The sequence below is a fragment of the Nerophis lumbriciformis genome, linkage group LG04, assembly GCF_033978685.3.
Source record: "Nerophis lumbriciformis linkage group LG04, RoL_Nlum_v2.1, whole genome shotgun sequence".
Classification (NCBI taxonomy): Eukaryota; Metazoa; Chordata; class Actinopteri; order Syngnathiformes; family Syngnathidae; genus Nerophis; species Nerophis lumbriciformis.
The window spans coordinates 50,948,660-51,020,748 of NC_084551.2; the positions used below are offsets into that span (position 1 = coordinate 50,948,660).

A 72,089-nucleotide genomic window follows, 5' to 3' on the forward strand; every position below is an offset into this window, starting at 1 on the left:
TTTTACTTGAGTAATAAATCTCTAAAGTAACAGTACTCTTACTTGAGTACAATTTCTGGCTACTCTACCCACCTCTGGTCAGAGGTCACGTGGTGCTGTTTTATTCTAATGTGGACAAATTGAAAGTAAGAGAAAAAAAACGTTCATTTGTCTTTTTCCTTCTTTGTCCATCTCTTATGGGAACGTGACCTATGACCCCTACCCCCCCTCCCCATCTACAACGTATAGGCGGGCTTCGAGTTGACGAATAATGAGTTTGGCGTCTGTGTCGTCTTTGTGAGGACAATGTGCTCCCTCCATACACTTATATACAGTGTGTCTATTAATATTTGTTTTACTTTTAAATAACTTGTTTTGTATTATTAGCTTGTGTACAATATATGTATTTATAGTCATATAAAATTAAATGTCATTTTGACTATCACACCATGATGGGGAACAATTACTATATTCGGCCTCTCAACCGTCATGTTGGACAATAGTGTTCTCACTACAGCCTCACTAATATAACAATCACGTGTGTGTGTGTGTGTGTGTGTGTGCTCTGAGACCACGCTTTCCCATGGCAACACAAAAGCCCCACGACGGCTCCTATGTTATCCTATAGATTTATTTCTCTTTTACACTTAGTTTAGTTAGTGTATTTATTTATTCATTAAAAAAACAAGGGAATCTCTCTCTCTCTCACACACACACACACAGAAAAATGAAAGCATGCAGAGGCCATTTTGATATTTGCCATTTTCAAAAGCATTGGGCCTCACCTCAATTTTGGTGAACATTAAAGGTCCTGGGGACTGAATAGGGTCACATGGATTATAGTGTTAAAAGCATTGGGCCTCACCTAAATTTTGGTGAACATTAAAGGTCCTGGGGACTGAATAGGGTCTCATGGATTATAGTGTTAAAAATAAGTTGTAAAAATATATATATTTTTTGTTTTTTAAATATCTATAAATCAACTTCAGATCTGTTGCCGTAAAGTTTTTTCTGTTATAGCTTTTCCACCAAAGAAAACCCTGTTTTTGTTTTTTTTTAATGGCAAAAAAACTAAATGTTATTTTCCCCCAAAACTTACCAAAATGGAATATTTGATGTAATTAGAACCTTATAAATAATTCATAACAATGCGTTTGATTAATTATAATTTTTTGAACAATGAAAGTAAAATAATTTAATCTGACTGAAAAGGTGTCGGGGATATAAAGGGCCCCACTGAAGTGTAAAAAATAAGTCATCTATCAATGTTTTTAATTTAAACGCTTCTCAAATGTATTTCATAGAGTACCACTATTAAAATATAGTAGCGTAGTAGGCCATAGTCCATCCATCCATCCATCTTCTTCCGCTTATCCGAGGTCGGGTTGCGGGGGCAGTAGCCTAAGCAGGGAAGCCCAGACTTCCCTCCCCCCAGCCACTTCGTCCAGCTCTTCCTGTGGGACCCCGAGGCGTTCCCAGGCCAGCCGGGAGACATAGTCTTCCCAACATGTCCTGGGTCTTCCCCGCGGCCTCCTACCGGTCGGACGTGCCCTAAACACCTCCCTAGGGAGGCATTCGGGTGGCATCCTGACCAGATGCCCGAACCACCTCATCTGGCTCCTCTCGATGTGGAGGAGCAGCGGCTTTACTTTGAGCTCCCCCCGGATGACAGAGCTTCTCACCCTATCTCTAAGGGAGAGCCCCGCCACCCGGCGGAGGAAACTCATTTCGGCCGCTTGTACCCGTGATCTTGTCCTTTCGGTCATAACCCAAAGCTCATGACCATAGGTGAGGATGGGAACGTAGATTGACCGGTAAATTGAGAGCTTTGCCTTCCGGCTCAGCTCCTTCTTCACCACAACGGATCGATACAGCGTCCGCATTACTGAAGACGCCGCACCCATCCGTCTGTCGATCTCACGATCCACTCTTCCCCCACTCGTGAACAAGACTCCGAGGTACTTGATCTCCTCCCCAACCCGGAGATGGCACTCCACCCTTTTCTGGGCGAGAACCATGGACTCAGACTTGGAGGTGCTGATTCTCATCCCAGTCGCTTCACACTCGGCTGCGAACCGATCCAGTGAGAGCTGAAGATCCTGGCCAGATGAAGCCATCAGGACCACATCATCTGCAAAAAGCAGAGACCTAATCCTGCAGCCACCAAACCAGATCCCCTCAACGCCTTGACTGCGCCTAGAACTTCTGTCCATAAAAGTTATGAACAGAATCGGTGACAAAGGGAAGCCTTGGCTGAGTCCAACCCTCACTGGAAACGTGTCCGACTTACTGCCGGCAATGCGGACCAAGCTCTGACACTGAGCATACAGGGAGCGGACAGCCACAATCAGACAGTCCGATACCCCATACTCTCTGAGCACTCCCCACAGGACTTCCCGAGGGACACGGTCGAATGCCTTCTCCAAGTCCACAAAACACATGTAGACTGGTTGGGCAAACTCCCATGCACCCTCAAGGACCCTGCCGAGAGTATAGAGCTGGTCCACAGTTCCACGACCAGGCCATAGTATTCAATAAAAACAAGGCAGGCAAGTATATTGAATATTTTTGTCCACTGTAACAGTTTGAACAGTAACACTGTTTGAATAATCTTTGACATACCACTATTCTGACAACCACTGCTCTAAATCCACTTCAGATCCATCAGACTATAAGTTGTTTGGAACAGGGGTTAGTGCGTCTGAAGGTCCTGGGTTGGATCCTACGCTCGGGATCTTTCTGTGTGGAGTTTGCATGTTCTCCCCGTGACTGCGTGGGTTCCCTCCGGGTACTCCGGCTTCCTCCCACCTCCAAAGACATGCACCTGGGGATAGGTTGATTGGCAACACTAAATGGTCCCTAGTGTGTGAATGTTGTCTGTCTATCTGTGGTGGCCCTGTGATGAGGTGGCGGCTTGTCCAGGGTGTGCCCCGCCTTCCGCCCGAATGCAGCTGAGACAGGCTCCAGCGACCCCGAAAATGTAGAAAATGGATGGATGGATGAGTTTTAAAGTAAAAACTGCTGTCATGGCAGCTTTGGGTCAATAGTGTTAACCGGAAAGTCGAACCTCGGATTCAGGAGGAACAGTGTGGTTTTCGTCCTGGTCGTGGAACTGTGGACCAGCTCTATACTCTCGGCAGGGTCCTTGAGGGTGCATGGGAGTTTGCCCAACCAGTCTACATGTGCTTTGTGGACTTGGAGAAGGCATTCGACCGTGTACCCCGGGAAGTCCTGTGGGGAGTGCTCAGAGTATGGGGTAACGGGCTGTCTTATTGTGGCAGTTCGCTCCCTGTATAATCAGTGTCAGAGCTTGGTCCGCATTGCCGGCAGTAAGTCGGACACGTTTCCAGTGAGGGTTGGACTCCGCCAAGGCTGCCCTTTGTCACCGATTCTGTTCATAACCTTTATGGACAGAATTTCTAGGCGCAGTCAGGGCGTTGAGGGTATCTGGTTTGGTGGCTGCAGGATTAGGTCTCTGCTATTTGCAGATGATGTGGTCCTGATGGCTTCATCTGGCCAAGATCTTCAGCTCTCACTGGATCGGTTCACAGCCGAGTGTGAAGCGACTGGGATGGGAATCAGCACCTCCAAGTCCGAGTCCATGGTTCTCTCCCGGAAAAGGATGGAGTGCCATCTCCGGGTTGGGGAGGAGATCTTGCCCCAAGTGGAGGAGTTCAAGTACCTCGGAGTCTTGTTCACGAGTGGGGGAAGAGTGGATCGTGAGATCGACAGGCGGATCGGTGCGGCGTCTTCAGTAATGCGGACGCTGTATCGATCCGTTGTGGTGAAGAAGGAGCTGAGCCGGAAGGCAAAGCTCTCGATTTACCGGTCGATCTACGTTCCCATCCTCACCTATGGTCATGAGCTTTGGGTCATGACCGAAAGGACAAGATCACGGGTACAAGCGGCCGAAATTAGTTTCCTCCGCCGGGTGGCGGGGCTCTCCCTTAGAGATAGGGTGAGAAGCTCTGTCATTCAGGGGGAGCTCAAAGTAAAGCCGCTGCTCCTCCACATCGAGAGGAGCCAGATGAGTTGGTTCGGGCATCTGGTCAGGATGCCACCCGAACGCCTCCCTAGGAAGGTGTTTTGGGCACGTCCAACCGGTAGGAGGCCACGGGGAAGACCCAGGACACGCTGGGAAGACTATCTCTCCCGGCTGGCCTGGGAACGCCTCGGGATCCCCCGGGAAGAGCTGGACGAAGTGGCTGGGGAGAGGGAAGTCTGGGCTTCCCTGCTTAAGCTGCTGCCCCCGCGACCCGATCTCGGATAAGCGGAAGAAGATGGATGGATGGATAGATGGTGTTAACTTTGCAACCTTTTCCTGTTGCATTATACCTGTTTCCAATTTTTTATGGTAATATTTATGAAACGGGCCGCAAGTTGCACTTTGGTGGTTCCCGAACTGTGGTACACCAAATAATCACTTAAAATATCCAGTGTGTATTTATAAACTGTGTCTAATGTTCTAGTGGCCAAAACCTAGTGAATATAATTGTTAAATAAAACCCATGCCTTGTTTTAATGAGTACATAGACCACTGGTTCTTAACCTGGGTTTGATCGAACTCTAGGGGTTCGGTGAGTCGGCCTCAGGGGTTCGGCGGAGGTCAAGACACACCCGACACATCATGTAAATAAAAACTTCTCCCTATCGGCGTATTATGGATACCCCCAAACAATGTTCCCTCCAATTTTCCATATGCGTGAGCAAACACAAAAAGTCCTTGAGTATTCAGTATAGCACATGTGAGCGACGTCAGACGTGCACATTCACTGTGGCCACACCTGCAGCACACCTGTTCCAAACCTGACTAAATTACAAGTTAAATCTTTTATTATAATCAAATGACAGCAGTCATTTCCATGAGATTATTTTTTAATGTAAGTGTTTTAGCCAACTTACAATGACAATAACAAAAAATAATGTATTTCATGAGCTGTGCACTAGTATTGTATGTCTGGGTGGGGGTCCTGTTTTGGAAATAATTTGTACCCCATTCAGTTCCCATTTAAAACATTCACATGTTGCACAATGAGATGTAAACATGGGATCATGTGTACATTCCTGTAACTTTCTGTTCGTAAAATATATCTATTTGTATTTCTTGAATATAATAATCATTTCTGGAATCAGTCAGAGTCCATGGTTCTCGCCCGGAAAAGGGTGGAGTGCCATCTCCGGGTTGGGGAGGAGACCCTGCCCCAAGTGGAGGAGTTCAAGTACCACGGAGTCTTGTTCACGAGTGAGGGAAGAGTGGATCGTGAGATCGACAGGCGGATTGGTGCGGCGTCTTCAGTAATGCGGACGCTGTATCGATCCGTTGTGGTGAATAAGGAGCTGAGCCGGAAGGCAAAGCTCTCAATTTACCGGTCGATCTACGTTCCCATCCTCACCTATGGTCATGAGCTTTGGGTTATGACCGAAAGGACAAGATCACGGGTACAAGCGGCTGAAATGAGTTTCCTCCGCCGGGTGGCGGGGCTCTCCCTTAGAGATAGGGTGAGAAGCTCTGTCATCCGGGGGGAGCTCAAAGTAAAGCCGCTGCTCCTCCACTTGGAGAGGAGCCAGATGAGGTGGTTCGGGCATCTGGTCAGGATGCCACCCGAACGCCTCCCTCGGGAGGTGTTTAGGGCCGGTAGGAGGCCACGGGGAAGACCCAGGACACGTCAGGAAGACTATGTCTCCCGGCTGGCTTGGGAACGCCTCGGGATCCCCCGGGAAGAGCTGGAAGAAGTGGCTGGGGAGAGGGAAGTCTGGGCTTCCCTGCTTAGGCTGCTGCCCCCGCGACCCGACCTCTGATAAGCGGAAGAAGATGGATGGATGGCATTTCCTGGTTAATATTTATAAATTAAGATAAAACATTTTATTTTTCACTAAAGAAGGATTTGGTGAATGCGCATATGAAACTGGTGGGGTTTGGCACCTCCAACAAGGTTAAGAACCACTGACAGACCTAGGTTACGACACTACTATATTTCAATGTTGGTCATTGGCATACTTGCCAACCCTCCCGAATTGTCCGGGAGAATCCCGAAATTCAGCGCCTCTCCCGAAAACCTCCCGGGACAAATATTCTCCCGAAAATCTCCCGATTTTCAGCCGGAGCTGGAAGCCACGCCCCCTCCAGCTCCATACGGACCTGAGTGAGGACAGCCTTTTTTCATGACGGGAGGACAACAGGGTGACAAGAACTAAATCATCCAGACTCGAGATAAATTGTATTATTATGTTTATCTTACCTAAAAATAAATATATTTATTAATTTACCAAAAAAACAACTAAATACATGTTTACTATATTTTGCTAAAAACATCAAAATTAATTGCATTTTTATTTTTTCCTGACTCCTTATTACATCCAGCCATAGAATTATACATTAAAATAAACATATTTGAAATAATTGATTTTAAATGATCATAATTCATTTAAAATGACCATATTTAATTATTAAAATAATTGCTTGTTTATCAACAACTTTAGCATTTTATTCATTACATTTTGAAACTCTCAGCAGCCAAATTATGTTATATTCCTTAATATTTATTTATGCAAGTTCGAAGTATCAATTATCTAAACACAGTTTTGTTTGCATATTTTCAGGATATATATATATATATATATATATATATATATATATATATGTATGAAATACTTGACTTGGTGAATTCTAGCTGTCAATATACTCCTCCCCTCTTAGCCACGCCCCCACCCCCCTCCTCCCGAAATCGGAGGTCTCAAGGTTGGCAAGTATGGTCATTGGTGAAAACAATTGGAGAACTGGTATAGTATGTTGAATTAGATGACTAATGCCCCCTGGTGGTCAGTTTCAATATGACAGCGGCAAAGAGCAGCTAATGTTGCCAAAGTCAAAACAGTGGAGGTTAATGCTAACGAGCTGGGATAGCATGGCCCCGCCCACCAGACATGAAATGACGTTTCTTTCCTCTTTTGCACGAGAATGTATGTTTGTACGTGAAGAAGCTCACCTTCCCTTTCTCTGCTTACAAATTCAAGCAAACACGAGAGCTAACTTTAGCACACACACATACACACAAAGTGCTGGCTTGGCGTTAGGTCAGCAGTTAGAGTTTATGTGGTTTATTTGTGTAAAACATTGCAGTATAAAAGACTGAAATGACCAATTCCAAAAATGTCTCTCTGTACAAAAACATACTGTACATTCTTTAGCACCTGAGGGGTCGGAGTCAAAAAGGCACAAACACACGTCGACGTCATAAATAGCCAGAAAACTGGACCCTCGCTCCGACGTCCCTATTGGTTCTTAAACTCTTCAATAAATACAAGCACGCGCAGGGGAGCAGGCGGGCGTCCTACTCGGGTCAAGTTTCCAGGAATGAAACAGGCAGGAAAGAGGACTGGACGCTCGTCGCCACGGCGACGAGCCCTTGTTAATGATGGGATGTTCACAGTGGAATGACGCGGCGGAGAAGTCACGCGTCCTCTTAGAGATGAAAATATTCACCCAAAGTCTTTCGCAAAATAATGCTGGTTTCATAAAACGCAAAATTTCACTTTGTTTAAATAATGCAATAAAAAATAAAAAGCTACCCATGTTTTGGTCAGAGGTCACATGAGCAGAAGTCCTGCTCAGTGATTGGCTGGCTTCTCTGTGCTGCTGGGAGGAGTCATCAAGGGCGTCAGGGCGACGGGGGACAACGGACAGTCGGCATCCGTGCGGCGTTCCTGAGCTTTTTTCTGGGAGGAGGTGAAAGGTCGACATCAGACAGGAAGTAGATTTTTTTTATTTTTTAAATAAGAATGTGGTGCTTCCATTAATTCTTAGCCTGTTACAACAGTTTGGTGAAATCTCCGGTTATAAATTGAATTTAAATAAAAGTGAGCTACTGCCCTTGAATATGGACGTCTCAATACTAGAAAACATTGGGTTGCCCTTTAAGATCACTACAGACAGTTTTAATTACCTCGGAATTACTATTACAAAGAATTTTAAAGACCTCTTCAGGCAAAACTTTGGGAAGTTGTTTACACAAACCAAGCAAGATCTGGCTAATTGGACTCCCCTTTTCATTTCACTTATAGGCAGAGTCAATGTAATTAAGATGACTGTGCTTCCAAAATATTTGTATCTGTTTCAATGCTTACCTGTATTTATCCCTGGTACATTTTTCAAAAAATTAGACTCAATAATCTCATCTTATATTTGGAATGGCAAACAGCCACGTCTGCGCAAGGAGTTTTTACAAAGAGCAAAACATGATGGAGGTATGGCCCTTCCAAATTTCTGTATGTATTACTGGGCCACCAACTTGCATTGCATGTCATACTGGACATATTACCATCTACATAAGGAAAGTCCTACATGGGTGAAGCTGGAGACACATTCTAGTGGTTCTGCTTCTTTAGCAGCCCTAATGGGTGCAGCTTTGCCTCTATCAGTGAAGACAATTAATATTAATCCTGTAGTAAGTCACTCGCTCAAAATATACTGTCAATTTCGAAAACATTTTAACCTGCAAGGAATGAGCCTTTTCAGTCCAGTAGCATCAAATCACTGCTTTCCACCTTCAACACTTGACACAGCTTTTAATATGTGGCATCAAAGGGGTTTGAAATGCTTCAATGATCTTTTTATAGACAATATATTCTCCTCTTTTACGGAGTTGTCCAAGAAATTTAATCTACCCAGTTCCCATATATTTAGATATTTCCAGATAAGGGATTATGTTAAAACAGTTCTTCCGCAGTTCCCTAACAAACCCTCTAAATCAACCACAGATGAAATTATGTGTTTAAATCCAATAAAGAAGAGGGCAATATCATATATACTTAATTTACTCTCAGTATTAGAATGCACTTCCATGCTAAGAATCAGAACAGCATGGGAACAAGACCTCCAAACATCAATAGATGACGTAACCTGGGCAAACATTGAGAAAAGGGTTCACTCATCTTCAATGTGCGCACGACACTCACTGGTCCAATTTAAAGTGATACACCGGGTGCACTTCTCAAAAGCAAAATTAGCAAAAATATTTCCCCATATTAACCCATTATGTGATAGATGTAAACTAGATAACGCAACATTAATACACATGTTTTGGCTTTGTCCGAAGCTAAAGGGGTACTGGAAGTCCATCTTCGAAGCACTCTCTACGGTTTTAACAATTCAAATCGATCCAAACCCTTTCATTTCCGTATTTGGAATCATTCCTGAAGGGATGGAACTACCTGTCGGGGGTCACAAAATAGTTGCCTTCACCACCCTCCTCGCACGCCGCCTGATATTGTTGAAGTGGAAGGAGGCTGACCCACCCTTAGTCTCCCACTGGATAAGGGACGTACTAGCAAACCTGAAGCTGGAGAAAATAAGATACACATTACGGGGCTCTGAAAACAAGTTTTTTAAAGTGTGGAGACCTTTTTTTACTTTTTTTGACCAATCTTCTACACAAGTGCAGGAAGAGCCCTAGATATGTACCTAGATATGGCCTTGTCATGCTGCGTCTACATTATGTTTCAGTTTTCAATTACTGTGTTTTAGGTGCCTTGTACTGAACTTTATCTATTTATTTATTTTTTTACTCCGGGTACTTTTGTACTCTTACTTTTGTTTTTTTGTTTTTGTTTTGAGTGACAGCAGGGGTAGGGGATGAAGAGGGTTTGAATATTTTGTCAATGTGAATGTGAAATCAATAAAAAGAACTATGAAAGAAAGAATGTGGTGCTTACCAAGAGATCTAAGTAGATGACGTGCGTCTGGATGTTGTGTCGGTCCTCCGTTTTCACTTTGGGGAAGGTCTTGAGCTCAGCTTTGGGTTCCGAGCGCAGCGTGTCCGTGAAGGGACTCATCCACCGCACGCACGGCGACACGCTCTCCCACGTCAGGCCTGCACGCACCAACACAGCCACTCAGCAACCAGGACGGGCCAAACAGGACTTAGATGAAGGCGGCACCCACCTGACACTTTGTTCACCACGTCAAAGGTGGAGAAGTTGCAGAAGGCGGCGGCGGCCAGGACGCTGTAACTATAGTCCAGCGAGCTGATGTCCATCATGCAAAGGTCCAACAGCTGAAATGCCATTAGGTCAAAGGTCAGGAGTGGACAGTCTAAAATGTTTGATTCCTATTAGCAGAGGTCCCCAAACTACGGCCCCCCAGCATCAAATCCCTGTGTGTGTGTATGTATATATATATATATATATATATATATATAAAATATACCGTATTTTTCGGAGTATAAGTCGCACCTGCCGAAAATGCATAATAAAGAAGGAAAAAAACATATAAATCGCACTGGAGCCCGGCCAAACTATGAAAAAAAAACTGCGAAAAATACGGTATATTATTTATATATATATATATACCGTATTTTCCGCACTATAAGGCGCACCTAAAAACCACAAATTTTCTCAAAAGCTGACAGTGCGCCTTATAACCCGGTGCGCTTTATATATGGATAAATATTAAGATTCATTTTCATAAAGTTTCGGTCTCGTAACTACGGTAAACAGCCGCCATCTTTTTTCCCGGTAGAACAGGAAGCGCTTCTTCTTCTACGCAAGCAACCGCAAAAGGTAAGCACCCGCCCCCATAGAACAGGAAGCGCTTCTTCTTCTACTGTAAGCAACCACCCGCCCGCGTAGAAGAAGAAAAAGCGCGCGGATAGTACCGTACGTTTCATTTCCTTTGTGTGTTTACATCTGTAAAGACCACAAAATGGCTCCTACTAAACGACAGGGATCCGGTTCATGAAAAGACGCAATCTCTCCATCCGCACACGGATTACTATTTCACAGCAACTGATATTCCTGTGAACCGCACTGTGGATACAACGGGAGCACGTACGGTGAATATTCGCACCACAGGGAATGAGAAGTCATCCTTCACTGTGGTTCTAGCTTGCCATGCTAATGGCCAGAAACTTCCACCCATGGTGATATTCAAAAGGAAGACCTTGCCAAAAGAGACCTTTCCAGCCGGCGTCATCATAAAAGCTAACTCGAAAGGGATGGATGAAGAAAAGATGAGCGAGTGGTTAAGGTAAGTTTAAGTTTACGCGAAGAGGCCGGGTGGCTTTTTTCACGCAGCTCTGTCCATGTTGATATACGATTCCATGCGCGCCCACATCACGCTGGTTTTAATATATTATTAAAGTTTGACTGACCTATTTGACTGTTTTTTTGACATTCCTTTAGCGCAGTTAGATGCGGCTTACAACACGGGGCGGCTTATAGGTGGACAAAGTTTTGAAATATGCCGTTCATTGAAGGCGCGGCTTATAACCCAGGGCGCCTTATGGTGCGGAAAATACGGTATATATATATATATATATATATATATATATATATATATATATATATATATATAAATAAATAAATAAATAATCGCAGCCAAATTGTTTACCCCAATGCGGCCCCGGAGTCAAAAAGTTTGGGGACCCCTGCTATTAGTGTCCAATCATGCAGTCACGAGACTTCCTGGGGTCCACCATTACATTTACTCATTCCTCCGATACGGGCACATGTTTGATATCAGGCCCAATATGGTGTCCGATACTAGGGATGTCCGATAATGGCTTTTTTGCCGATATCCGATATTGTCCAACTCTTAATTACCGATACCTATATCAACCGATACCGATATATACAGTCGTGGAATTAACACATTATTATGCCTAATTTGGACAACCAGGTATGGTCAAGATAAGGTACTTTTTAAAAAAAAAAGTAATAAAATAAAATAAGATAAATAAATTAAACATTTTCTTGAATAAAAAAAGAAAGTAAAACTATATAAAAACAGTTACATAGAAACTAGTAATTAATGAAAATTAGTAAAATTAAGTGTTAAATGTTAGTACTATTAGTGGACCAGCAGCACGCACAATCATGTGTGCTTACGGACTGTATCTCTTGCAGACTGTATTGATATATATTAAAATATAATGTAGGAACCACAATATTAATAACAGAAAGAAACAACCCTTTTGTGTGAATGAGGGAGGGAGGTTTTTTTGGGTTGGTGCAGTAATTGTAAGTGTATCTTTTGTGTTTTTTATGCTGATTTAAAAAAACAAACAAAAAAAAAACCTGATACCGATAATAAAATACCGATAATTTCCAATATTACATTTTAAAGCACATCTCTATCCGATACTAATTTTAAACATTTAAATGTCCTCCAATAAGCACACAAGGTTGGTCTTTTATTCTATTTTAGTCAAGCTGTTTAAAAAAGCTAAGAATACTAGGAGCTGGCAGCTACACCACAGCTAAGCACACAAGCTAGACATACATGAGTGTCCTTCAAACATAAGATTTTGAGAAGACAAAAATATTCATCTGATCCCTTTAGTATTAGGAGGTGGAAATCATCGGGCACCTCACAATTCCATTACGATTCAGGAGGTACGATTAGATTAAAAATCGATAATTGATGCATCTTTAATTTATGTATATTGATGCAGTTTAACATTTATTTTGGTTCGACGACAATAAGGGTTTATTAAGGGCAGCTTTTAAAAACAGTGCATTTGTAATAAAAAACCGCTAAAATAATTCCCATCACATTTGTTAAATGAATGGAAATAACTGAAACATAAGTGCCCTAATATAAAAGGAGCTGGTCAGATCTCTCACTGCAGTCAGCATTATGATAAATAATAATGATAAATATCGATTATCGAAGTTTACTAATCAATTTTATAATCGTTCCTGTCCGAATTACGGAATAGTCGTGCTTACCGACATCGAAGCTATTTTATTTGGTACATGGTGTAATAAGTGTGACCAGTAGATGGCAGTCACACAAAAGATACATGTAGACTGTAAGATGACGCCAGTAAACACCAAAAGTTTAAACGTTCCTTTGAGAATATAGAACATTACACACGGCGCTCAAATATCTGTCAAAATGTTTTGGTATGACTTTGGTAAACTATGAAGCCGCACCGCTTGAGGGATTGTCGGAGCATTTTGACTACCATGGTCAGACGTACTGTGCTTCAACACGTGTGTGTGTGTGTGTGTGCGTGTGTGTGTGTGTATAAAAACCGCAAAATGGCACCTATTAGACATAATCTAGCGTTTTGTTTTGCAATATTATGCAAAAGAAAGTTTTCTTACCTTATGGTACCTGCTGATGTGTATTTAGGATCTGCATAAGTTTGGAATATTTGCGCGTGTCCGCTGTAGTCTTCTTGTGAGGCATTCATCCTCCGCTTTGCCATTTGTAATATAAAGTAGCGTAAAGTTCTAACTTATATCGGTCAGTGGACTCGCTATGGAAGTGCTAAAAACTATCGGTGTAGTTAAATGTATTTACCCACAGAACGTTCGTTATTAGAGTTCCGGTCGTACGATTTTTCACAGGACACATTTCCGGCGTTGTTGCACTAGTGAGCCTCGGCTGAGAAGATGCTGCTTCGTGGTTGATTGAAGTAAAGTCTGAATGGCATTAAAACAGTTAGCTCTATCTTTTGACACTTCTTCCACTCCCGTCCTTGCACGCTACACCGCTACAACAAAGATGACGGGGAGAAGATGCTGTCGCAGTGCAGGCACGTAAATAAGAACACTCACAAAACGGCGCATGCACGCGGTCAGAAAGCGACTTGAAGATGATCTGTAAAACAATCTATACAACATCTTGACCAAAGGATCACCATTACATGTTATGTAGAGCAGTGTTTTTCAACCTTTTTTGAGCCAAAGCACATTTTTGGCGCTGGCACACCACCAGCAGAAATCATTGAAAAACGAAACTCAGTTGACAGTAAAAAGTCGTCGTAATTGTTGGATATGACTTTAAAGCATAACCAAGCATGCATCAATATAGCTCTTGTCTCAAAGTAGATGTACTGTCACCACCTGTCACATCACGCCCTGACTTAATTGGACTTTTTTGCTGTGTGTAGTGTTTTAGTTCTTGTCTTGCGCTCCTATTTTGGTGGCTTTTTGTCTTTATTTAGTATTTTCCTAACAGTTTCATGTCTTCCTTTGAGCGATATTTCCCTCATCTACTTTGTTTCAGCAATCAAGAATATTTCAGTTGTTTTATCCTTTGTGAGGACATTGTTGATTGTCATGTTTCGGATGTACATTGTGGACGCCGTCTTTGCTCCACAGTAAGTCTTTGCTGTCGTCCAGCATTCTGTTTTTGTTTACTTTGTAACCAGCTCAGTTTTAGTTTCGTTCTGCACAGCCTTCCCTAAGCTTCAATGCCTTTTCTTAGGGGCACTCACCTTTTGTTTAAGCATTAGATATCTTTTTACCTGCACACTGCCTACCGCCGTTTCCGGCATCTACAAAGCAATTAGCTACCTGCTGCCACCTACTGATATGGAAGAATATTACACGGTTACTCTGCCGAGCTCTAGACAGCACAGACACTCAACACATAATTTGCAGACTATAATTACTGGTTTGAAAAAAAATGTTTTAACCCAAATACCGTATTTTCCGCACTATAAGGCGCACCTAAAAACCACAATTTTTCTCAAAAGCTGACAGTGCGCCTAATAACCCGGTGCGCTTTATTACGATTCATTTTCATAAAGTTTCGGTCTCGCAACTTCGGTAAACAGCCGCCATCTTTTTTCCCGGTAGAACAGGAAGCGCTTCTTCTTCTACGCAAGCAACCGCCAAGGAAAGCACCCGCCCCCATAGAACAGGAAGCGCTTCACCCGCCCCCATAGAACAGGAAGCGCTTCACCCGCCCCCGGAAGAAGAAGAAAAAACGCGCGGATATCACCGTACGTTTCATTTCCTGTTTACATCTGTAAAGACCACAAAATGGCTCCTACTAAACGATCCGGGTCATAAAAAGACGCAATCTCTCCATCCGCACACGGATTACTACCGTATTTCACAGCAACTGAACCGCACTGTGGAACGGGAGCACGTACGGTGAATATTCGCTCCACAGGGAATGAGAAGTCATCCTTCACTGTGGTTCTAGCTTGCCATGCTAACTTCCACTCATGGTGATATTCAAAAGGAAGACCTTGCCAAAAGAGACCTTTCCAGCCGGCGTCATCATAAAAGCTAACTCGAAGGGATGGATGGATGAAGAAAAGATGAGCGAGTGGTTAAGGGAAGTTTACGCGAAGCGGCCGGGTGGCTTTTTTCACGCTGCTCCGTCCATGTTGATATATGACTCTATGCGCGCCCACATCACAGATGGTGTCAAAAAACAAGTGAAGCACACAAATACAACACTCGCCGTCATTCCGGGTGGATTAACCAAAGAACTCCAACCGCTGGATATTGGTGTCAACAGGGCATTCAAATCACGACTGCGAACTGCGTGGGAAAAATGGATGACCGAAGGCGAACACACCTTCACTAAGACGGGCAGACAACGCCGGACAACATACGCCAACATCTGCCAGTGGATTGTAAATGCCTGGGCAGATATTTCTGTCACAACTGTGGTCCGAGCTTTCCGGAAGGCAGGATTCACAGAACTGCTGCACAACAACAGCGACACTGAATCCAATGATTTCGAAGAGACGGAGCCCGCCATTTTGGAAGCCACGCTAGCGCAACTTTTCAATTCGGACACCGAAGACGAAGAATTCGAAGGATTTACCGGTACGAATGAAGAATAACTTCAGAAAGTGAGCGCTATGTTTATTTTGTGTGTTGTGTGTTGTGACATTAACGTTCGAGCAACATTACCGGTATGTTGCTATTGCTCTACACCATTTTGAATTTTACTATGTTTGTGATTGCACATTTGTACATTTTGGGACAGAGTTGTTAGAACGCTGGTTTTCAATATATTATTAAAGTTTGACTGAACTATCTGACTGTTTTTTTGACATTCACTTTAGCGCAGCGTTTTTTTGACATTCACTTTAGCGCAGCGTAGGCGCGGCTTTTAGTCCGGGGCGGCTTATTGGTGGACAAAATTATGAAATATGTAATTCATAGAAGGTGCGGCTAATAATCCGGTGCGCCTTATAGTGCGGAAAATACGGTAGGTAAAATTAGATAATCTCCCACAGCACACCAGACTATCTGTGCCACGGAACGGTGGTTGAAAAACACTGATGTAGACCACAAGGAAGTCTTTTAAATGTAGAAAAGAAATCATAATATGACCCCTTTAGTGCGCCTTATAATCCAGTGCGCATTTTGTATGAAAACAGACCTGAATAGACCCGTTCATCGGCAGTGCCCCTTATAATCCGGTGCGCCCTATGGTCCTAAAAACACTGTATTAGGACACATGACCGACGTTCAGGTAATATTTCCACGAAAATCGATACTGATCAATGGCCGATCGATCAGCACGTCCCTACATGACAAGAGTGGAATCCATTCAATTGATGTTGCAAAAACAATGTTTGGTTACCTGCGTGATCTGGATGTAGGTTTCCTGCGAGAACTGAGGGACCAGGAAGTTGTGTCCGTCTTTCTGGGCCTCCACCTGAGCGTAGAGCTTGAGCCAGGCGATGGGAGTCTCAGGACAGAGAGTCCAGTCCAACGCCTGCACCAGACAGTTTTTACTTTAAATGTACGCATACAGCAATGAATCCACATCAGTGTTTTCCACAGGCCTGCATGGGAAACCCTGTATTAAAAGTCAAGTACCTTGAGGATGAGAAGCTCCGTGCGCTGGATGTCCCAGGTGTCACACGCTCCGTCTGTCACGTAGGCGAACTCGCTGATTTTGGGCGGGTAGATCTCCTGCAAGAAAGACGGCTGTTTACAAAAAAGGTCCCCCAAACAGTTGCCAACGAATCATAACAGACAAGTTCTGAATATATTCAATCACAGCTACTTTAGCTGCGTGGGGAAAAAAGGGGGCGGAGTTACAGATGAGGTCCAATCAGAACTTCTGTCTTTGTGAGGTCAGGCTGTCGGTTTTTTACCTCATAACAATGTATCAATTACACGCTACAGTATGCCTCCACCTGGTAGAAAGAGAAGACTTATGGACGCAATGGATAACGAGACCCGGTGTCAACTGTGGCGCAATTATCACCCATAAAAGCGCAACTTGAGCGCCATCTTGACTACCGTATTTTTCGGATTATAAGTCGCACCGGCCGAAAATGCACAATAAAGAAGGGAAAAAACATAAGTCGCATTTTTGTGGGAAATTTATTTGATAAAACCCAACACCAATAATAGACATTTGAAAGGCAATTTAAAATAAATAAAAAATAGTGAACAACAGGCTGAATAAGTGTACCGTATTTTCCGCACTATAAGGCGCACCTAAAAACCACAAATTTTCTCAAAAGCTGACAGTGCGCCTTATAATCCGGTGCGCCTTATATATGGGTTAATATTAATATTCATAAAGTTTAGGTCTCGCAACTACGGTAAACAGCCGCCATCTTTTTTCCCCGTAGAAGAAGCGCGCGGTGCATGCTGGGATATGTGACGTTTCATTTCCATTTGTGTGTTTATGTAAAGACCCCAAAATGGCTCCTATTAAGTGTGTTGTCTGTCTAATTATAAATAATGCAGACGAGGCGTGTTAACTGAGTTCTCAACGTTTACTCACAGCGTGCTCATAACCACATTCTAACTGCCAGCACATACAACAACGCTTCTCAGGGCTACCGCGCATGCTCGTCACTATCGTTGCATGCTGGGTAGTGTAGTTGTTATATTTGCTAGCGCATAACATCACATTAAGAGACACGCTTACGCGCTTAATTCAATACTCGCCGTCATTCCGGGTGGATTGACAAAAGACCTCCAGCCGCTAGATAGTGGTGTCAACAGGGCATTCGAAGCTAGACTGCTAACTGCGTGGGAACAATGGATGACCGAAGGCGAACACACCTTCACTAAGACAGGGAGACAGCGAGACGGAGCCGGCCATTTTGGATCCCACATTCGCCCAACTTTTCAATTCGGACACCGAAAGAGAAGAATTCGAGGGATTTATGAATGAAGAATAACTTCAGAAAGTGAGCGTTATGTTTATTTTGTGTGTTGTGACATTAACGTTCGAGCAACATTATGTTGCTATTGCTCTGCACTATACGGTACGTTATATGAGGCATAAATAACCAACTGAGAAGGTGTCTGGTATGTTAACATAACATATTATGGTAAGTCATTCAAATAACTATAACATATAGAACATGCTATAAGTTTACCAAACAATCTGTCACTCCTAATCACTAAATCCCATGAAATCTTCTTTCTCGGTGTCGCTTCTAAACAACTCTGCCAACTCCAAAGGTAGACAATGTGCCCCTTCCTCTTCTATCGGTACGTCACTTACGTCAGAGTCATCGTCAGTTGCAGTTCCAATTATTCCAGCCTTTCTGAATCCGGACAGGATGGTTTCGGTTGTGACGATTGCTGATATACGCCTAGTCTCTTACGTGAATGAAATAAATAATATACCGTAAATTCCTAACTATAAGCCGCAACTTTTTTCCTGCACTTTGAACCCTGCAGCTTATTAGACGATGTGGCTAACTTATAGATTTTTCTTCATTGACGGCTATAATCAAAATAATCTACCGTATTTTTCGGACTATAAGTCAACGTTTTTTTTCATAGTTTGGCCGTGGGTGCGACGTATACTCCGGAGAGACTTCTGTGAAATGATTAACACATTACCGTAAAATATCAAATAATATTTATCTCATTTGCGTAAGAGCCGAAGAAAATGGCAGCAATTGTTACACACACGCCAACCAATAAGAATTCGGCGGGGGAGGGTCATGGCAGAAGTGCACTGTGGGTCATGGAATGCTAACTGCTATATGCTATACGCTACTGCCGGAGCTATTAAAATGGATCACATCAACATTGGCGGTAACTTTTAAAAACTGAGAACGATTGAACTAAAATGGCACCGAAAAGGAAATCATATACTGCAGATTACAAGCTGGACGTAGTGAAATATGCAGCAGAGAACAGCAATCGAGCAGCAGAAAGAAAGGACGCTAGCGGGGCGCATACCAGAGGCGACACCGGGGAGGAAGATTTCATGGGATTTAGCAATCGGGAGTGACAGATTGTTTGGTAAACGTATAGCATGTTCTATATGTTATAGTTATTTGAATGACTCTTACCATAATATGTTACGTTAACATACCAGGCACGTTCATCCATCCATTTCCTACCGCTTATTCCCTTTGGGGTCGCGGGGGGCGCTGGAGCCTATCTCAGCTACAATCGGGCGGAAGGCGGGGTACATTCTCAGTTGGTTATTTATGCCTCATATAACGTACACTTATTCAGCCTGTTGTTCACTATTCTTTATTTATTTTAAATTGCCTTTCAAATGTCTATTCTTGGTGTTGGCTTTTATCAAATAAATTTCCCCCAAAAATGTGACTTATACTCCAGTGTGACGTATATGTTTTTTTCCTTCTTTATTGTGCATTTTCGGCCGGTGCGACGTATACTCCGAAAAATACAGTAATACAAAAACCAAGCAAAAACACAGGCTGTTTTATTTGTGCTATGGCGCCATCTTTTGGACAAATTCGCTCACTGCAGTGTCCTTCCATTTACTGTTTAACAACCGGAAGTAAAGTGCTGTTCAGTCTTCTAGTGGTCCATAGCTTTTCCACCCATGTGGATTCTTCATTCATCACTCCAAGCAACGTTTAAGTTTTAAATAACAATTCATACTTACTAAACCATCCCGTGTGTGATGTCTGTAGGGAGTGTTTTCATGCATATTTGTATATGTTACCGTAATGTAATGACGCTTGCGTTGTTAGCAGTAGCTAATATGCTAACACGTTGATAAGTGTTTGTGTTGGAATTATTACCTTACAATGGAATTAAGGGACAAGCGGTAGAAAATTTTAATTTTGTATGGTTTCAATTCCAAAATTTCTTCAGTAAATTCACCAAAACGTCTCCGTGGAGTTATTGAGTGTTTAGCTGATTGGAGAGGTAGCTTCCGTAGCTAGTGGGTCCATGACGATGACTTCGGTTTTGTTTGAGCAACCATTTTACAGGCAACGTTTGGAAACAATTGAAAAGATATGTAAATAAATATTTACAGAATCGTGTAAATAACTCCTTCCTTAACGTATATGCCTGCGACTTATAGTCTGGTGCGGCTAATATACTGGAAAAAGTTTTTTTTCCCCTTTCTAAAACAGTGGGTGCGGCTTATATACCGGTGCATTCTATAGTCAGGAAAATACGGTGTATACAAAAAATTAGGACAGAAAAACTGAATTTTTTTTTCATTTTTCTATTTGCTTTTGATCATTTTGTACAAAATAAAATATGTAGGATTTAAAATCATCAAGAAATACACTTGTGTTGAAGCAAAACCTCTAAAGGCCTTAGTGGCCACATACGTGGACAGCACCTTTTAGCTCTTATTTCCAAAATTGTGTACACTACTGAATTGGGGTCTTATGGCCGCTTATGTGGACACTTATACTGCCATCTGGTGGTGTCAGAAGAGTATAACATACAATGGAATTTGGGGGGAAAAGTGTAAAAATAGGAATTAGCATGTCACTAAACATGAAGTACTGGTACACGTTTGTGTACCGTACTTATGGACCAAGTGCATCATATCAAAAGATTCTTAGTTTTTATTCTAATTAGGGTCCAATAAGCCCAAATAGCAAAGAGGGAAAAAAAGCATGTAAACAAACAGCTTGGGCCTTAAAGAGGTTAATTAAAACAGGCTTTAGCTAAAAGACTGAACACCACATCAACACTCCCATCACTACAATGAAGTATAAATGATAAAAACATTGGATCTTAAGTGTGTGAAAGTTTGACTCTTACCTTGTTAACGTCCCCGACAACCTGCCTAAAAAGTTTTGTAATCAGAACTATGCAGCGTAGCCTGCTTTTTAAAAATCTTAATATCGCAGACAATCACTCATTTAATCGTGGCAGCTAAAATCGTGATTAAAATTCAATTGAAATGTGCACCCCTACAAAATATTTGTTGCCCTTTCTTTGGCATCTTGAGGAATGTGAATGCAGAAATGTATTCAAAAAGTTGAGGGGTAACTCACTTCTATTTTGGAGGCTATGAAGAGCGCCGTGATGCCGATGAGCTGCAGGAACTCCTTGTTGACGTCGTCCTGAGTCAGCATAAAGCGGTCAAAATAGTCCTGGGCCAAATACGCCGTCTGACGGTGGAGGCAGTACACCTCGCTCACCTGCACCACAAAAAAGCCCAAACATTTAAAAAAGTGTTTCGGGGGTCATTCTCCAATCTTTGGACTGTTGGTTGTGGTCCTCACCTCCAGCAGCCAGTCGAGGAGGATGGCCCTCATGCTGGCCTGCAGTCTGGGGTGTGCCTTCAGGTAGCTCTTGTCGTGAACGTACTTCAGCTCCTTGTTGAGCATCTTGATCCACACGTCATCCGAGCTGGCCCAGCTGCAACAACGCCACAAAGTCTTGTTTGAGAACACCAAGAGGAGGGAGGAGGAGGAGAGAAGCCGGGCGGCGGCATACCTGAGGCGAGGGAGGGGCGAGGTCTTGATGAAGAGGTTCTTGAATCTGTACTGCTTGAAGCTGGATGGGTCTGCGGGCTCCAGTTCTTTGTGGGGCGTCTCGATAAGGACGCACGGGCTGGTCCCGTCCTCAAACCAACACTTCTACAAAACATCAAGCTCCGGTTAACTTCTTTTTACACTTGTATGACTGTTACTTTAACATAATGTTACTGTAAACATGATATGATGGGTTGTCAAGGCTGGACAATATGGCTGCAAACTCTCACAATACAATATATTACATGTAATCTTTTTTTTATTTAAAATTTAACTTTCCTCTGATTGTAAACTAACATGGAAAACAATGTAAATACAATTATAAAATCTCAGTAAACACTTAATAACCTCTTAAAATTAAGGTGCAAAAATAAGGAATATGTAGGAAAGAAAGTAACAAAATAGTGTAAAGTGTAAACAGAAACCTGAGAAGAACTATTCTTTGCAGGTTTAGTGCCAGGAAGTTTCAACTGTAACATTTAATTAGGTCTGTTATTCTTATTTAAGTATGGAGTAGAATTTAGTAATTGTGAATAAAATAATAGTAATTTTCAACAATATTTTGAAGCATCACATTTGGTATGTATTGTAATTTATATTATTTATACAGCCCGGCACTTTAGTTCCTACCCGTTTCCCTATACCTGAATAGGGAACAGATGAGGGTTGAAAAGAGAAGAAGTGAGCGCAGCTAAGGCCCTATGGTCAGTTTTTCCCCCCCACAAAAAACTGCCAGACTATTGAAGCGACTTTTCCTGTTTTAGCCAGAATTTGTTTGCTCTCTGCAGCACTCTAATTTTAATTCTCTCTTCTCGCTCCATGCATATTCAACAGCAAGATGGTGCAAACAAACTTGATAGAGTGAGAGTGCTTTTGTTAATGCGACCAGTCTTGCTTTGCAACTTCCGGTTTCTTCCGACCCCAAAAAATATTTTAATCAAATGCATTTTTTATTGATATCGATCACATGTCTATAGTGCGATATATATATCTTGTTTTTAGATTTGACATTCTTTATAATGATTTGCCATATTCTTACTCATGATTTGTCATATTCTTATTCATGATTAGCCAAATTCTTACTATTGATTAGCCAAATTCTTATTCATGATTTTCCATATTCTTATTCATAATTTACCATATTCTTACTCATGGTTTGCCATATTCCCTGCCCCACTACATAGAAGTGGCATAGAAATCCCACTTTTTTTTCCATTACTACAGCAGTACTGATGTTTTAAAACCCACTTTTTGTAGGATTTTATTCTCCATGAAAACGTTGGCCATAATTTTGCACCAATTTACTATGTAATTTCACATAAACCAGACCATTTTTTTCAAAATTTCCATACAGATTAGTAAAAATAAATTAATTATATTCTAAAAAGGAATTGAGCTTTTTTTTTTTTTTGTGATAGGTTTTAGAACAACAATGAGAAGCATTTAAATCAAAAGTGTTAGTTTATGGATCAAACTTGACAGAGACAAATCAAAGTAAATTTATGTATTTAAAAATGTGAAAATAATGATGGCTATGATTTTGAGTAAAATTATATTTCATTTAATTTGTTGTGAAGTGAAAATATGGCCTTGTAGTCTCCTACATTGGTTGACGAATACTGTAGTTGTGTGAACAGGGCGCAGATGTTATAAGTTTACTTTCTGCTCCTTTTCATTCATAATTTTCGTTGATTGTACTTCTTTTGTTTGATTTCGACGAATGAAATAAAATGGAAACTTACTAGCTGCTATCGTCAGTGTGCTAATGACATGTAAACGACACAAACCTGAATTTCGTAGCTTTGTTTCTTGGCGGTGGGTTGTGTCTTCTTCCTGAAGGGCTGCCAGAGGAACAAACTAGTGAGTCAAGCTCAAAACCCACTTTGGCACAACTCTGTCTAACAAACAGGAACTGTAATTTTGCCGATCATTCACAATCCCTATGTAAGATAACACATTTTTTGGCTTATTTACGCATTTGCCGTTGTAAAGTACTGCAAGTTTGAGGCAGCTAACGATGTAGATAATGGGAGTACACAATTATCTAAAAACAATCAACAATACTCCGTTTACATGTGACGTGTGTACCGTATTTTTCGGAGTATAAATCGCACTGGCCGAAAATGCATACCGTATTTTCCGCACTATAAGGCGCACCTAAAAACCACAAATTTTCTCAAAAGCTAACAGTGCGCCTTATAACCCGGTGCGCTTTATTACGATTCATTTTCATAAAGTTTCGATCTCGCAACTTCGGTAAACAGCCGCCATCTTTTTTCCCGGTAGAACAGGAAGCGCTTCTTCTTCTACGCAAGCAACCGCCAAGGTAAGCACCCGCCCCCATAGAACAGGAAGCGCTTCTTCTTCTACTGTAAGCTACCGCCCGCCCCCGGAAGAAGAAGAAAAAACGCGCGGATATCACCGTACGTTTCATTTCCTGTTTACATCTGTAAAGACCACAAAATGGCTCCTACTAAGCGAAAAGGATCCGGTTCATAAAAAGACGCAATCTCTCCATCCGCACACGGATTACTACCGTATTTCACAGCAACTGATATTCCTGTGAACCGCACCGTGGAACGGGAGCACGTACGGTGAATATTCGCACCACAGGGAATGAGAAGTCATCCTTCACTGTGGTTCTAGCTTGCCATGCTAACTTCCACCCATGGTGATATTCAAAAGGAAGACCTTGCCAAAAGAGACCTTTCCAGCCGGCGTCATCATAAAAGCTAACTCGAAGGGATGGATGGATGAAGAAAAGATGAGCGAGTGGTTAAGGGAAGTTTACGCGAAGAGGCCGGGTGGCTTTTTTCACACAGCTCCGAAGGCGAACACACCTTCACTAAGACGGGCAGACAGCGCCGGACGACATACGCCAACATTTGCCAGTGGATCGTAAATGCCTGGGCAGATATTTCGGTCACAACTGTGGTCCGAGCTTTCCGGAAGGCAGGATTCACAGAACTACTGGACAACAACAGCGACACTGACTCCGATTACTTCGACGAGACGGAACCGGCCATTTTGGATGCCACGCTTGCGCAACTTTTCAATTCGGACACCGAAGACGAAGAATTCGAAGGATTTACGAATGAAGAATAACTTCAGAAGGTGAGCGCTATGTTTATTTTGTGTGTTGTGACATTAACGTTCGAGCAACATTATGTTGCTATTGCTCTACACCATTTTGAATTTTACTATGTTTGTGATTGCACATTTGCGTACGTACATTTTGGGACAGAGTTGTTAGAACGCTGGTTTTCAATATATTATTAAAGTTTGACTGAACTATCTGACTGTTTTTTTGACATTCCCTTTAGCGCAGCGTAGGCGCGGCTTATAATCCGGGGCGGCTTATTGGTGGACAAAGTTATGAAATATGTAATTCATTGAAGGTGCGGCTAATAATCCGGTGCGCCTTATAGTGCGGAAAATACGGTAATAAAGAAGGGAAAAAACACAAGTCGCACTGGAGTATAAGTCGCATTTTTTGGGGAAATGTATTTGATAAAAGCCAACACCAAGAATAGACATTTAAAAGGCAATTTAAAATAAATAAAGAATAGTGAACAACAGGCTGAATAAGTGTACGTTATATGAGGCATAAATAACCAACTGAGAAGGTGCCTGGTATGTTAACGTAACATTATGGTAAGAGTCATTCAAATAACTTTAAAATATAGAACATGCTATACGTTTACCAAACAATCTGTCACTCCTAATCGCTAAATCCCTTGAAATCTTAAGTCTTGTCTCTTACGTGAATGAGCTAAATACTATTTAATATTTTACGGTAATGTGTTAATAATTTCACACAAGTCGCTCCTGAGTATAAGTCGCACCCCCGGCCAAACTATGAAAAAACCTGCGACTTATAGTCCGAAAAATACAGTATATACATATAAAGTAATTATTAGCAATATTATAAGAGCTATCGCCAAATTACTACTTTTATGGTGCCGTAACCACAGAGAGCTTAGCTTATGGTGCTATAGACACATTGAGCCAGTGAGCTGCTGCATCGCCTCTTTAGCTGGTAAAACCTCGATAGTAGAAGGTTGTGGCCATAAACCGAGAAGTTTGTCAACTTTGACGTTCAACAGACTAAGAGATGGCGAGAAAGACACGAAAAGACGCTCGTGTGCGGCACAATTTTTAAACCTGCGTGAGGATTTTTATTTATTCATCTAAACAGGAAGAAATAAACATTCCATCAGTCAGCATTCCAGTGAGAGCAAACATCGCACAGTAAGGTATTGTTTTATTATGTTTGTATATCTTGTTTAGCACTTAGCAATAATGCTACTAAAGCTAAACCTGTTTGGCGCAAAGCTTTTTTTAATTTTTGTCATAAAAAAATACAATCATGCGTGCTTACGGACTGTATCCCTGCAGACTGTATTGATATATAATGTAGAAACCAGAAATATTAACAGAAAGAAACAACCCTTTAGTGCAATTGTGTGTAAATGGGGGAGGGAGGTTTTTTGGGTTGGTGCACTAATTGTAAGTGTATCTTGTGTTTTTTATGTTGATTTGATAAATAAAAATAAAAAAAAATATTTTTATTATTACCAATCGATCCACGGACCGGTACCGGGCCACGGCCCGGTGGTTGGGGACCACTGCTCTAGGGGGTGACTTTTGAAATGATTCTACGAATTAGCAGTAACGCTACTTTTTGTAGCAACGCTTTTACTTGACATATTACGGTTGTCTGTTCAACACCTTCCCGCTTGAAGCCAAACCACAGCCAGACGATGGACTCCCTGCCGTTTTTCTTGGGAATTAATTCTTCCTCCATTTGTTACCAGATTCGCACCTTCTTTCTCGTAATACCACTCTCACCGCTCCGCTAGCATCACAGCTAATGTTACCCATTCCGCTACCTCTCTGCTCCGTGAGGGCGTATGACAAGTACGTGACAAATGTAAGAAGGTGCGCTTGTTTTATGTCTGTGCGAAGGAGACACGAAACAGTGAGAAGAGCCTGTAGTCTTAATGCCCGCAGCTAAAAGCAACTGCGTGAGAACGTACACTCGAATATAGAGATGTTATAGAGATAATTGCTTTAAAATGTAATATCGTAAATTATCGGTATCGTGTTGTTTTTTTTATTAGATCAACATAAAAAACACAAGATACACTTACAATTAGTGCACCAACCCAAAAAACCTCCCTGCCCCATTCACACAAAAGGGATGTTTCTTTCTGTTATTAATATTCTGGTTCCTACATTATATATCAATACAGTCTGCAAGGGATACAGTCCGTAAGCACACATGATTGTGCGTGCTGCTGGTCCACTAATAGTACTAACCTTTAACAGTTAATTTTACTCATTTTTATTAAATACTAGTTTCTATGTAACCGTTTTATATTGTTTTACTTTATTTTTTATTCTATTTTTTTTTTAATTTATTTATTTATCTTATTTTATGAATTTAAAAAAAAAAGGACCTTATCTTCACCATACCTGGTTGTCCAAAATAGGCATAATAATGTGTCAATTCCACAACTGTATATATCGGTATCGGTTGATAGCGGTATCGGTAATTAAAGAGTTGGACAATATCGGATATCGGCAAAAAGCCATTATCGGACATCCCTACTCGAATATTATGATAGTCATTTTCTATATCGCACAGAGACAAACCCGCGATATATCGAGTATATTCGATGTATCGCCCAGCCCTAATTACATGTTATATGAATGTTACTACATTACATATATACTTACGCCATGACTATAAAGCCTTGGAGGTTGTTGTCTTTTTTAAAAAGCACTTTATAGGCGAAATAGAGGATTGTTAGCTGACTTTTGATAGCGTTGATTTAGAATGCACTAAAAAAAGAAAAACATGTGTTCTTGTATTACATAAGGATTTTGAATGAGACAAAATAGCCAAAATAGTTCAGTTCCCCTTTAAGGTGGTCAGTGTTCACAGGTACCAGGTTTGTATATTACCAACCTCAGACTTCCTTTTCCTGGGGGGGGCTCTGACGAGGGCGTCGGGTGTGTTTGAGTCTCTGACTTGCAGAGTGATGCGATCGCTGCAGACAAAAACACATCGATATTACTAATAAATATCAACTAACAAATGGTTAACCGGCCGCACAGATGGCTGACACGTTTCAGTGATGTGATAATGGTGTCGCCACACCCGCACTACCACCCTAATCCCCTCCCGACAGAGGGAGGGGGGGGGGTGCGTGCGCGGGGGACACACATCCTCAGTCGACCCACACAAAAAAAACACCAGGTGCGTACCTTCGTCTGGACATGGTTCTGATTGGACTTGTGGTTCTGCTGCAAAAACAAGGAAAGGGACACGGTCACATTTTTGAGGCAGCAATAAATTCAAGATGGATGATGAGGTCAGAGCTCACGTCTTGGTGCTAAACATCACCTATGTGCTAAACCCCAATTAATGTTATATTTGACTCATTAGAGCAGTGGTTCTTAACCTGGGTTCGATCGAACCCAAGGGGTTCGGTGAGTCGGGCTCAGGGGTTCGGCGGAGGTCAAGACACACCGACTCATCGTGTAAATAAAAACTTCTCCCTATCGGCGTATTACGGATACGACAACAGCAGAAGTCAGACTGATTTGCAGGTGTGTAATTTGTTGTGAGTTCATGCACTGTGTTGGTTTTGTTGTTTGAACAAGGTGATGTTCATGCACGGTTCATTTTGTGCACCAGTAAAAAAACATGGTAACACTTTAGTATGGGGAATATATTCACCATTAATTAGTTGCTTATTAACATGCAAATTAGTAACATATTGGCTCTTAACTAGTCATTATTAGGTACTTACCGTATTTTTCGGAGTATAAGTCGCACCTGCCCAAAATGCATAATAAAAAAGGAAAAAAACATAAGTCGCACTGGAGCCCAGCCAAACTATGAAAAAAACTGCGACTTATAGTCCGAAAAATACGGTATTAATGCCTTATTCAGCATGGCCTTATTATAAGCCTAACCCTGGCCCTAACCCTAACCAAAGAACTCTAAATTAAGTCTGTTACTTAGAATATGTTCCCCTAGTGTCCAAAAAACTCTAAATTAAATCTGTGTTACCTACTTAGAATATGTTCCTAGTGTCAAAATAACTCTAAATTAAGTCTTTGTTACTTAGAATATGTTCCCCTAGTGTCCAAAAATCTCTAAATTAAATCTTTGTTACTTAGAATATGTTCCACTAGTGTCCAAAAAACTCTAAATTAAATCTGTGTTACTTAGAATATGTTCCTAGTGTCAAAACAACTCTAAATTAAGTCTTTGTTACTTAGAATATGTTCCCCTAGTGTCCAAATAACTCTTAATTAAGTCTTTGTTACTTAGAATATGTTCCCTCAGTGTCCAAAAAAACTCTAAATTAAGTCTTTGTTACTTACAATATGTTACTCTAGTGTCCAAAAAACTCTAAATTAAATCTGTGTTATTTAGAATATGTTCCTAGTGTCAAAACAACTCTAAATTAAGTCTTTGTTACTTAGAATATGTTCCCCTAGTGTCCAAAAATCTCTAAATTAAATCTTTGTTACTTAGAATATGTTCCCCTAGTGTCCAAAAAACTCTAAATTAAGTCTTTGTTACTTACAATATGTTACCCTAGTGTCCATAAAACTCTAAATTAAGTCTGTTACTTACAATATGTTCCCCTAGTGTCCAAAAAACTCTAAATTAAGTCTTTGTTACTTACAATATGTTCCCCATACTAAAGTGTTACCAAAAACATAACTTTGTCTTGAATTTGAAAAAAAACAAAACATTTTATTTTAAAGTAAAGAAGGGTTCAGTGAATGTGCATATGAAACCGGTGGGGTTCGGTACCTCCAACAAGGTTAAGAACCACTGCATTAGAGTGACAATTACAAGGCAATAATAGTATTAATTAATAGTGAAAAATACAAAGGAATAATAGTTGGGGTTTTTTTAAACATCACAGCCAAGTTTGGTCCAATGGAGATATGCTTCTTACTGATAAACATACTGCATTTTTTTAAACACAATAACATGGCTTTTAAACGTAGGGAAGTGTGAAGTTTGATGTGAATTGGGAGTACAGTAAGATGTTTTGGATAAGAAACTAACAAAGTAAGAGCAGGAGGGGGGTTGCTCTTCCCTCGCGTTCAAACAAAAAAAACTTACAAAATATCTCATTTAAAACCACTCCACTCGCCTTGAAAGATAGCTCAAACGTTTCCACACAGCACTGATGCAGTTCGAGCGAGACAAATGGATCGAAAATGTGAACTTTAACCAAGAATCGGAACGCAAAGACGCGCCAATTTCAGCAGCAGCTAAGCGGGAGGATCGCAGCTCGTCCTCTTTGGCGGGCATTAACTCGCTTAAAAACACTCCACATCGACTCACATTGAGCCTTAATGACTAAAACAAAGCCCCGAGACACGAATTATGGACACCTTTGTCTGGTTTGGAAGCAGTTTGTCGCGTTTAAGGGCGAGTGGAGGAGAGGCTAGCGTTTGGAGGGAAGCTGCTACTAGCCGAGCTGCTAACTGGGTCAACAATGCTAGCTTTGGACTAACATTTGTACAAAACCCGTCCAGTCGAACTTTTAAGCTTTTGGTTTGAACGGGGAAGAACTGAGAGAGAGTTGAATTATATATTTTAAGAGCTCTGCGGAGTTCGGGAAAGCAGCCCTTTTGTGTTGGGAACGCGTTGGAAGTGTAAGAAGTCGTTAACCAAAGTGTAAGAAGTCGTTAACCAAAGCAATGCTATGTCACCTAGTATTCATCGCAGAAGTGGGAAAAAAAGGACGCGATAAACTACTCATTTTCCAAGTTAAAGCGCTTAAAGCTGCAATTCACCACTCGTCCACATTTAGTATAAGTACATTAGAAAAAATAATAAAAAAGCGACGTTAATGTAAAATTATATTTACTGGCACAAGGAGCGTGTAAGTGCGGTGTTCTTACCTGCCGGCTGAAGAATGAATGTGAGCATCAGCTGTGGCGCCGGCGCCAATCTTTATATATCCGCCTCTGCTTGCCGCGCGCCTCTGCGCATGCGCACTTCAACCCCGCTTCCACAACCTCGCGCTAAATGTTTGAAAACGAGCGGAAATCTCCTCGAACGAGCAAAGCCGACAACTCCCGAAGAGCCGCGCGTGCCGTGGACATTCACTTCACTCGACAAAAACACCCACTCGCTAATACAGCGACGTTTATGTTCGGTTTCACCGGAGACTGCGTTCGTTTCGATGGGTAAGGGGATTGTTTTCGATGTCCCCACGACGTTCCGTGTGTTCCGGTTGAATTTAAACGACGCGCACGTCACCCGCACGTCGTACCGCGCACTGAACACCCGGTGAAATTATCGCAAGGTGACGTTTTTAATCGTTTTTCGTCAGCTGCCGGTGTAGTTTCCGCGTTTTGAGGCCGCCCAGGGGAGGAGTCTCCAGCACGTTCGGCCAATGAGAGGGCGAGGAGGGCCGGTCACGTGCTTCCTGGTTGAATGTAAACAGACGAGCACGTGGAGCTGCTGTCAAACACGTCAACAAAGCGCTCGCATGAAACATTTTTGACATATCGACTTAATATCAAATATTAGACTTAATTTGATGAATTAACTTTACCGCTAAGCATACTTTCCAACCTTGAGACCTCAGAATAGGGGAGATATTCACAAGGCCCGCTGGGGCCTTGTGAATATCTTTCGCGAATCTTTCGCGGTTGAAAATGTGTGTATATGTGTGTATATATATATATATATATATATATATATATATATATATATATATATATCAGTGATGGCTGGTGAGGCACTGACTTCATCACAGTCAGATTTACAAACATATGAACCCTAAAGAGTATCTTATTCACCATTTGATTGGCAGCAGTTAACGGGTTATGTTTAAAAGCTCATACCAGCATTCTTCCCTGCTTGGCACTCAGCATCAAGGGTTGGAATTGGGGGTTAAATCACCAAAAATGATTCCCAGGCGCGGCGCCGCTGCTGCCCACTGCTCCCCTCACCTCCCAAGGGGTGATCAAGGGGATGGGTCAAATGCAGAGGACAAATTTCATTACACCTAGTGTGTGTGTGTGTGACAATCATTGGTACTTTAACTTAACTTTAACTTTACACATACAAACTGTAGCACACAAAAAAGCACATGTAATAAAAAAAACGTTATTATGGTCTTACCTTTACTTCGAAATGAAGTCCATGCGCCGCAACTAAAGCCCTCACTTAAACTTTCCACGTGCAAGATTGAATCTATTTAAAAAAGTGTAACCGAGGGTTTGTAAATGTCGCCTATACTGTATGGAACTACAAAATAACAAACACGATGGCTCCAGTTTACACGAGGACCACTTTATTTACCTTCTTTCCGTGTCATCACTTCCGCTCTTAGCGCCTTCAAAATAAGAGCTCAAGGCATATACTGTATAACCGCACATAACAGGAACTTAACATCACAAAGAGGAAAGCCCATGAAAGGTTACAAAAGTTATTTAATAAGAAGCCAAAAAGTGCAAAAACAATAATGTTCGTGTTGGAGGAGTTGTGAATTAGATACACCTGCAGTCTGCAGGTGTACCTAATTTTGTGGCCTTGCAGTCATTCACAACTCCTCCAACACGAACATTATTGTTTTTGCACATTTTGGCTTCTTATGAAATAACTTTTTTAAATAGATTCAATCTTGCACGTGGAAAGTTTAAGTGTGGGCTTTAGTTGATATAACAATTCTACGGCGGGGGTGCAGGAGGCGGGATTACTGGAGCCTCAGCCAGTGCATCTTTTGCAGCCGTTTTATGATTGCTCAGCACAAGAAATACGTTACACACATACAGTTGTTGACAAAATACACTGTACATTATATACCTCAGCTAACTAAACTATGGAAATGTATAATATAATTCATATAGCAATACAGTCTCACTGCACAGCAGGCCAGCAGTTAGCCAAGTCCGGAATCCATGTTGAGCAGCCAGTTGAGTGACGTGCCTCAACTGGCTGCTGTTCACCGCACCGTCTCTTCTCAGTATTTGAACGGCAAATGTGAAAATTCAGCGATTTTGAATAAAAATAATCTAAAACTGCAGAAGTTAAATGGAAAATAACTTTACAGTATAATCACTGGATACATATAACAATTTACTTTTTTTTTTTTTTTTTTACTTTTTTTTTCTTTCCATGATGGCAGGTGAGGCCCCGCCTCACCTGCCTCTAGTGACTGCACGTCACTGATATATATATATATATATATATATATCAGTGATGTGCTGTCAGGGGAGGCAAGTGAGGCAGTGCCTCACCTTGCCACCAGGTGGCTTAACCATGAGATGTTCAAAAACAAAGTAATAAAATAAGTTTGAATATTTATCTTTTGGTCTATGTTTTCTGTGATTTTGGTGTAGTTCCTGTATATTTTGATCCCTTTCATGGTCAAAATCGCGGAAATTCAGTTTTCCTGATTAAAAATAACTCAGCCAACACAAAGTGAGGCAGACACAGATGGTGCCTCCACGGCTACACACAAAGTGTATTGAGCGTGTGCGTGCGAGGGTGCGCGTGCATGTTGAGGCAGGCCATGAGGCAGCAAGTACCTCTGCCTCAAGGTAGGGGGCGATATATTGTCAATTTGCAGTTCAATGCCTCTGCAGTACTCGCCACACTGGGAGAAATGAGGGCGCTCAAGCAAGCAGACACATGTCTCTCCAGCGGAAGTCAGCCTTTGTCTTTTCTTTTTTAAACTGTATTTATAACAAACATGGCATTTTTATTAGACTAAGCCAGCGTTTGTGGGTGTTTTTTGTCAGATGCAAAAATATTGTTTTACTGCTTGGAATGAAATTGAATTAAATGAATGTGTCTGCCAATATGGAGGATTATATACTGTATCCAAGATGAAATACTTCTCTAAACTGGACTTTAAGACAAAATTAATGTGATCATACAAATTAGGTTTTCACGGAGGATAGCTATTGCTGCTTCAGACACAAATACAGAAAGGTAAGATACACTCACAATACTTGGTTTCTTTTGTTAAAAGCAAATGGGACCAAAAAGTATTTAATAACAACTTTATCAAATACTTTTTGTACCCATGTATCATATCATAATATCATTATGATAATGTTTTTATGAAAGCGAATAACTCCCTTCTTTTTCATGTTACTCTAACGTGCAACCTAAATCAACAATGATTAGAGCTGCACATATGAATTTAAGTAAAAAAAAAAGAAGAAAAAAAACTCAAAGTATTTATGCCTCACCTGGTGTATAGTTCACCGCACGTCACTGATATGTATGTATGTATGTATGTATGTGTGTGTGTGTGTGTGTGTGTGTATATATATATATATATATATATATATGTATATATATATGGCTGCTGTCAGTGAAAATTGCTCTGTAAATATATATATAAGCTAGAAATACTTGACATTAGTTCCAACAGATATGTGGATTGCTATTTCCATTCTAAAAGTTATGTATTCATATTTTGTGCAATATTTTATACGTAGATACAGTAATGTTAGCTTTTTGGTCCAAATTTGCATGCGTAAATCCATCCGTTATTGCAAACTACTTTTGTAATAGAACAATGTGCAATAATACCCAGAGGTGTGGACTCGAGTCACATGACTTGGACTCGAGTCAGACTCGAGTCATGAATTTGATGACTTTAGACTCGACTTGACAAAATGTAAAAAGACTTGCAACTCGACTTAGACTTTAACATCAATGACTTGTGACTTCACTTGGACTTGAGCTTTTTGAATTGACATGACTTGACATGACTTGCTACTTTCCCCAAAACCCAAAGATGAAAAAGTTATTCGGGAGCGCTCCGTATTTTTCATTGTGTACTTGTCTATCAGCGTTGCGTGTGTCAGCTGGTGTGCTCTCAGTACAACAGCCAATCAAATTAGATCTGCTTTGTTTTCATCACACAGCATTCATCCAATCAAATTGTAGGACAACCAACGAAGAAGACATGTCCAAACCACACGCCAGTGAACAAAAAATGATACCTAAAATAATTTTGTTTGGGTATAAAAATTACGAGGTGGTCAACACAAAACGGTTTGCAGTATGCAACACATGCGGTTCGAAAATTACTGATGGAGAGGCAACAACTTCCAACTTCGTCCGGCATTTGAAGTTGCACAAAGAACGGTAAGTTTTGAATGTAAGATAACGTTTATTGGCTAAGTAACGTGACTTTTATTTGCTGTGTAGTTAAATCAGCAACGTTATTGCAAACACGGGAATCTGTTGCAGTTCACTACCTTATTCATACTTTTTGTTCAGTGATTTTTTTCAAGCAGGGTTACGTTAGTCAATATATCACACGTAACGTTAGACGGCGGTCAGCAGCACCGCGTATTTTAGCCACCTAAAAATAGTCAAATAAAGGTCAGTTAAAATGTATACTATATTATGAATATGTGTACCGTTTTAGCTAGCTTTCTGACATACTGTTGGTTGTTTATCTCAGTGGTCCCCAACCACCGGGCCGCGGCCCGGTACTGGTCCGTGGATCGATTGGTATCGGGCCGAAATAATTTTTTTTTCTTTTCTTTTTTTTTATTAAATCAACATAAAAAACACAAGATACACTTACAAGTAGTGCACCAACCCAAAACAACTCTCTCCCCCTTTTGTTCTGGGCATTGAACATGAAGACTCTTCCTTCACTGTTCCGAGTGGCCATGAGAGTCTTGGCAGTGCCTGCCTCCAGTGCTCCAGTGGAGCGAGTTTTCAGCCATGGTGGCATCATACTACGCCCCCATCGTGCACAAATGACTGACAGACTCTTGGCTAATTTGGTCTTTTGCAAATGCAATGCAGCATAGGGCCCTGACATATAAAAAGTACAACTTTTTTGTTATGTTCACGTATATGTCATGTTTTTTCAATGTTAACACTTTTGTACAAATAAGTACATTTGCACTTTATTTTTCAATGTGTTTGTTCTGTAAAGGAATGAGTTAATGTTTAAAATGACTGGTTAATAGTGCTATTATAAAGTGCAATGTCAGCACAATTTTCTTTCCTGCAATTTAAAATGCACTTGTTTTAATAAATAAATACAGCGTTTGAAAAGCATACACAATCTGTGTTAATATATTAGTCTGTGGTTAAAAGGACTTGAAAGGACTCGAAACTCAAAATGCAGGACTTAGGACTTGACTTGAGACTTTCCAGTCTTGACTTTGGACTTGACTCGGGGCTTGCCTGTCTTGACTCGGGACTTGACTCGGACTTGAGGGCAAAGACTTGAGACTTACTTGTGACTTGCAAAACAATGACTTGGTCCCACCTCTGATAATACCAGCACTTTAACCTACTAGGCCAAAGGAGGTGTGTATTTTTTTTCCTTCAGCACAATTATTATATGCAACAATTTAGCCCTTCTCCATCGGCCTTATGCACCTGAACTCCTATGGTCATTTTGTTCCTGATCTGCTCTGATCTTCGGTCATCAACCCAGCTAGTTGGAACCTAGCTTTTGGCTACGATTTGGCACCTTTTACATTTTATATGTTTATTAATGTGCATTTTCACATGTAACAAAGATGTAACAAATATAGCAAATGGCGACTTCCTATTAGGAGTTGTATAATACATCTATAAAGAAGCTTATTGGTGTGTCTGGTGGGACTGGCCAAAGTTAAGTAGGAGAAAATGCGGTCGGTTATAAATTATTTAATGTTTCTGTGCGGCCCGGTAGAAAATGCGTCACGGACCAGTGCTTTATATGACTGTCTATTTACATTTGAATTTTACCTCGATACCAGCCGTGTATGTTTATTATATGTTTAAAAATCAACTTAACCAATATGCCACACTGTTGCTTTTATGTTCACTTAGTTTAAGACCTTTTAATAACAACAAATGTAGCAACAATCTTTTCCTCAAAAAATAATCTGCAACGAAAATAAATTAGTTTATCTACAAGGTCATTGTCAAAAAAAAGTTAACGTCATTCAATTTGGAAAGAAATACAAATTCTTCATAGTTACAACAACATAACATTTCTTATGGATATCTTTTATTCATATAAATTATTTTTGATGAAATGAGGGTTTATTTGATTAAAATAGTTTTATTTTGAGTATTCATGGAATTGTATATTGTGGAGAATGCATATATGTTTAAGAGTTCTTTCTTTATTCATAGGCGTGTTTAGATCAGCTAGTGCTTTTCCTTTGTATATTCTACCAGTTTCTCTTTGTCTTCATAGGTCTGTTTAGTGTCTTAGACATTGGAATGTGAATACGCACCCCCCCCTCCATCCATTTTCTACCGCTTGTCCCTTATGGTGTCACAGGTTGGGGGCGGGGGGTGCTGGAGCCTATCCCAGCTGAATTTTGTTAAATAAGGTCATCGTGTTTTTATTAAAAGAAACAAATAATTAGCTTTTGCTTCTTCCTGCTCCTTTTTCGGACTCCACGTTGTTTCTTTTTTTGGATTTACCTTGTTAAAATTGTACAGATGAAGCGTATTTTTGGTTTATGTGATCGAAATAAGGATAAAGTCTAAAAGTACCACCACAAAAGTATTTTCACATCATGCTTTAAGAAAAACCAACAGATGCGTGTATGAAAACATTTATTTTACAACTAGAAAATGATCACATGAATGAACTATTACAGTTTGAAAGCAGATGACCCCCATATTTCATGTTTTATCAACAAAGTGAATTGAACAGTCATACATACAAAATACACAAAGAGATATGTTGATAAATAAAAAGTTAACCCTAAAATTCATAGTTTATTTTTTTAATATTTTTTTGGCAAACGTGCTGTATTATTCCAGTAAACTACACGAGAAAAAACAAAATGTGTAACACTTGGTGAAAACAAAACAAAACAGAATAACAGTAAAAATGCCACAAAATATTCTTTGCACAACTGGAGGTTTTGCTACATCATTCCGTCTGGTTTGTTGGAGTCTTTAGAAAAAAGGGCGAGGGCTGAGTGGTGCATAGTTGGCGTCCGTTTGCGTTTTTGTCTGTAGAACATCCACTCGGGACATTAAAAGAAAAAGTTCTTCATTGAGGCATAAGAACATTTCAAGCTGGAAGGCACGTGATGCACAATTTTCAAGGCATTGAACACAAACAAATCCCTGTTAGTTCAAAAGAAAACAAATAAAACACCTCACTTGCGATCCCTTGTCTTTTTAAAAACATAACACAAATATAGTTACCGAGACATTCAAGATATTGGATTGTTTACAGTCAGATCAATAACCTCACAAACATTCTATCTTTTTGTATTGTCCCATCACACAGTGAACCTCATGTCTGATGTCGTTTTCTGCTGGGAAAAAAGAATGAGGTTTGATGTGCCCTTTGCAGATTTGCTGGAATCAACAGAAATACAAAAATCAGTAAAAGAGGCGGGCAGGTGTGTTATACATTCCTTAGAAATTCAAATGTTAAGGAAGCCCATTTTTGCTCGGGGGGAAACAAAATGACTCAAAAAGAACTCGTTAAAACATTAAAACTAAACACATCATTTTAACCTCACATATGAGCTTCAGACAAGTTCATAAGGTGGACTATTATTCATCAGCCATGTTAAGAGCACCAAGCCCGACAAGATAAAACAATGAAAGTTACAAAACATCGGCGTAAAAACATACTTAAAAGACTAAAAAAAAACCAAAAAAAACATTGCTACCTTTTTTTTTTTTTTTGGTTTAAATAGTTGTATCAGAGTGTAACTAAGCTAGCATTAGAAACAATAACAAAAACTGAGCAAAAGTCTCAATCCATCATCATGGATTCAACCAAAACCACTTCCTTGCTCAGTCACTAAAAAAGTCTGAGTGGAAAAGAAAATAATCAAGTAAATCTGCATTTTAAGTATAAAAGTGATTGGTTGTGACCCTGAGAAATGGACTGCAGATTCATGTCAGAACAAATTGTCTTCTTCCCCGCCACTAACACAGGCCTACCACCATGCAACACGTCGCACACTGACCCAAGCAAACACACAAACTTCATACTTATAAGTCATATTTTTCCACTTTTTCAAAAAAATATTTGAGTTTTTTTTTTTTTAAATACATTTTTTTTTTACATTTCTATTCATCTGAAAGCTACCGTTAAAACAAGGCAAGTTTAGTGATATCTAACCCAGTTTTTTCCCCCAACATCTTTTTTCTTCTTACGCTCAAGAAAATGTCGCAAAAAAGTACTTAATTACAAAGTTCGAGGCGGGTTCGGCTGCCGACGTCGTCCGCTCATTCGATGGAGATCAAACGTCTGATCAGATGTTTCCCATCGTGCAGCTTGATGATATTTATGTGATAAAAATGATATCAAGCTTTGAAAAATCGTCACCGGCCGTGACATGGTCGTGCTGGGGCCAGGTGAGCCCGCCTCTGAGTAAAGTGACCTACAGCGTTGATTCTACTCATGGGAGGGGGTAGAAAGAGGAGGTTGCCGTGACAACAGGAGGAGGTACGGGGACGATGACAGAAAAAAAGAAAAACGACCAGCCAGTCTGCTCCTTGGCGCCTGACTTGCTGCTGGTGCGAGGAGGAAGAGGAGGAGGATGATTGAAGGCCTTTAGAAGTTGAGGTGCCTCTGGCTGGGCTGGTGCAGGTGGACGGCGCCGGCCTTGGGGGGGTGCAGCAGGTTGAGACGCCGCAGGGCGTTGCGGGACAGCGCTTGGCCGGCGAGGCTCGGGCGCTGAGGCAGAAGGGCGCCGCGGCCCGAGAGCGCCGCCGCGTAGGAGACCGGGTGGAGGCCGGGTCGACGCTGGATCCCCGTCACGTCTGATCTGCAGGGGGAGACAGATGATTATTATTAGAGATGTCTGATAATGGCTTTTTTGCCGATATCCGATATTACGATATTAATAACTGGGATTTATATAGCGCTTTTCTAAGTACCCAAAGTCGCTTTACACGTAGAACCCATCAATCATTCACACCTGGTGGTGGTAAGCTACTTTCATAGCCACAGCTGCCCTGGGGTAGACTGACGAAGGCGTGGCTGCAATTTGCGCCAACGGCCCCTCCGACCACCACCTATCATTCATCATTCAATTCACCGGTGTGAGTGGCACCGGCGGCAAAGGGTGAAGTGTCCCGCCCAAGGACACAACGGCAGCGATTTTTTGGATGGTAAGAGGCGGGGAGCAAACCTGCAACCCTCAGGTTTCTGGCACGGTTGCTCTACCCACTACGCCATGCCGCCCCATTGTCCAACTCTTAATTACTGATTCCGATATCAACCGATATTGATATATACAGTCGTGGAATTAACACATTATTATGCCTAATTTTGTTGTGATGTAACAAGGTTTTCCAAAATGAATCAACTCAAGTTATGGAAAAAAATGCCAACATGGCACTGCCATATTTATTATTGAAGTCACAAAGTGCATTATTTGTTTTAACATGCCTCAAAACAGCAGCTTGGAATTTGGGACATGCTCTTTCAGGAGGTTGGGGTGAGCGGGGGGTGTATATTGTAGCGTCCCGGAAGAGTTAGTGCTGCAAGGGCTTCTGGGTATTTGATCTGTTGTGTTTATGTTGTGTTACGGTGCGGATGTTCTCCCGAAATGTGTTTGTCATTCTTGTTTGGTGTGGGTTCACAGTGTGGCGCATATTTGTAACAGTGTTAAAGTTGTTTATACGGCCACCCTCAGTGTGACCTGTATGGCTGTTGACCAAGTATGCTTTGCATTCACTTGTGTGTGTGTCAAAAGCCGTAGATATTATGTGATTGGGCCGGCACGCAAAGGCAATGCCTTTAAGGTTTATTGGCGCTCTGTACTTCTCCCTACGTCCGTGTACCACTCCGTACAGCGGCGTTTTAAAAAGTCATAAATTGTACTTTTTGAAACCGATACCGATAATTTCCGATATTACATTTTAAAGCATTTATCGGCCGATATCGGCAGTCCGATATTATCGGACAATTATTATTATTATAAAAATAAATTTTATATACATATATATATATACACATATATATATATATATATATATATATATATATGTGTGTATATATATATATATATGTGTATATATATATATATATATATATATATATATATATATATATATATATATATATATATATATATATATATATATATATATATATATATATATATATATATATATATATATCACACACACGCGTCAACTACACCATACAACAAATGTGCTACTTTAAAATAATAGTAATTTGGTCCAATAATATTTAGATAATATTTACTGCATAACATAAATTAATTTCCATACTTGGATAGGAATAACAGACCAAATAAATGTTACACAGTCATAGTAACTTCCTGGCACTAAACCTGCAGAAAATTGTTTTTCTCTGGGTTACACTGTGCACTGTTTTAATACACTTCATTAAACATTTCTTACATATTTCTTATTTTTGCACCTTCGTCGTAAGAGGTTATTGTTCAATGTGGATTTTGTTTACATTGTTTTCCACGACATTTTCTTTCCTCTCTGCTTCGATAACTGAGGGGATTATAAACCAGAGGAAGGTTACATTTGAAATAAAAAATATTTACATTTTAATATTTTTTTTCTCCTGTTCCTTATTTTCCATAGGTCTTAAAAAATGTCAATATCTATTGATAATCGACCATATCTATATCCATAACTTTCTACTAAATTTTTGCTTCTGAGACTTTGTATGTGTTAGTAAATATGCAACATAATTAGATATTTGTTTATATTGACAAATGCACTGTTTTAAACTGCAATATTGTTCAATTAAGGACACTTAGCTTGTGTGCTAAACTGTTGTGTAGTTGCTAGCTTCTAGTAGCCTTGCATGTTTACCTTTTTGTAAATGGCTCGACTAAAAGAGAAGACCAACCTTGTGTGCTTATTGGAGGACATTAGATGTTTACTAGTAGACGCTGCAGGACTTCATGTATCGGACATGTTAAATGAAGGCCGATACCACATGATGTTTTTTGATGATATTGGACGATCAGTACAACCCTAATTAATTACCTGTGACGCGGGACGTCCAGCGAGCGTCTGCCTTTCTCCTTCCCGCCCGAGGCAGCTGGCGTGGTGGCCCCGTTGCCGGGCAACAAGCCCAGTTCAAGGTCCAGGGAGCGGGGCAGGGCGTCAAGGTTGAGCCTGGGGGGGCTGTGGTGGGCGTAGACGGACATGCTGGGGTGTTCTATCAGCAGGTTCTCCAGCGGGCTGGCCTCCACTGGGACCGGCTGGTTGCTGCGGCCGGTGAAGCACGGCGGCGGGGTGACGAACCAGCTCTCCTCCAAGGAGGTTGCGTCCAGACGCTGGAAGTCGTCGTCCTCCTCCTCCTCTTCCTCGGCGCCGCCGTCCGGGTCGGTGTCGGCGGTGGAGTTGAGGGAGGTGCAGGAGGCGTAGCGGATAGGAGGGCTGGCCATCGGGGACGGCACCACGACCAGGTCTTCGTCCTCGTCCGGGCCGACGGTGGACCTTGAGAGGCTGTCCCCGGCCTGGCTGGAGCAGGAGTCAGCTGGGAACACAACAAAGGAGTTTTTTTTAGTCTTAAGAATGCTGCACAAAGTTAAAGTACCAATGATTGTCACACACACACAGTAGGTGTGGCGAAATTATTCCCTGCATTTGACCCATCACCCTTGATCACCCCCTGGGAGGTCAGGGGAGCAGTGACCAGCAGCAGTGGCCACATCCGGGGAATCATTTTTGGTGATTTAACCCCCAATTCTAACCCTTGATGCTGAGTGTCAAGCAGGGAGGTAATGGCTCCCATTTTTATAGTCTTTGGTATGACTCGGCCAGGGTTTGAACTCACAACCTACCGATCTCAGGGCGGACACTCTAACCACTAGGCCACTGAGTAGGTAAACTCCAAACTCCAAGAATAAGCGCGGTCACAATTAGACTTGTCCGATAATGGCCTTTTTGCCGATATTCCGATATTGTCCAACTCTTAATGACCGTTTCCGATATCAACCATACCGATATATACAGTCGCGGAATTAACACATTATTAGGGATGTCCGATAATGGCTTTTTGCTGATATCTGATATTCCGATATTGTCCAACTCTTAATGACCGATACCGATATCAACCGATACCGATATATACAGTCGTGGAATTAACACATTATTATGACTAATTTGGACAACCAGGTATGGTGAAGATAAGGTCCTTTTTTTTAATAAATAAAATAAATAAGATAAATTAAAAACATTTTCTTGAATAAAAAAAGAAAGTAAAACTATATAAAAAGAGTTACATAAAAACTAGTAATTAATGAAAATGAGTCAAATTAAGTGTTAAAGGTTAGTACTATTAGTGGACCAACAGCACGCACAATCATGTGTGCTTACGGACTGTATCCCTTGCAGACTGTATTGATATATATTGATATATAATGTAGGAACCAGAATATTAATAACAGAAAGAAACAACCCTTTTGTGTGAATGAGTGTAAATGGGGGAGGGAGGTTTTTTGGGTTGGTGTACTAATTGTAAGTGTATCTTGTGTTTTTTATGTTGATTTAATAAAAAACAACAAAAAAACCAAAAAAAAAACCGATACCGATTAAAAAAACAAAACGATACCGATAATTTCCGATATTACATTTTAAAGCATTTATCGGCCGATATTATCGGACATTTCCTCACATTATTATGCCTAATTTTGTTGTGATGCCCCGCTGGATGCATTAAACAATGTAGCAAGGTTTTCCAAAATAAATCAACTCAAGTTATGGAAAAAAAGTGCCAACATGGCACTGCCATATTTATTATTGAAGTCACAAAGTGCATTTTTTTTTTTTTAACATGCCTCAAAACAGCAGCTTGGAATTTGGGACATGCTCTCCCTGAGATAATCCTGATACCCACTACAACTATGGGAAATACTATACTTTGACTTTCACAAAGTGCATTTAAATTTTTTTTTTTTTTTTTAAACATGCCTCAAAACAGTTACAAAAACAATGAAGGCACACAGCTTCAGTCCAGAGTATACTAGAGCAGTGGTCCCCAACCACCGGGCCGCAACCCGGTACCGGTCAGTGGATCGATTGGTACTAGGCCGCACAAGAAATTACAAAATATATATATATATTTTTTAAATTAAATCAACATAAAAACACAAGATACACTTACAATTAGTGCACCAACCCAAAAAACCTTCCTCCCCCATTTACACTCATTCACACAAAAGGGTTGTTTGTTTTTGTTATTAATATTCTGGTTCCTACATTATATATCAATATACATCAATACAGTCTGCAAGGGATACAAGTCCGTAAGCACACCCGATTGTATTTTTTTATGACAAAAAACAATAAATAATAATAATAATAATAAATAATGGGACATATTTTCAAGCGTTGACCGGTCTGCAGTTACAAAAAGGTTGGGGACCACTGTACTAGAGCATACTTGCCAACCTTGAGACCACCGAATTGAGGATATGGAGGTGGGGATTGAGGGGTGGGTGTTTGGTGGTAGCGGGGGCTGTATATTGTAGTGTCCCGGAAGAGTTAGTGCTGCAAGGGATTCTGGGTATTTGTTCTGTTGTGTTTATGTTGTGTTACGGTGCGGATGTTGTCCCGAAATGTGTTTGTCATTCTTGTTTGGTGTGGTTTCACAGTGTGGCGCATATTTGTAACAGTGTTAAAGTTGTTTATACGGCCACCCTCAGTGTGATCTGTATGGCTGTTGACCAAGTATGCCTTGCATTCACTTATGTGTGTATAAAAGCTGTATATATTCCGTGACTGTTTGTATGGAGGAAAAGCGGACGTGACGACAGGTTGTAGAGGACGCTAAAGGCAGTGCCTTTAAGGCACGCCCCCAATATTGTTGTCTGGGTGGAAATCGGGAGAATGGTTGCCCCGGGAGATTTGGACTCTGATCTGTCAGCATAAAACTGCAGTGCCTGAAAAGCACCAGCAGGGGGCACTGTGGTCTGATGTCAAATGACCTCAGGGTGACTAATAGCAGTAAGAAACAGTTAATGCTGTGTTTGCTGGGCTGCAGGCCACAGATTATTAATAAATCCCCGTCCATGAGAAGATGCCAACATGGACTGCCCCCGTGCCAAAATCCACACGTTGCTCTCCCGATCCTCCAATGATTCACAGACAGGAAGTTAGGGGGGGGGGGGGGGGTGACTAAAAATAAACCATTAGACGTGACTTTTTAAGGACTACAGTTAAAAATCATCAAGGATCGTCATTTATTGACTTTTACCTTCCGGAAATTTTGTTTTGCAAACAAACTGGTCACGTGACCAGAGCGAGGAAAACTTTGTTAAATGAACCCTTGTAACCTCACTGTTTACTTCCTGTTTGGAAGCAAACACGCTTGACGGAGATCGTCCCTGCATGTGACATCTGCGCCACACCCACCGGCTCACTGCTGTGTACACAGCTGCCTCTTTATTAGGCACACCGTATAATTAGAGTCAGTGAAGGTCCTAGGGTTCGATCTTTCTGTGTGGAGTTTGCATGTTCTCCCCGTGACGGCGTGGGTTCCCTTCCGGGTACTCCGGCTTCCTCCCACCTCCAAAGACATGCACCTGGGGATAGGTTGATTGGCGACACTAAATTGGCCCTAGTGTGTGAATGTTGTCTGCCTATCTGTGTTGGTCCTGTGATGAGATGGCGACTTGTCCAGGGTGTACCCCGCCTTCCGCCCGAAGCAGCTGAGATAGGCTCCAGCACCCCCCCCCCCCCCCCCCCCCCGGTAGAAAATGGATGGATGGATGAAAATAAGATATAGTATGTTCCCTAATTCAACTATATGTTTGTTGTTATTGTGCTTGTACTATCAGTGTTTCCGCTACATTTGTGTTAGAATATACAAGAAAGTCAAGCTGATTTTAAAAAGTAATCATTTTCTATAAGGGTGATAGGCTCCAGTCAAAGACGTAGTGGATAGTTTGTTTTGTTTTTTTGGTTGCGCCCCAGAAAATGTTAATACTGTACGTATCGTGTATTACACACATACTTGCCAACCTTGAGACCTCCAATTTTGGAGGTGGGGGTGGGGGCGGGGGCGTGGTTAAGAGGGGAGGACTATATTTACAGCTAGAATTCACCAAGTCAAGTATTTCATATATATATATATATATATATATATCCCCGCAACCCAAGGGAATAAGCGGTAGAAAATTGGATGGATGGATATATATATATATATATATATATATAAGAAATACTTTACTTTCAGTGAATTCTAGCTATAAATATATATATATATATATATATATATATATATATATATATATATATATATAAGAAATACTTGAAATTCAGTGTTCATTTATTTACACATATACACACACATAACACTCATCTACTCATTGTTGAGTTAAGGGTTGAATTGTCCATCCTTGTTCTATTCTCTGTCACTATTTTTCTAACCATGCTGAACACCCCCTCTGATGATGCATTGCTGTGTGGCACGCACAAAAGTGCTTTCATCAAATGCACTAGATGGCAGTATTGTCCTGTTTAAGAGTGTCACAACATTGCCGTTTACGGCAGACAAACTGCTTTACGGTAGACGAAAACGTGACTGCTGTTGTTGTGTGTTGTTACCGCACTGGGAGGACGTTACTGAAACTGCCTAACAATAAACCCACATAAGAAACCAAGAACTCGCCCTCGATCATTCTATAGTTATAATGATTCGGCAGGCACGTTGTTTATATTGTGGGAAAGCGGACTCAGGTCCGCATGGAGCTGGAGGGGGCGTGGCCTCCAGCTCCGCCTGAATTTCGGGAGAAAATTTGTCCCGGGAGGTTTTCGGGAGAGGCAGCTATTTGATTGTAACGTGCCACTTGGTTGTAGTTTTTATAAACAACATTTGGAGGTGTTGAAATCGCCGTATAAAAATCGCTAATGCTAATCAGTAGCATTTCAACAGCAAACCAAATGTATCTTAGCATCGAGCTAGCACATTTTAGGAAACAAAGTGTTTTTTAAGTCAATTTCTCTGTTGGCATTGACAATTGCAACATTACCTAGAGGTAGTTTGGCTGTGTCCGCTCTCAGTGCTGCTGGAGTGATGGCCAAGTGCAAAAGGGCAAAGAGTCGGCAACACAGGTACCAGAACATGGCAACTTTGGATTTTACTTGAATCAGTGGTCGGTAGGACCGTCGGGACTCGGTCGGTGGTAAATAAAAGTAGAGGATTCGGTACATGTCCCTAGTAACGGCGCTCTTAACCCAAAACACTGTCATATTTGTTTAATGATTTATTTCTTTTATTCAATGAATATCTTCCCCTTATGCCCATATTTGGCTATGAGCTAATGCAAGCGAGTAAGACGAGATATTTTGGGCGGATGATACGGTGTTCGCCAACTAATGACGGGAATACTTGGAAGTCAAATTTTTGCTTGCAAATTAAAGCTTAACAATTAGCAAAGAGCAAAGCTCTTATCTCAAAACACTCGTAAGTTAGGGCACTCCTAAATGGAGGTACCACTGTATATTCTGGTTAATACAGAAATATTGTGTGCATGGATCCGCAGTGAATGTGTAAAAAGGCTTGATTGTGACCACAGTATTAATTTGGACTATTTTTACCTGTTTTGACAACAACTCAGCTGAAGCGGGACGCCCGTGCACTCAATGCCCCGTGCAAAAAAAAAGAAAGAAATGTTCACACGCTTGCGGAATCTGGGTCGGCTCAAGTGGAGTGAGGCTGAGCGGTGCACTCTGTTTTGACTGGACTCAGGCTCTTAAAATGTCGACAGAGGCAAAATCCAATCATATTTAATTTTGTCTGTATGCGAGTGGGACGAGTTAAGAATCTACCCAATCACAGTAGCATGTGGGAGAAGCTAATATTTCGAGATGAGTCATACTGTACTGAATTACTGTTACTATTAAAGACGGTAGGGCAGGAGCAAGGTCGCTCACTCTACCACTACTTTTGTTGCACACCATGGGCGAGCTTGCCTTCCAATTTAATTAGTGCACTTTAATCGATCTCCTTGGCACACTGTTCAGCTATTGATTGCACGACTTGACAACCCAAAAGACCAGATTTGAAAGACGGGAATGTGAAATTACATACGTTGTAGATTTATAATACTAAATGGGTCAGTGGCAAAGACGCCACTCAGTGTAGTCATACGCTTGATTCCCCTTTGGGTGATGGACGGCTGGCAGTGCTTCATAGCAGCAGTTGACCTCCAGGGCCCCAACTCCCCCCCCCTCTGCTGCGAGTTGTCGTGACTATATGTAACTTGTTTATGTGTGCATGGCACTCCAGACTGGGCCCCCTTAGGAGCCCATTCTGGATTGTATTTTTTTACTCATCTTCTTCCCCGGCGTTTTACCTTTTTCCCACCTTTTACGGGGCACCTCGTGGCGACTCATCAGCGTTCCTGTTCTGTAACCCTGTACACTGTTTGTCTAATCTTGAACGGGTTTGTGCTGAAAACATAGTTTCGTTGTACTTGTTGCAATGACAATAAAGACCTATCCTATCCTATACACAAAATAAAACAGTGGCTCTTAAACATTTTTCCCCCCTAAGAAAAAAACTTTGCTCACCAAGTGCAAGCATAATGACCAACATTAAAATACGGTAGCATTGTAGGCCTAAGTCTTCATTTTAACAGTGTTGAGTGATAGAAATGACGGCGCGAGACGGTTCTGTTTTTGTCTTGTTTATTTTGGCGTCGACTACGGGCTACAGTAGTCGGATTGTACCGACTTCCATTGAAGCCGTACAAACTAGAGATGTCCGATAATATCGACCTGCCAATAGTATCGGCCGATAAATGCTTTAAAATGTAATATCGGAAATTATCGGTATCTGTTTCAACCTCCCGATTTTCCCGGGAGACTCACGAATTTCAGTGCCCCTCCCGAAAATCACCCGGGGCAACCATTCTCCCGAATTTTTCCCAATTTCCACCCGGACAACATTATTGTTGTCACTGTGAACCCACACCAAACAAGAATGACAAACACATTTCGGGAGAACATCCGCACCGTAACACAACATAAACACAACAGAACAAATACCCAGAAGCCCTTGCAGCACTAACTCTTCCAGGAAACTACAATATACACCCCCGCTACCACCAAACCCCGCCTCCCCCAACCCGCCCACCACAACCCCGCCGTGTTAATTCCATGACTGTATATATCGGTATCGGTTGATATCAGAATCAGTAATTAAGAGTTCGACAATATCGGAATATCGGCAAAAAAGCCATTATCGGACAGCTCTAGTACAAACCTTTGATAACGGCTCAAGTCACGTCATTACAATATTAAATTAAGTGATTTTTTGGGGTACCACTAGATGGAGCCCATGTACCACTGACATAGAATACAACTAGTTTGTTTCTTCATAGACCATTATAGTCATATATTATTCAACATTTGAAAAAAAAATGGTTGATTTCAGCACCGGATTATAAGGCGAATTAAAGGAGTCATATTATTATTTATTTTTTCTCAATGTAAAAGACTTCCTTGTGGTCTACATAACATGTAATGGTGGTTCTTTGCTCAAAATGTTGCATAGATGATGTTTTACAGACATCTGCGGTCCCCTTCAAGGTTCCTTATTGTCCCATTGGGTTGAGTTTTTCCGTGCCCTTATGTGGGATCTGAGCCGAGGATGTCGTTGTGGCTTGTGCAGCCCTTTGAGACACTCGTGATTTAGGGCTATAGAAGTAAACATTGATTGATTGATGTCTTACCTTATACACACACCATAATAATACTCAGATGTTGAAGCACATCAAGCGGTGTGGCTTCATAGCTTACCAAAGTCGTACTAAAACATTTTTATCGATTTTTGAGCACCGTGTGTAATGTTCTACATTTTCAATGGAACATATAAAATGTTGGTGTTGTTTACTTGAGCCATATCGCAATCAAAGCGCAGTCTGCACATATCTCTTATGTTTGACGGCCATCTACTGGTCACACTTCTGTACCAAATAAAATTGCTTCGAGGTCGGTAAGCAAAACCGAAATTATTCCTTACATTAGGTGCACTGGGTCATTAGGCAAACTGTTGCGTTTTGAGAAGAAAAAAGGATTTTAAATGCGCCTTATAGTCCGTAAAATACGGTACCTACTTATTGACATATTCATCAACTTAGTTTTTGTTTATGTACCAAATAAAATTGCTTCGAGGTCGGTAAGCAAAACCAGAATTATTCCTTACATTCGGCGCACTGTCGAGTTTTGAGAAGAAAAAATGATTTTTAAGTGTGCCTTATAGTCCGTAAAATACGGTACCTACTTATTGACACATTCATCAACTTAGTTTTTGTTTAGTTGAGTCATATTGCCATCATAGCGCAGTCCACACATATATCTTATGTTTGACTGCCATCTACTGGTCACACTTGTGTACCAAATAAAATGTGAGGTCGGTAAGCAAAACCATAATTATTCCTTACATTTGGCACACTGTCGAGTTTTGAGAAGAAAAAAATATTTTTAAGTGTGCCTTATAGTCCGTAAAATACGGTACCTACTTATTGACATATTCATCACCTTAGTTTTTGTTTAGTTGAGACATACTGCCATCATAGCGCAGTCTACACATATCTCTTATGTTTGACTGCCATCTACTGGTCACACTTATGTACCAAATAAAATTTGAGGTCGGTAAGCAAAACCAGAATTATTCCTTACATTCGGCGCACTGTCGAGTTTTGAGAAGAAAAAATGATTTTGAAGTGTGCCTTATAGTCCGTAAAATACGGTATCTACTTATTGACATATTCATCAACTTAGTTTTTGTTTAGTTGAGTCATATTGCCATCATAGCGCAGTCCACACATATATATTATGTTTGACTGCCATCTACTGGTCACACTTGTGTACCAAATAAAATGTGAGGTCGGTAAGCAAAACCATAATTATTCCTTACATTTGGCACACTGTCGAGTTTTGAGAAGAAAAAATTATTTTTAAGTGTGCCTTATAGTCCGTAAAATACGGTACCTACTTATTGACATATTCATCAACTTAGTTTTTGTTTAGTTGAGACATACTGCCATCATAGCGCAGTTTACACATATCTCTTATGTTTGACTGCCATCTACTGGTCACACTTATGTACCAAATAAAATTTGAGGTCGGTAAGCAAAACCAGAATTATTCCTTACATTCGGCGCACTGTCGAGTTTTGAGAAGAAAAAATGATTTTGAAGTGTGCCTTATAGTCCGTAAAATACGGTACCTACTTATTGACATATTCATCAACTTAGTTTTTGTTTAGTTGAGACATACTGCCATCATAGCGCAGTCTACACATATCTCTTATGTTTGACTGCCATCTACTGGTCACACTTATGTACCAAATAAAATTTGAGGTCGGTAAGCAAAACCAGAATTATTCCTTACATTCGGCGCACTGTCGAGTTTTGAGAAGAAAAAATGATTTTGAAGTGTGCCTTATAGTCCGTAAAATACGGTACCTACTTATTGACATATTCATCAACTTAGTTTTTGTTTAGTTGAGACATACTGCCATCATAGCGCAGTCTACACATATCTCTTATGTTTGACTGCCATCTACTGGTCACACTTATGTACCAAATAAAATTTGAGGTCGGTAAGCAAAACCAGAATTATTCCTTACATTCGGCGCACTGTCGAGTTTTGAGAAGAAAAAATGATTTTGAAGTGTGCCTTATAGTCCGTAAAATACGGTACCTATTTATTGACATATTCATCAACTTAGTTTTTGTTTAGTTGAGTCATACTGCCATCATAGCGCAGTCTACACATATCTCTTATGTTTGACTGCCATCTACTGGTCACACTTATGCCCATCCATCCATCCATTTTCTACCGCTTATTCCCTTTTGGGGTCGCGGGGGGCGCTGGAGCCTATCTCAGCTACAATCGGGCGGAAGGCGGGGTACACCCTGGACAAGTCGCCACCTCATCGCAGGGCCAACACTGATAGACAGACAACATTCACACTCACATTCACACACTAGGGCCAATTTAGTGTTGCCAATCAACCTATCCCCAGGTGCATGTCTTTGGAGGTGGGGGGAAGCCGGAGTACCCGGAGGGAACCCACACAGTCATGGGGAGAACATGCAAACTCCACACAGAAAGATCCGGAGCCTGGGATTGAACCCCAGACTACTCAGCAACTTCGTATTGTGAGGCAGACGCACTAACCCCTCTGCCACCGTGCGTCATACTGCCATCATAGCGCAGTCTACACATATCTCTTATGTTTGACTGCCATCTACTGGTCACACTTATGTACCAAATAAAATTGCTTCGAGGTCGGTAAGCAAAACCAGACATATTCCTTACATTCGGCGCACTGTCGAGTTTTGAGAAGAAAAAATGATTTTTAAGTGTGCCTTATAGTCCGTAAAATACGGTACCTACTTATTGACATATTCATCAACTTAGTTTTTGAGATGCTCTGCAAAAACCTTAATAAAAGAGGTTCCAAGACAGCTTCAAAGATCCGTTATGTTTTATACTTTACATTTTAGACGACAAAATGTACTGAATTTTTAGTCGGCTAAATGTTGAGGAATTTAGATGGCTAAAACTTGACGAGGACTAAAATGCATTTTCGTCAAAACGTAACTAAAACCTCTCTCTTTTTGCATCTCTTACCATGCTTTGCCCGAAATGCCTCACCAGGCCTCGCACCGCCGCCCTTTTTACCACAACCCAGTTGAATTTGCCAGTTGGACCGGTTTTAAAAGAAGTGGCGAGACTCACCCAGGAAGTTGACCAAGATCCAGTCTTCATCCTCCTCTTTCTCCTGGCAGTCTCCGGGTCGGCCGCAGCGGCTCAGATCCTGTGCGGCGTCGTCGTCGCCGCCGAACAGGACGCTGGCGAACCTCTGGAACATCCTGGGTCGTGGGTGTCGGGCCGAGGGGAAGGGAGAGCGACGCGTGGCGCGGGGCGATGGCAGGGAGGCGCTTTGGTCATCGGCTACAGGCTTGGCAGCGGCGGACGAGGGGCTCTGCGGAGGTGCTAAAGTGCATCAATGACGTGTGGTTGCGACTCATCTGAGAGGCAGAGGGCGGCACATAGCTCGACGTGTGGAGGAGACAAAGAACAAGACCTAAAAGACAGAATAGTCAGGAATAAACTTTAGCAGTAGGATCTCAACTAGAGGTTTTCTGGTGATTAAATGACTCAAAAAAAGCAGGAAAAACAACATGGATGTCTCATAATAGCTAAGACAGGATTCGTCTTAGCAGCTGCAGTTGGTAACAAAAAGAGGCTGTGAAGTAGAAAAAAAAAGAAAGACACAGCTGGACAGCAGCAGGTCCGCTTTTCGCAGTTGGTTTTTCACACTGGAGGACAAAGCAGAGTCCATCCCCACTGCTGCTTCTTGGCTTTCTCTGAATGCACACAGCAGGGCTCAATTACCATCTGAGGTCACTCTGAGTTTCTTTAGCACCGCAATGAGCCTAATCACAGCTAGAAGGTGGAACATTTTGCTCCATAATGCATTTCATAATCGATGTAAACGCTGCAAAGCAAAAACTTCGGGACTCACTTTGCAGCACTTGAAATAACCGATTTTCACAGGATGCGTCACGACGGTCGTGTCTGTTTCCACCGACATGATTGAGACTTTTATTAGTAGATTGCACAGTACAGTACATATTCCGTACAATTGACCACTAAATGGTAACACCCGAATACGTTTTTCAACTTGTTTAAAAGGGGAACATTATCACAATTTCAGAAGGGTTAAAACCATTAAAAATCAGTTCCCAGTGGCTTATTTTATTTTTCGAAGTTTTTTTTCAAAATTTTACCCATCACGCAATATCCCTAAAAAAAAGCTTCAAAGTGCCTGATTTTAACCATCGTTATATACACCCGTCCATTTTCCTGTGACGTCACATAGTGATGCCAACACAAACAAACATGGCGCATAGAACAGCAAGCTATAGCGACATTAGCTCGGATTCAGACTCGGATTTCAGCGGCTTAAGCGATTCAACAGATTGCGCATGTATTGAAACGGATGGTTGGAGTGTGGAGGCAGGTAGCGAAAACGAAATTGAAGAAGAAACTGAAGCTATTGAGCCATATCGGTTTGAACCGTATGCAAGCAAAACCGACGAAAACGACACGACAGAAAGCGAGGACGAATTCGGCGATCGCCTTCTAACCAACGATTGGTATGTGTTTGTTTGGCATTAAAGGAAACTAACAACTATGAACTAGTTTTACAGCATATGAAATACATTTGGCAACAACATGCACTTTGAGAGTGCAGACAGCCCAATTTTCATCAATTAATATATTCTGTAGACATACCCTCATCCGCTATATTTTCCTGAAAGCTGATCTGTCCAGTTTTGGAGTTGATGTCAGCAGGCCAGGGAAGCTAGGGTCGATATTCTTCTCTTGCCAAGACATCCAGGGGGTTTAGCTCGCTCGTCTGCGGGAACAAACTGCCGCCATTGCTTGCCGTGCTACCGAGGTCCTTTGTCCCTGAATTGCTCACACACTCCGGCAGATTCAATGGGGGGTCTGGCGGCAGATTTCTTTGAGTTTATCGTTGGAAATGCATCTGAGTGTCGCAGGATATCCACACATTCTTGCCATCTCTGTCATAGCATAGCTTTCGTCGGTAAAGTGTGCGGAACAAACGTCTAATTTCTTGCCACTTTCGCATCTTTGGGCCACTGGTGCAACTTGAATCCGTCCCTGTTCGTGTTGTTACACCCTCCGACAACACACCGACGAGGCATGATGTCTCCAAGGTACGGAAAACAGTCGAAAAAACGGAAAATAACAGAGCTGATTTGACTCTGTGTTTCAGAAAATGGCGGATTGCTTCCCCCGAGAGCGAATAATAGAAAGGCGTTTAATTCGCCAAAATTCACCCATTTAGCGTTCGGAAATCGGTTAAAAAATATATGCTCTATTTTCTGCAACATCAAGGTATATATTGACGCTTACATAGGTCTGGTGATAATGTTCCCCTTTAAGTCGGGGTCCACGTTAATCAATTCATGGCATAAATATATACTATCAGCATAATACAGTCATCACACAAGTTAATCATCAGAGTATATACATTGAATTATTTACAATCTGGGGGGTGGGATGTGGAGGGTGTTGGGGGGTTAGGTTTGGTTGATATCAGCACTTCAGTCATCAACAATTATATCATCTGAGAAATGGACATAGTAACAGTGTAGGACTGACTTGGTAGAATATGTACAGCGAGCAGTGAACATAGTGAGCTCAGAAAGCATAAGAACAAGTATATACATTTGATTACCGTATTTTTCGGAGTATAAGTCGCACCGGCGTATAAGTCGCACCTGCCGAAAATGCATAATAAAGAAGGAAAAAACATATATAAATCGCACTGGAGCCCGACCAAACTATGAAAAAAACTGCGACTTATAGTCCGAAAAATACGGTATTTACATTTGATTATTTACAATCCGGGGAGGTGGGATGTGGTGGGGGGATGGGGTTAGGCTAGGGTTGTAGTTGCCTGGAGGTGTCCTTTTAGTGTGGTTTTGAAGGAGGATAGAGATGCACTCTTTTACACCTGTTGGGAGTGCATTCCATATTGATGTGGCATAGAAGGAGAATGAGTTAAGACCTTTTGTTAGATCGGAATCTGGGTTTAACGTGGTTATGGCGGTCATTTACGTTATGGAAGTAGTTTGACATGTACTTCGGTATCCGGTTCCTTGCGCTAAATATACGCAGAACTTCTATTTTTTTGCCGGTTGCCATAGCGGGACGGATCAAATTGAGCTAAAATCTCCTTGTGTTGGCCAGGAAGTCATGCACAGGCACAAAATAAATGATCCGGTTTACTTTCAAAATAGTCCCGTCTTCAAGGCACTTTGAAACGGGCATGAAGTCAACAAGTTTTTTTAGACGTAATTTCTACTTGTTGCAGATTGTGGCGGTCCAAAATTCAAGGATCATAAACAGGCATATCCCGGGAAGCTATGTGTGCATATGGGATCCTATGCCAAATGCCAGCTGATACAGGGGCAGGGTAGGCAGGGCCGTGGTTCGTGGGAGTTGTGCGTGTCGCCAGGGATGATACTGTTGTGTTGTTGCTTGATACAAAAAAATAAATAAGAGTTGACGATCGGCAAGGCAAAACCGCCGTCTTTTTACGAGTCAAGTCAATGCCGTCCGTCACTGTGGGTATTGATGGACGGCAAAGCTCGAGACATTCCGAAGTGTTTACTTTATCACACGATTCTCGTAAAAGTCAGCGCAACAGAACGCGATTACTTTACCATGAATTGATAATGTAACCTATTTTTATGGGCTTTCCTCTTGGTGATGTTAAGTTCCTGTTATACGCTGTCATACAGTATATGCCTTGAGCTCTTATTTTGAAGGCGCTAAGGGCAGAAGTGATGACACGTTGTTGGAGTGGAGCGGAGGTTTTGAAAAGAAGGTAAATAAAGTGGTCCTCGTGTAAACTGGAGATTCCGTGTTTATTATTTTGTAGTTTCATACCGTATAGGCGACATATATAAACCCTCGGTTACATTAGGCATATACCATACTTGCCAACCGTGAGACCTCCGATTTCGGGAGGTGGAGGGAGGGGTGGGCGTGGTCGGGGTGGGACGTGGGCGTGGTTGGGGGCGTGGCTAAAAGGGGAGGAGTATATTTACAGCTAGAATTCACCAAGTCAAGTATTTCATATATATATATATATATATATATATATATATATATATATATGAAATACTTGACATTCAGTGAATTCTAGCTATATATATATATATATATATATATATATATATATATATATATATATACATATATGAAATACTTGACGTTCAGTGAATTCTAGCTATGTATATATATATATATATATACGTGTGTATATATATATATATATACATATATGAAATACTTGACGTTCAGTGAATTCTAGCTATATATATATATATATATACGTATATATATATATATATATATATATATATATATAAAATAAATACTTGAATTTCAGTGTTCATTTATTTACACATATACACACACATAACACTCATCTACTCATTGTTGAGTTAAGGGTTGAATTGTCCATTCGTGTTCTATTCTCTGTCACTATTTTTCGAACCATGCTGCATTGATGTGTGGCACGCACAAAAGTGCCTTCATCAAATGCACTAGATGGCAGTATTGTCCTGTTTAAGAGTGTCACAACATTGCTGTTTACGGCAGACGAACTGCTTTACGGTAGACGAAAAACGTGGCTACTTGTTGTGAGTTGTTGCCGCGCTGGGAGGACGTTAATGAAACTGCCTAACAATAAACACACATAAGAAACCAAGAACTCGCCCTCCATCATTCTACAGTTATAACGTGATTGGGCAGGTATGCTGTTTAAATTGTGAGTTAATACTCAAATAAAATATTTGTTATTATGGACCTGAGTCCGCCTGAATTTCGGGAGAAAATTTGTCCTGGGAGGTTTTCGGGACAGGCGCTGAATTTCGGGAGTCTCCCGGAAAATCCGGGAGTGTTGGCAAGTATGGCATGTATGACAGCATATAACAGGAACTTAACATCACCAAGAGGAAAGCCCATAAAAATAGGTTACAATAACGTAGACCCCGACTTAAACAAGTTGAAAAGCGTATTCGGGTGTTACCATTTAGTGGTCAATTGTACGGAATATGTACTGTACTGTGCAATCTACTAAAGTCTCAATGCCGCAGCCGTGACGCAGCCGGTGGAAATTAAGTGAAGCGCGACAACCCGCACTGTGGTACGTTTACGACCCACCCTCAGCTTCGTACATCTCCACATCCGACTGCTTAAAGGGTTATTTTTGTACCACGACTCAATGTTATTTAATACTCACAGTGCGGTCCTAACTCTTGTCAGTAGACGCGTCGCTTTCCAGTTTGTATGTTTATGTAAAACAAAGTGCAAGAACCAATGTAGCCGACTCTCGCAAAACTGCCTTAAGATATAGCTAACTAGCAACTAAAGCGTTTTTTGTGCTTGGTAAATTAACATAATTGATATAAACCCAGCAGCAAACATGTTGTTGTCGTGTTCGTTTACGTTTGCAAGCGCAACTTTGCCTGCTTCCGTAAACAACGCCATGTGACGTTTAGGGGAAACGAGTTCTTTGTTGAACATATATTATGAATGTAAGTTATAAATTCGTCAGAACCCCTCTGCATTTCGTGGCCATGTGTCGTTAAAAGGCACACGACCTATCGTTCTTAAAAATGGACCCAAACTCACTCGTCGCATCCGTTTTACGCATTTACTTTCCGAAACTTAAACGCACCGCATCGTTCGCGGTGTCTGCGATGCGTTCACGTACGTCGTCTCCATTGGTCAATTTTCGTTTTCCCTGTAGTTCCAACTCTGTAAACATCACAGGGTGGAAAAAAACAACAACATCTGAGGTCTGATAATCGGTTGTACCGCCTCCCTTGGCGACTTTTTCGGGCAGGCAAACAAACAGAACACGTATTATTTTCCAGCACTTAAACGCACCGCATCGTTCGCAGTGTCTGCGATGCGTTCACGTACAATGGTCAATTTCGTGTAGGTTTTCGGTGGAGTTTAAACTCCGTAAACATCATGGGGTGGGAAAAAAACGACCAGCGTACAAAAACAACAACATCCGAGGTCTGATAATCGGTTGTACCGCCTCCCTTGGCGACCTTTTCGGGCAGACAAACAAACAGAACACACAATAAAACTGCTTTTGTTTGCTGGCCGATTAAACAAATCCAACATATCACATCCGGGAACCCTGATAACATGATTTGCTGAATTATGAGGAGCACTCAAGATCCCGTTGAAAATTTGCAGGAAAATACTCAAACCTACGAGTTACTAATCTAATTTAAGTACATTTGAAGAGATTTTTGGTACGGTTTTCACACATCGACTCGTGAATCAATCGGCTAATTTAGTTTATGTGGTCGAGCAACCAGTTTTGAGTTCTCCAAAAGCTTTAAGGCGGTTGAGCCTGTTAGTACTGTAGAATGGGGGTGGGGGTTGTAATTCGACACGGTTCGGCATTTGAAAACCGTCTGTTTTAACTTAATCTCAAAACAATGTAATAAGGAAAAAAAAACCTTCTAGAATGTACTGAAATGGTGCACATTTGCCATGAATAGGTTTTTAAGCACTTAAATGTCGAAAGGCTAACGCGGCAGAATAAAACGTGAAGAAAACGGACCAAAAACATCTCCATTGAACAACAAGAAAACCAAAAAGAAAGTCGACGATAAAAGTAAAGAGTGATCGTGCAGATAAGCGAGTATTGCAGAGAATAATCAATGGCGGTTGAGTGGGGGTAAAACAAAGAACCCACCTGCAGCTGAGGAGAAAAGGAAGCTTTAAAGTAGCACAAATCGACGTTCAACTCCGTTCAAATGTGAGGTAGCCGTGTTACTTTTCGAAAAATGGAAAAAAGTCAGGTTTCTTCTCAGAAGAAATAAAGTATAAAACTGAGCCTCGACGTCTGCGGTGCGCTTGCTCCTCTTTGCCCAACTGCTCCTTTTGTTATTGTTTTCGGCCTCCCAACAGCTGATCGCCATTACGTCAGGAGGCGGGGCCCTGGTGGGAGGGGGAAGATGGGGGCGGTACTCTGGAGCCGCTCGACCAATCACGGGGCGCGACACTGGCTGTCACCAAGCCACGTGACCAGCCGAGTGGAGCTGGTCGAAGGACATGACTGGACAAAACCTTCCTCCCGACTGGGTTACATAAGAGCCACAGCATCCGCTTCCGGTTCCAAGGCTAACACACTGTACTATTAGTGTATTATGGTCGTTACAATATGTAATAAACCTCTCCTTGTTTATGTAAACAAGCAAGGGAGGGAATAACTTTGGGCGCGGATTTTTGTTATCAAAACAAATTACGTAAAAAAAAAACCGATACAAACGTGCCACCGCACAGATGTTACTACTTTTTAAAGTCACGGTGCAGTTGATACACCCAACATGATAGGATTTGTAAACTTCCATTTGAGAAACACAAATAATGTGTTCCAGCGGAGGAAATAACTTTGGGCGTGGATTTGTGTTATCAAAAATGCAGAGGTGGGTAGAGTAGCCAGAAATTGTACTCAAGTAAGAGTACTTTAGAGATTTATTACTCAAGTAAAAGGAGTAGTCACCCAAATATTTACTTCCATCCATCTTCATCCGCTTATCCGAGGTCGGGTCGCGGGGGCAGCAGCCTAAGCAGGGAAGCCCAGACTTCCCTCTCCCCAGCCACTTCGTCCAGCTCTTCCCGGGGGATCCCGAGGCGTTCCCAAGCCAGCCGTGAGACATAGTCTTCCTAACGTGTCCTGGGTCTTCCCCGTGGCCTCCTACCGGTCGGACGTGCCCTAAACACCTCCCTAGGGAGGCGTTCGGGTGGCATCCTGACCAGATGCCCGAACCACCTCATCTGGCTCCTCTCGATGTGGAGGAGCAGCGGCTTTACTTTGAGCTCCCCCCGGATGGCAGAGCTTCTCACCCTATCTCTAAGGGAGAGCCCCGCCACCCGGCGGAGGAAACTCATTTCAGCCGCTTGTACCCGTGATCTTGTCCTTTCAGTTATAACCCAAAGCTCATGACCATATGTGAGGATGGGAACATAGATCATACTTGCCAACCTTGAGACCTCCAATTTCGGGGGGTGGGTGCGGGGGGCGTGGTTGGGACGGGGGCGTGGTTAAGAGGGGAGGAGTATATTTACAGCTAGAATTCACCAAGTCAAGTATTTCATATATATATATATATATATATATATATATATATATATATATATATATCCCTGCGACCCCGAAGGTAATAAGCGGTAGAAAATGGATGGATGGATGGACATTAGAGATGCGCGGTTTGCGGGCACAACCGCGGAGTCCGCGGATTATCCGCGAATCGGGCGGATGAAATTTAAAAAAATTAGATTTTATCAGCGGGTCGGGTCGGGTCGGGTCGGGCGATTAAAATTAAAAAAAATTAGATTTTAAATAGATTCAGGCGGGTGGCAGTTAAACCAATTCGGAAATATGATGTAGCGGCTAGCTACGGGGTGTTAGCCAATGGCTTTGGCTGGGGGGCGGGACTTCCGGGCAAGTTAGGGAAGTGACGTTGTTGACAGGAAGTGTTAGTTCGAGTTTTGCCGGGAAAGAGGGGAGACGCACATTGGAGCTGTAGTGTGGTTACATTGCATCTTATTACAATAAATACGAGACAAACGAATAAGTCTATGAGCCTATGTTCCTGGGAACATTACAATATATACATAGTTAAATGTTGTTACCCACATACGAAAAACGAGCAGGCACCTGCAGCATATGCCACAACAGAAGAAAAAAAAGAAAAAGAGATGGACACTTTTACGGAGCGGAGAAGGCCCCCGACGCCTCGCCGGGGTCCGGGACCGAGGCCCCTTTCCCCGAGAGGGCCCCACCGGGAGCCGTAGCTGAGGCGATCCGCGAGAAGGGCCTGACGCACGTCCAGGGTCACCACCGCGCCCACCGCACCGACACCCCGCCTCGTCCGCCTTCGCCGCGGCCGGCGTCACGCGCAGCAGGTAAGCAGCTTACCTGCCCGCCACCCCCGTGGCCGGGGGCTCGTAACAGGGGTCACTCCGCGCGCAGTGCGCTCACGAAAGGGGTGGGGCTCACCCTGGTTGATATAGACAGCAGCTAGGACGGTGGCCATGGAAGTTGGAACCCGCTAAGGAGTGTGTAACAACCCACCTGCCGAATCAACTAGCCCTGAAAATGGATGGCGCTGGAGCGTCGGGCCCATATACCCGGCCGTCGCCGGCAGCGAGACGCGCTTGGAAGTGCGCTCAGCGCGGCTCCCATATGATTGCGCACTGGTGTGCGTCTGGGTCGTGACAGCGTGGCACGCGAATGTCTGTGCTGCGTTGGATCAGTCTCCTTTCTTTAACAGGCAAAAGCTTTATAACCTCACTAATGCCTTGCATCGTCTATATTAGATATATAACAACGGGCGGGTGCGGGCGGATGGCGGGCGGATGCAGTTCTGATCAAATGTTAGATCGGGTGGATTGCGGATGGTTGACGACTTTCTGATGCGGTTGCGGATGAAATAATTGCCTATCCGCGCATCTCTAATGGACATATATATATATATATATATATATATATATATATATATATATATATATATATATATATATATATATATATATATATATATATATATATATATAAGAAATAATTGACTTGGTGAATTCTAGCTGTAAATATACTCCTCCCCTCTTAACCACGCCCCCAACCACGCTATATATATTATATATATATATATATATATATTATATATATATATATATATATATATATATATATATATATATATATATATATATATATATATATATATATATATATATATATATATATATATATATATATAAATAAATAAAAGAAATACTTGAATTTCAGTGTTCATTTATAACACTCATCTACTCATTGTTGAGTTAAGGGTTGAATTGTCCATCCTTGTTCTATTCTCTGTCACTATCTTTCTAACCATGCTGAACACCCTCTCTGATGATGCATTGATGTGTGGCACGCACAAAAGTGCTTTCATCAAATGCACTAGATGGCAGTATTGTCCTGTTTAAGAGTGTCACAACATTGTTGTTTACGGCAGACGGACTGCTTTACTGTAGACGTTCTTTATATTGTGGGAAAGCGGACTCAGGTCCGCATGGAGCTGGAGGGGGCGTGGCCTCCAGCTCCGCCTGAATTTCGGGAGATTTTCGGGAGAAAATTTGTCCCGGGAGGTTTTCGGGAGAGGCGCTGAATTTCGGGAGTCTCCCGGAAAATCCGGGAGGGTTGGCAAGTATGACGTAGATCGACCGGTAAATTGAGAGCTTTGCCTTCCGGCTCAGCTCCTTCTTCACCACGACGGATCGATACAGCGGAAAAGTAAAAAGTATGTTGTGAAAAAACTACTCAAGTACTGAGTAACTGATGAGTAACCTGTTCGTTTAATGATGACGGCAACAAAAAATGCACAAAAACATAAAAATAGCAATGAGCAAATTCAGAGTCAGGAATACCTCTTAAGCAACTCAAACAATAATATATATTAAATAATAATACATTAACATAAAAAAAATTGAGCCACAATAACTTAACAGCACCATAGGCTCAGTTGGCAGAGATTACAAAGGAAAATAACAAGTTAGCCTTTACGCAAACCATAAACTGACAGGTGTGGGCTGCTCCTGGGAACACACTGATTGGTGTTTCTTTGCATGCGTGTGTGTGTGCGCGACCGTGTGTGTGTGTGTGTGTGTGTGTGTGTGTGTGTGTGTGTGTGTGTGTGTGTGTGTGTGTCTATGAGGCTGCAGTACGTTAATAAATGTCCCCACACAATGTACATTTGACATTGATTCATAGCAGGGAAGCTTTAAATTTTCCAGAGGGAACTCTCCTGAAGGAATCTATAAAGTACTATCTATCTAGCTAACATCAGCCTACGGTGACAGGCAAAATATCTACTAAGGTTACTTACCGCGATGTGCTTCCTCAAATTTGAGGTTGAGTTTATGTAAGCTTAAGCTTGTTAATCATGTGACCGCCTGGCTCTGTTTGATTGGTGAAACGTCACCAGTGACTGTATTTGATTGGTGAAAGGCAGGCATGCGATAGATCCTACTTTGAAGGTCTGCCTGACAAACCAAAACAAACAAAGCGTTCATTAACAGATTGATAAAAATCAGTAGCAAGTAGCGAGCTGAATGTAGATAAATGGAGCGGAGTAAAAGTAGCGTTTCTTTCTCTATAATTATACTCAAGTAAAAGTATGTTGCAATAAAACTACTCTTAGAAGTACAATTTATCCCAAAAGTTACTCAAGTAGATGTAACGGAGTAAATGTAGCGCGTTACTACCCACCTCTGCAAAAATGTATCAAGACAAATGACTTAAAAAAAACAACTTGGAAAAAAAACAACTATACAAACATGCCACCACACAGTTGTTACTACTTTTTAAAGTCACGGTGCAGTTGATACACCCAACATAATAGGATTTGTAAACTTCAATAACTTTGGGTGAGGATTTTTGTTATCAAAAATGTCTCAAAACAAATGACTTAAAAAACAACTATACAAACATGCAGCTGCACAGTTGTTACTACTTTTAAAGTCACGGTACAGTTGATACATCCAACATGATAGGATTTGTGAACTTCCATTTGGGGAAATACAAATGTGTTCCAGGGGAGGAAATAACGTTGGGCGTGGATTTTTGTTATCAAAAATGTATTAAAACAAATTACTTAAAAAAAACAACTATACAAACATGCCACCACACGGATGTTACTACTTTTTAAAGTCACGGTACAGCTGGTACATCCAACATGATAGGATTTGTAAACTTCCATTTGGGAAATACAATTAATGTGTTCCAGGGGAGGAAATAACTTTGGACGTGGATTTTTGTTGTAAAAATAAAATTTAAAAAAACTATACAAACATGCCACCGCACAGTTGTTGCTACTTTTTAAAGTCACGGTACAGTTGAGTCACCCAACATGATAGGATTTGTAAACTTCCATTTGGGAAATACAATTAATGTGTTCCAGGGGAGGAAATAACTTTGGACGTGGATTTTTGTTGTAAAAATTAAATAAAAAAAAACTATACAAACATGCCACCACACAGTTGTTACTACTTTTTAAAGTCACGGTGCAGTTGGTACACCCAACATGATAGGATTTGTAAACTTCCATTAGGGAAATACAAACAATGTGTTCTAGGGGAGGAAATAACTTTGGGCGTGGATTTTTGTTGTAAAAAATTTAAAAAACAACTATACAAACGTGCCACCACACGAATGTTACTACTTTTTAAAGTCACGGTACAGCTGATACACCCAACAGGATAGGATTTGTAAATTCCCATTAGGGAATTACAAATAATGTGTTCCACGGGAGGAAATAACTTTGGGTGTGGATTTTTGTTGTAAAAAAATAAAAAAACAACTATACAAATATGCCACCACACAGATGTTACTACTTTTTAAAGTCACGGTGCAGTTGATACACCCAACATGATAGGATTTGTAAACTTCCGTTTGGGAAATACAAATAATGTGTTCCAGGGGAGGAAATAACTTTGGGCGTGGATTTTTGTTGTAAAAAATTGAAAAAACAACTATACAAACGGTCCACCGCACAGTTGTTACTACTTTTATTAAAACAAATTACTTAAAAAAAACAACTATACAAACATGCCACCACACGGATGTTACTACTTTTTAAAGTCACGGTACAGCTGGTACACCCAACATGATAGGATTTGTAAACTTCCATTTGGGAAATACAATTAATGTGTTCCAGGGGAGGAAATAACTTTGGACGTGGATTTTTGTTGTAAAAATAAAATTAAAAAAAACTATACAAACATGCCACCGCACAGTTGTTGCTACTTTTTAAAGTCACGGTACAGTTGAGTCACCCAACATGATAGGATTTGTAAACTTCCATTTGGGAAATACAATTAATGTGTTCCAGGGGAGGAAATAACTTTGGGTGCGGATTTTTGTTGTAAAAATTAAATTAAAAAAAACTATACAAACATGCCACCACACAGTTGTTACTACTTTTTAAAGTCACGGTGCAGTTGGTACACCCAACATGATAGGATTTGTAAACTTCCATTAGGGAAATACAAATAATGTGTTCCAGGGGAGTAAATAACTTTGGGCATGGATTTGTGTTATCAAAAATGTATCAAAACAAATGACTTAAAAAAACAACTATACAAACATGCCACCACACGGATGTTTCTACTTTTTAAAGTCACGGTGCAGTTGATACACCCAACATGATAGGATTTGTAAACTTCCATTTGGGAAATACAAATAATATGTTCTAGGGGGAGGAAATAACTTTGGGCGTGGATTTTTGTTGTAAAAAATTTAAAAAACAACTATACAAACGTGCCACCACACGAATGTTACTACTTTTTAAAGTCACGGTACAGTTGATACACCCAACAGGATAGGATTTGTAAATTTCCATTAGGGAATTACAAATAATGTGTTCCACGGGAGGAAATAACTTTGGGTGCGGATTTTTGTTGTAAAAAAATAAAAAAACAACTATACAAATATGCCACCACACAGTTGTTACTACTTTTTAAAGTCACGGTGCAGTTGAGTCACCCAACATGATAGGATTTGTAAACTTCCATTAGGGAAATACAAATAATGTGTTCCAGGGGAGGAAATAACTTTGGGCGTGGATTTGTGTTATCAAAAATGTCTCAAAACAAATGACTTAAAAAACAACTATACAAACATGCCACCACACAGATGTTACTACTTTTTAAAGTCACGGTGCAGTTGATACACCCAACATGATAGGATTTGTAAACTTCCGTTTGGGAAATACAAATAATGTGTTCCAGGGGAGGAAATAACTTTGGGCGTGGATTTTTGTTGTAAAAAATTTAAAAAACAACTATACAAACGGTCCACCGCACAGTTGTTACTACTTTTATTAAAACAAATTACTTAAAAAAAACAACTATACAAACATGCCACCACACGGATGTTACTACTTTTTAAAGTCACGGTACAGCTGGTACACCCAACATGATAGGATTTGTAAACTTCCATTTGGGAAATACAATTAATGTGTTCCAGGGGAGGAAATAACTTTGGACGTGGATTTTTGTTGTAAAAATAAAATTAAAAAAAACTATACAAACATGCCACCGCACAGTTGTTGCTACTTTTTAAAGTCACGGTACAGTTGAGTCACCCAACATGATAGGATTTGTAAACTTCCATTTGGGAAATACAATTAATGTGTTCCAGGGGAGGAAATAACTTTGGACGTGGATTTTTGTTGTAAAAATAAAAAAATAAAAACTATACAAACATGCCACCACACAGTTGTTACTACTTTTTAAAGTCACGGTGCAGTTGGTACACCCAACATGATAGGATTTGTAAACTTCCATTAGGGAAATACAAATAATGTGTTCCAGGGGAGTAAATAACTTTGGGCATGGATTTGTGTTATCAAAAATGTATCAAAACAAATGACTTAAAAAAACAACTATACAAACATGCCACCACACGGATGTTTCTACTTTTTAAAGTCACGGTGCAGTTGATACACCCAACATGATAGGATTTGTAAACTTCCATTTGGGAAATACAAATAATATGTTCTAGGGGAGGAAATAACTTTGGGCGTGGATTTTTGTTGTAAAAAATTTAAAAAACAACTATACAAACGTGCCACCACACGAATGTTACTACTTTTTAAAGTCACGGTACAGTTGATACACCCAACAGGATAGGATTTGTAAATTTCCATTAGGGAATTACAAATAATGTGTTCCACGGGAGGAAATAACTTTGGGCGTGGATTTTTGTTGTAAAAAATTTAAAAAACAACTATACAAACGGTCCACCGCACAGTTGTTACTACTTTTTAAAGTCACGGTACAGTTGGTACATCCAACATGATAGGATTTGTAAACTTCCATTAGGGAAATACAAATAATGTGTTCCATGGGAGGAAATAACTTTGGGCGTGGATTTTTGTTGTAAAAAAAACAAAAAAAAAACTATACAAACATGCCACCGCACAGTTATTACTACTTTTTAAAGTCACGGAACAGTTGATACACCCAACATGATAGGATTTGTAAACTTCCATTAGGGAAATACAAATAATGTGTTCCAGTGGAGGAAACAACTTTGGGTGTGGATTTTTGTTATCAAAACAAATGACTTAAAAAAACAACTATACAAACATGCCACCACACAGTTGTTACTACTTTTTAAAGTCACGGTACAGTTGATTCACCCAACATGATAGGATTTGTAAACTTCCGTTTGGGAAATACAAATAATGTGTTCCAGGGGAGGAAATAACTTTGGGCGTGGATTTTTGTTGTAAAAATAAAAAAACAACAACTATACAAACATGCCATCGCACAGTTGTTACTACTTTTTAAAGTCACGGTACAGTTGATTCACCCAACATGATAGGATTTGTAAACTTCCATTAGGGAAATACAAATAATGTGTTCCAGGGGAGGAAATAACTTTCGGCGTGGATTTTTGTTGTAAAAATTTTAAAAAACAACTATACAAACATGCCACCGCACAGTTATTACTACTTTTTAAAGTCACGGTACAGTTGATTCACCCAACATGATACAAATAATGTGTTCCAGGGGAGGAAATAACTTCGGGCGTGGATTTTTGTTGTAAAATTTTTTTTAAACAACTTTACAAACATGCCACCGCACAGTTATTACTACTTTTTAAAGTCACGGTACAGTTGATTCACCCAACATGATAGGATTTGTAAACTTCCATGAGGGAAATACAAATAATGTGTTCCAGGGGAGGAAATAACTTTGGGCCTGGATTTTTGTTGTAAAAATTTAAAAAAACAACTATACAAACATGCCACCGCACAGTTATTACTACTTTTTAAAGTCACGGTACAGTTGATTCACCCAACATTATACAAATAATGTGTTCCAGGGGAGGAAATAACTTTGGGCGTGGATTTTTGTTGTAAACATTTTTAAAAACAACTATACAAACATGCCACCGCACAGTTATTACTACTTTTTAAAGTCACGGTACAGTTGATTCACCCAACATGAAATACAAATAATGTGTTCCAGTGGAGGAAATAACTTTGCGTGTGGATTTTTGTTATCAAAACAAATGACTTAACAAAACAACTATACAAACATGCCACCACACAGTTGTTACTACTTTTTAAAGTCACGGTGCAGTTGGTACACCCAACATGATAGGATTTGTAAACTTCCATTAGAGAAATACAAATAATGTGTTCCAGGGGAAGAAATAACTTTGGGTGTGGATTTTTGTTGTAAAAATTTTAAAAAACAACTATACAAACATGCCACCGCACATTTATTACTACTTTTTAAAGTCACGGTACAGTTGATTCACCCAACATGAAATACAAATAATGAGTTCCGGGGGGGAAGTAACTTTGGGTGTGGATTTTTGTTATCAAAACAAATGACTTAACAAAACAACTATACAAACATGCCACCACACAGTTATTACTACTTTTTAAAGTCACGGTACAGTTGATTAACCCAACATGATAGGATTTGTAAACTTCCATTTGGGAAATACAAATAATGTGTTCCAGGGGAGGAAATAACTTTGGGCGTGGATTTGTGTTATCAAAACAAATGACTTAACAAAACAACTATACAAACATGCCACCACACAGATGTTACTACTTTTTAAAGTCACGGTGCAGTTGGTACACCCAACATGATAGGATTTGTAATCTTCCATTTGGGAAATACAAATAATGTGTTCCAGGGTCAAACTGTGATTTTTGCAAACATTCTTATTAACTTTTTGAATCATTTTGTGACATTTATGAGTGCTAACTTTGGTTACTGTAGTTTGCGGCCCCTAAAGGGTTAATTTAGTGTTCCTCATGAACGTCAACAAGTGATGCAACATTGTAAGTAAGTACTGCCACATTCTGTCCACAATAGTGCAAGTTATTTGCATGTTTTGTTTTCCTCTGCCGAGCTGAACCTTTGACTCCACAGTAGACGCCTCCCACTCTGTGGGAATCATAACAAATCTATAAAATTAGACGGAAAAACACACGATAAGACGCCTTTCCTTTCATATTTCCATTGGCACAAAAACAAGGTCACAACTGCGCGACTGACGTCACAACAATGATAAGACGTTCTTGTTTTTTTTCTTCTTCTCTCTCTGCTGCTGTGTTACATCAGCTTCATCGCGACTGTACTTCAACCTTTTAAAGGGTTTGTTATTTGACATTTGAAAAACACTTAACACATCTCTTGTAAAAGTTTTACTAATCTACCTTAATGTACGTAGTATTTTTTTCTATTGCCAGTATTGTTAGTGACCTAATTATCAAGTACAAAACCCAAAACCAGTGAAGTCTGCACATTGTGTAAATGGTAAATAAAAACAAAATACAATGATTTGCTAATCCTTTTCAACTTATATTCAATTGAATAGACTGCAAAAACAAGATATTTAATGTTCGAGCTGGAAAACGTTATTTTTTTTGCAAATATTAGCTCATTTGGAATTTGATGCCTGAAACATGTTTCAAAAAAGCTGGCATAAGTGGCAAAAAAGACTGAGGAAGTTGAGGCATGCTCATCAAACACTTATTTGGAACATTCCACAGGTGAACAGGCTAATTGGGAACAGGTGGGTGCCATGGTAAGGTATAAAAGCAGCTTCCGTGAAATGCTCTGTCATTCACAAACAAGGAATGGGCGAGAGTCACCACTTTGTGAACAAATGGTGAGAAAATTGTCCAACAGTTTAAAAACATTTGTCAACCAGCTATTGCAAGGAATTTAGGGATTTCACCATCTACGGTCCGTAATATCATCAAAAGGTTCAGAGAATCTGGAGAAATCACTGCACGTAAGAGATGATATTGCGGACCTTCGATCCCTCAGGCGGTACTGCATCAAAAAGCGACATCAGTGTGTAAAAGATATCACCGCATGGGCTCAGGAACACTTCAGAAAACCACTGTCAGTAACTACAGTGTGTCGCTACATCTGTAAGTGCAAGTTAAAACTCTACTATGCAAGGCGAAAACCGTTTATCAACAACACCCAGAAACGCCGTAGGCCTCGCTGGGCCTGAGCTCATTTAAGAAGAAAGTGGAAAAGTGTTCTGTGGTCTGACGAGTCCACATTTCAAATTGTTTTTGAAAACTGGAACAAAGAGGAAAAGAACCATCTGGACTGTTCTAGGCGCAAAGTTCAAAAGCCAGCATCTGTGATGGTATGGAGGTGTTTTAGTGCCCAAGACATGGGTAACTTACACATCTGTGAAGGCGCCATTAATGCTGAAAGGTACATACAGGTTTTGGAGCAACATATGTTGCCATCCAAGCAACGTTATCATGGACGCCCCTGCTTATTTCAGCAAGACAATGCCAAGCCACGTGTTACATCAACGTGGCTTCATAGTAAAAGAGTGCGGTTACTAGACTGGCCTGCCTGTAGTCCAGACCTGTCTCCCATTGAAAATGTGTGGCGCATTATGAAGCCTAAAATACCACAACGGAGACCCCCGGACTGTTGAACAACTTAAGCTGTACATCAAGCAAGAATGGGAAATGTGTTGAATAATTCCCTTGTAGATCATTAAGGTTTGTCTAAGTCTAAGTCTAAATAATTCCACCTGAAAAGCTTAAAAAATGTGTCTCCTCAGTTCCCCAACGTTTACTGGGTGTTGTTAAAAGGAAAGGCCATGTAACACAGTGGTAAAAATGCCCCTGTGCCAACTTTTTTGCAATGTGTTGCTGCCATTGAATTCTAAGTTAATGATTAATTTGCACAAAAAAAAAAAAAGTTGATCAGTTGGAACATTAAGTATCTTGTCTTTGCAGTCTATTCAATTGAATATAAGTTGAAAAGGATTTGCAAATCATTGTATTCTGTTTTTATTTACGAATTACACAACATGCCAACTTCACTGGTTTTGGGTTTTGTATGTATATGTGTGTATATATATATATATCCATCCATCCATCCATCTTCTTCCGCTTATCCGAGGTCGGGTCGCGGGGGCAGCAGCCTAAGCAGGGAAACCCAGACTTCCCTCTCCCCAGCCACTTCGTCCAGCTCTTCCCGGGGGATCCCGAGGCGTTCCCAGGCCAGTCTTCCCAACGTGTATATATATATATATATATATATATATATATATATATATATATATATATATATATATATATATATATATATATATATATATATCAGTGACGTGCGGTGAGGTTCATGACTGGTGAGGCACTGACTTCATCACAGTCAGATTTACAAACATATGAACCCTAAAGAGTATCTTATTCACCATTTGATTGGCAGCAGTTAACGGGTTATGTTTAAAAGCTCATACCAGCATTCTTCCCTGCTTGGCACTCAGCATCAAGGGTTGGAATTGGGGGTTATTAAATCACCAACAATTATTCCCGGGCGCGGCGCCGCTGCTGCCCACTGCTCCCCTCACCTCCCAGGGGGTGATCAAGGGGATGGGTCAAATGCAGAGGACAAATTTCACCACACCTAGTGTGTGTGTGACAATCATTGGTACTTCAACTTAACTTTAACTTTACACATACAAACTGTAGCACACAAAAAAGCACATTTAATAAAAAAAAACGTTATTATGGTCTTACCTTTACTTATAAGTGCAGGGAACAGTGGTGTTGCTGTTGGAGGAGTTGTGAATGAATGAAATATGAAATCCGTGCTGCAGTCTGCAGGTGTACCTAATGTTGTGTCCCTGCAGTCGTTCACGGCTCCTCCGGCGCGAGCAATGTTGTTTTTTGCACTTTTTGGCTTCTTGTTAAGTGACTTTTTTTGGGTGGATTCGGTCTTGCACGTGGAGGGTTTGGGTTGTGGGGCTTTGGTTGGTGTGGCGCTCCCGTCGGGGGGTGCAGTCTGCGGCGGAGGTGAAATAACCGGCACCAGGAGGCGGGATTACGCGAGCCTCACACAGTGCGTCTTCGCAGCAGTTTTATGATTGCTCAGCACAAGAAATACGTTGCACACATACAGTTGTTGACAAAATACACTGAACATTATATACCTCAGCTAACTAAACTATGGAAATGTATAATATAGTTCATATAGCAATACGG

General features: G+C 41.0%; 2 protein-coding genes across 3 annotated transcripts; both read right to left on the reverse strand.

The window, feature by feature from the left end:
* Nucleotides 1-7,061: 7,061 nt before the first annotated feature.
* Nucleotides 7,062-30,703, reverse strand: ccne2 (cyclin E2). Its single transcript, XM_061945937.2, has 12 exons — nucleotides 30,375-30,703; nucleotides 27,702-27,740; nucleotides 27,403-27,484; nucleotides 23,216-23,269; nucleotides 21,391-21,533; nucleotides 21,177-21,312; nucleotides 20,946-21,092; nucleotides 16,561-16,656; nucleotides 16,322-16,456; nucleotides 9,920-10,031; nucleotides 9,691-9,848; nucleotides 7,062-7,695 (listed from the first exon to the last, which is right to left on the reverse strand). The coding sequence occupies exons 2-12, from the start codon at nucleotides 27,713-27,715 to the stop codon at nucleotides 7,588-7,590; spliced, it is 1,185 nt and encodes a 394-aa protein (XP_061801921.1). The 5' UTR covers nucleotides 27,716-27,740; nucleotides 30,375-30,703; the 3' UTR covers nucleotides 7,062-7,587.
* A 6,298-nt stretch (nucleotides 30,704-37,001) lies between these two features.
* tp53inp1 (tumor protein p53 inducible nuclear protein 1) lies at nucleotides 37,002-58,950 on the reverse strand. Of its 2 annotated transcripts, none has more exons than XM_061956754.2 (4): nucleotides 58,739-58,950; nucleotides 52,147-52,495; nucleotides 41,428-41,923; nucleotides 37,002-39,215 (listed from the first exon to the last, which is right to left on the reverse strand). In XM_061956754.2, exons 2-4 carry the CDS (start codon nucleotides 52,277-52,279, stop codon nucleotides 39,002-39,004), a joined length of 843 nt encoding a protein of 280 aa, XP_061812738.1. In that variant the 5' UTR covers nucleotides 52,280-52,495; nucleotides 58,739-58,950; the 3' UTR covers nucleotides 37,002-39,001. The 2 variants fall into 2 exon arrangements, with proteins under 2 accessions (XP_061812738.1, XP_061812746.1); XM_061956762.2 differs by lacking the exon at nucleotides 58,739-58,950 and adding an exon at nucleotides 57,260-57,428.
* Nucleotides 58,951-72,089: the final 13,139 nt, after the last annotated feature.

Bases quoted from the DNA above. Each gene is read 5' to 3' on its own strand.
- ccne2 (XM_061945937.2), bottom strand. The intron at 10,032-16,321 runs GTAACCAAACAT...ATGGCATTTCAG, and splicing joins CCTACATCCAGATCACGCAG to CTGTTGGACCTTTGCATGAT. The intron at 9,849-9,919 runs GTGGGTGCCGCC...TGGTGCGTGCAG, and splicing joins CGTGGTGAACAAAGTGTCAG to GCCTGACGTGGGAGAGCGTG.
- tp53inp1 (XM_061956754.2), bottom strand. From the start codon at position 52,279: ATGTTCCAGAGGTTCGCCAGCGTCCTGTTCGGCGGCGACGACGACGCC. The intron at 41,924-52,146 runs GTGAGTCTCGCC...TTGTGTTCCCAG, and splicing joins GATCTTGGTCAACTTCCTGG to CTGACTCCTGCTCCAGCCAG. The intron at 39,216-41,427 runs GTAATTAATTAG...CTCCCCCTGCAG, and splicing joins CTGGACGTCCCGCGTCACAG to ATCAGACGTGACGGGGATCC.